The 72089-nt window shown below is 40.5% G+C and overlaps 1 protein-coding gene across 5 annotated transcripts; it reads left to right on the forward strand.

The window, feature by feature from the left end:
- The first annotated feature begins 38889 nt into the window (after positions 1-38889).
- On the forward strand, positions 38890-57035 carry LOC103697941 (high mobility group B protein 9-like). Of its 5 annotated transcripts, XM_088719819.1 has the most exons (8): positions 39053-39184; positions 39739-40002; positions 47801-47879; positions 55122-55284; positions 55365-55472; positions 55851-56227; positions 56316-56771; positions 56853-57035. In XM_088719819.1, the coding sequence occupies exons 1-7, from the start codon at positions 39138-39140 to the stop codon at positions 56763-56765; spliced, it is 1488 nt and encodes a 495-aa protein (XP_088575945.1). In that variant the 5' UTR covers positions 39053-39137; the 3' UTR covers positions 56766-56771; positions 56853-57035. The 5 variants fall into 5 exon arrangements, with proteins under 5 accessions (XP_008778105.2, XP_026657232.3, XP_088575945.1 ...); XM_008779883.5 differs by having other exon boundaries at positions 38890-39060; positions 56316-57035; XM_026801431.3 differs by having other exon boundaries at positions 38956-39184; positions 56316-57035.
- The last annotated feature ends 15054 nt before the right edge of the window (positions 57036-72089 follow it).

The raw sequence follows: 72089 nt of genomic DNA on the forward strand, positions 1-72089 counted from the left end.
CCCCACTTCATGACTCCTTTCCAGATGAACAATTGTTTGAAGTGCAACAAGAAAAAACATCATGGTTTGCCAACATAGTAAACTATCTTGCCATAGGACAAATTTACGATCATTGGTCCAAGTAGGACAAGGATCGATTCTTTTCGCAAGTTAAGTTCTACTTTTGGGATGACCCCGATCTGTTCAAGTACTGTCCTGATCAAGTAATCCGTCGATGTGTGCCTGAATGTGAATTTCATAGTATTCTTGATTTTTGTCATACCCCTGCGGAGGACATTTTGGGGGTAGAAAAACTGCAGCTAAAGTCTTACAAAGTGGATTCTATTGGCCCTCCTTGTTCAAAGATGCTCACAATTTTTGTCAGACTTGTGAGCGATGCCAGCGAATGGGTACAATCACCCGTAGAGATATGATGCCACTCAACCCCATTTTAATTATAGAAATTTTTGATGTCTGGGGTATTGACTTCATGGGTCCCTTCCTGCGTTCTTTTGGTTTTGAGTACATTCTTGTCGGGGTAGATTATGTCTCGAAGTGGGTAGAAGTTGTTGCCACTAGGACTAATGATCATAAGGTTGTGGTTAAGTTCTTACAAACAAACATATTAGTCGCTTTGGCACACCCCGAGCTATCATTAGTGATGGGGGATCACATTTCTGTAACCGATCTTTTGAGGCTTTGGTTCGCAAGTATTCAATCACCCACAAAGTTGCCACCCCGTACCATCCCCAAACAAGCGGGCAAGTTGAAGTTTCCAATTGGGACATAAAACATATCTTAGAGAAAACAATACGCCCTGATAGAAAAGATCGGTCTCAAAGGTTAAACGATTCTCTCTAGGCTTATCGTACTGCCTATAAGACTCCTATTGGCATGTCTCCCTATCAACTGATTTTTGGTAAAGCTTGCCACTTACCCGTAGAACTTGAGTATAGAGCTTTTTGGGCCATTAAAAAGTTTAACTTTGATATGGCAGCAGCTGGTTCTAACCGAAAATTTCAACTGAACGAGCTTGAAGAGTTACGCAATGAGGCGTATGAAAATGCCAAAATATACAAGGCAAGGACTAAGGCTTTTCATGACAAATCCATTAACCGTAAGTCTTTCGAGCCTAATCAAAAGGTTTGGCTATTCAATGCTAAATTGCATCTCTTCCCTGGTAAACTTCGCTCTAGGCGGGATGGTCCCTTTTTAGTTAGAAAGGTTTTTCCTCATGGTGCGGTAGAAATTCAAGACATCAATGATGGTCGTATCCTGAACGTCAATGGTCAAAGATTGAAACCTTACATAGAGTGTGTTGCAGATGGACAGTTGATTAAATCCCTTGATTTGATAGATCCTATTTATCAGGATAATTAAGGATATACTGCGTCTGGCTGAAGTCATTAAACTTAGCGCTTGTTGGGAGGCAACCCAACTCTCATAGGTTATTTTTGCACATTTTCTTATCGCATTTTTTTAGGAGTCCTCATATTACTGATGCAACTAAGGTAAAATGCTTCTATCCTCCATATGCATCATATTTTCGTCCAAAATAAAATAGAATAAAATAATAATCTTTTTATATTTAAAAAAAAATAACACATTGAGGACAATGTCTGATTTAGGTTGGGGGGTATAGGATTCGAATTTTTTGAAAAATTTTTCACATTTTCGTATTTTTAAATAAGTTTATCTCAAAAAAAAACTAATTTCTATGCTTTAGTACTGAAATGATAAACATACAAAGTATATAAAATCTAAAAAAGCCCAATAACTAGTCAGGAGTAAGTTAATTTGAGTTCTTTTTATTAAAAGTTCTTTTAGCGAGTTGTAAGATAATTTTTACTTTGGAATTTCACAACACACATGGCCTACACTTCTAAGGGTTAGATTCAATATTATGTTGTTAAGTCTGGTAGTAACCTTGAGTCCTGATGAATCATACTTATCTAATTCACTTTTATCTCAAAAAAAAAAGTGAATTTAGTCAGGTACATCGAAAAGGGCTACCTATTGTCAAAGGTCAGCGGGCTTGTGATGATGAACCCGAGCATAGGTCCGTAGGGGAGTCTTGATGCCCAACACCTTATGCCATCTGGTGTGGGAGTGTTGACTGAATGCTCGTTACATGGAGGAATCATTACAAGAGTAAAAGTGCATAATTTATACAAAATAATAAAAAAAATAGAAAAAAAATAGAAAAAGAGAAAATAATTTTGACCTTGAAAAAGATGATAGTGTGAAAGCCATCGTTGTAAAAATTTGAGTAAACTGGAATATTACAGATAAAGCCCATGAGGTATTAAAGTAAACATCCACAACTCTCGAAATCCTGCAAAATAGGATGATTTTGAATCAGTAAATAGATCTTATCTGACCAATTCTTGGAAACTATAGCTTTAGCAGTATTTTGGGGAATCTAAAACCTTAGCTTATGTATGGTCCAGATTTCACCAAGCACCCAAGTATAAAAAAGTCTTACAACTCCCTAATGGAAACTTAAGGACTTCAACTTAAGTTGCATACTGACCTAGAATTTGGGCTGACTTAGTAATTAAAACTTTGTGTGCTTTTAAAATTTTTGGCATTAATGCATTTGAAATTAGATTTTATAAAACAATAAAATAAATTCTTTAGACAGCAGTTTGTGGGTATCTGAGCTGGAAACCCTCACGAGACAAAACTCGTCCACTAGGGCCACCTAGGGGTTTAAAGCCTTATTGCATATGGTAAATGCAATCGCGATTCCTACGAAAGTGAGTTAGTTTTTATTTTGCTTGAGGACTAGCAAAATGTAGGTTGGGGGGTGTGATAAGTGCTAAATAATGCATAAATTAATATCTTATTCATAGCACTTATCATTATTTTAATTCACATATTTTGTAAATTCAACTAAAAAAATGTGTTACCTTCATCATTGCATTTTAATAAATTGTTAAAGGTAATTCGAGTTTTACTTATTTATTTACTGATTGAGCTTAATGTATGTAGGTCGAGTCAAGCTTAATTAGGAAAAGCCTAAACTGACACTGCATCATTTCACAATTTTACATCCTCCAGAGTCAACTCCAAGAACTCTTCTCCAAAACCCAGTGCTTCCCATTAATTCCTGACTCTTCACAAGTTCACCTAAATTTCTTCCCACTCGTTCCAACTCTTTTTTCACATGATCCAATTCCTCAAATCCCTTCAGTTATTTGTCTCTCAGATCTCAAAGCATACCATCTATCGTCGCACGGATCCCAAAGCTCACCCCATCTCCTCCAATTCACACATCATCCCTCACGCCCGTTGTTCTCCCACGAACCGATTCCATCCCAGCTTATCCCAACTAGATTCCCAACTCTCATCCTCTTCCGGATAAACTTCTTCTCCCACGGATAAGCTCGAAACCCCTCCCGTGATTCAACCCAGCGATAGCATTCAACCATCTCCGCGTGCATCCCATCATCCCTTCATCTCGGGTCAAGCCAACAAATGCATCCTTATCCCATGGCCAGCCGTTCCCAAGCTTCCAAGCAAGCTTCATCTAAACTGTCAACCAAATCCAAGTTTTTCCCCTGTTTCAGAATGGAGCCACATGATCCTCCGCGTGATCATCTCCCTCTGCGTCCGAATATCTCATGGCCAGCTCAGATTAACTTCATCTCCAGCCATGATTTCCTCCTTCCTAGATTTCCTCCAAGCAACCGAGAACACCATCCCATAAACATATCTTCCCTAGCCGAATCTCCCAACATCATCTTATCTTCATCTTCCGAATCTGCTCATTCCCTCTTCCGTGATCTCAGCAGTGAGCATTAGCTCTTCTTCCAACTCAAATTTCTCTCTTCCATCATTTCCTCTCATCCGCATCCCAGCCGGATAGCATCCCAGCCAACCGCAAATCAAAGCCTCCCTTAGCCCCTGCTTTGGAACAGAATTCCCAAACGCTCGCAGCTGTTCAATGCATTCACAACTTCATCCAGATCACTTCACAACCACGGATCCAGCAAATCGAACCTCTTCCCTATCCTCCACGGATCCGACCTACCCTCCCACATCATCCGTATCATCCCAGATTTCCTCCAAGCTTCCGAGCCATCCGAGCCTCCTCCGCATCCTTCCAATATCCCACAGATCACCTCCTCTGTTCCTAGCCGTGTCCAAGCACATCCACTGCGCGTTCACAACGCGTTCCATCCGTTCCCAACCTCAAATCCCAGCATATCCATGGATAAACTCCGAACTAATTTATCTCCCAGATTTTCTCTTCGGAATCATCCAAGCTCCCATGCGTCCGTGACCAACATCCTAGCTTGTTCCATCTGGCAACGTCCCACGCATTCGAGATTCTCCCTAGCTTCCGAGATCTCCCCTCAGCGAAACAAATCTTAGGAGCTCGTCTTCATCACCTACCGAACTCAGGATCATTCTCCCACATCCATGAACAAACTTTCCTGCATCCTTATCCCAACTCCATTATCTCGGATTACTTCCCCTACTTCAGGATTAATTCCATCCGAATCCATTCAAGCACCTTCCGATCTCAGCGATCTCACTTCCAGCGGAATCCTCTGCATCCACAACGGCCCAACGCGTCCGAAGATTAAGCAGAAATCTCTCAACCTCATCCCGCTTCAGTCCATCCTTATCACAACGTGAAACGGGGAAGAAGAGAGAGAGAGGTTGCAGCCTATAAAAACCCAAACGTGCAACAGGGGAAGGCACTTCGGGGGTTCGGTTCCACATCTCTTCACAAGCTGAAATCCCACGGGAAACAGAGGAGGGAGAAGAGTTTCTTGAGTACTTTGGGAATGACTTTCCAAAGGAAGAGGTGATGATGTGCTAAGAGGGAGCCGACGGGAGGAAGGAGGAAGGAGGAAGGAGTCAATCATCATGTAGTTCTCCTGTAGTGCAGATGTTCAACTCTTCATGGAAGGTTGATCTCCTCTCTAGGGCCGGATGCAGCCCTAACAAAGGGACATGGGTTTTATATTTTTGATTTCTATTCTTGGAGTTGTATAAACTTTATTCTGTTCTTAATGAATATTTTATTTCATCCCATATTTAATTTCTGTGATTTTAAGTATGATGTTTATACAACTGTTTTTCATGATCACTAAGTTAATGTAAGATCATCCATGCTTAGGAAAGATGCAGTGTCCTGCCGCATTAGTTTAGGGTAGATATTTCATGCTAACTGAAGATGGATGTTCCTAAATTACTTTTGTGAAATTTTATTTGAATGCTTATAGGGCTTGTAGCCAATTTGCATGTTAATCCAAGAACGAATTAAAATATAAATAACCCTTGTTCCGATGTTAGTGGTGAATTCCTTGCCCTAGGTCCCCCCAAACTGATATCATTTTAATTACATTTCTTATTAAATTGCTTAGTTTAGTAGTCTTCGCAAACTGTCTTTTTAAATATATATATTTTTTTAAAAAAATAACTAGACCCCAATCCCTGTGGATCGATACCCGTAATCACTATCCTACCAGATACGTGCTATTGCGTGGTCTTTAAAGTTGACTATCAATCTTGTAAGCATGCATGAATTAAATTGTTTGATTCGATTTTTTTGCTGCATTTTTGAGACTTAAAAAGAACTACGTATGGCTTGATCCCCCTTATGAAGGGGTACGTAGGCAACCCGATCAGGTTCAGCCATGGTTTTCAAAAAAAAAAAAATCAGCATGCCTAACGCCGAAGAACCTAGGATTCATTTTTAGAACTATCACCTCAGAGCTTATACTAGGCATGTCAGAGTCTGACTAGGTAAAAATGTCGGTGTTGGCTCTAAGAAAGTCCACGAGCTGAGCCTTGATTGCTCTATCAACAAGCAAGTTCATTTTACAAAAAGTCTCACAAAATAACACAGCCCTCAAGCATCCATTATCCACTAAAATTTATTTTACATTAAAATTTACAATGGTAAAAAAAACTACAATGGCATCATCATGAGGAGTCTACACACCTTTGATATCTATGTTTGAGAAGAAGATTACCTCGTCCATTCTCTACCTTTTTGGTGTTGAGCCCCTGTTTGAGCTGCCCGAGCATAGTTACTTCATGCAAATGAGCTTATCCTACTAGCTGCTGGTCTATCTAAGATGGTGTTGATGACTCCTACAGTCAACCGGCTAAGAAACACTGCTCCTAATCGGTGTTGTTATGATCTCGTGGGCATCTATATGACGGAGGCACCCCCGCTGAATGGGGGCCTCGATCTCATTTTTGAGTTGTAGTAACTCCCAAATGTCATGCCCATAATCTTGATGGAACTTGCAAAACTTGTTTTTGTCCTTCAAAGCTACTGGCTTCATCTTCCGAGGCTATTCCATATAGCTCCAAGTTTCTATCTCTATCAAGATCTGTGAGCGAGAGGTATTGAGAGGCATGTACCTATCAAATCTCTGAGGTTGACAGCTCAGTTGGTGAAAACTTTTCTCATCTCTCATGAGCTTCTTTCTAGGCTCTTCTTTCTCTTCTTGAGCCTGCTTTTTTTTTCTTTTTGCCAGGCTGGTCTGTGGCTAACTCTCATCGAGCCACCATACTCTCTTCTGCATTGATATGCTTCTCGCTTAGATGAGAAGCTCACAAAATCCTTTGGAAATTTTTCTCCAAGGAAAAGAAGAACTAAGATGACTTCAATTTGCTTCTCAAAGCAGCCATTGTAGTCCTTGAGGGACTCACCCTCCCACTGCTTGACGGTGAAAAGACTTTTCGATCCTCTTTTTTGCCTCCAGCTACTCATAAAGTCGACCACAAACATCCTGTCAAACTGCTTGAAAGAGTGGATGGAGTTTGGCTAAAGCCCAATGTGATATAACCAAGCTGCTTCCAAATGATGGATGGGAAGGCTCGGCATAGCACCAAGTTGGTGGCCCACTAGAGCATGATGAGAGCTTTGAATTTCTCAAAGTGATCCAGGGGGCCCGAAGTTCATCTTTTTTCTCAAGCTATGGTATCTTGAACCGAGGTGGAATAGGCTCACCCATAATCTTCATTGATAATGAGGGCTCGATGGTGAAGTCGACATCATCCCCATAGATTTGTGGTGCCTCAAAACTTCAAGGCAGGCTCTATCTCCTCTTTCTTGAGATTGGGATCAGCCTCTCTCCTAAAGACCCTCTCTATTCAGCAGGGGCATGAATGGTCCAACATCAACCCTTTTTGAGACTATAAGCTAGGTGATTGATGCCTCCTATCTTGTCTTGGGCTTCGTGGATGAGAGTGACGGCTGCATTAGGGTTGTTCTGGGCTCTAAGGATGGAAGTGGTGGCTCGGCTGTATCGAGTCCTCATGGTCACTCGATGTGTGAGTTTGAAGCTGTTGCTGTTGCTGCTAGTTGACAACTGTCTACTGCAAATTTTGAAAATTACTCAAGGATGACTGCCAATGTTGTTGTGGCTCCTACAAAGGCAGAGAAGTGGGATCTGTTGAGAGCCGTCGGACTCCAAGGGTGCGTCTTGCTGGGCAGTTATGGGTCCTACTTGTTCTCTTCTTGATTTCATGGTTGTAAGTCATTCGCTGATTGATCAAACCTCTAGAAGTGGGATCACGATTCTTCCTCTAGTGTCATTGAGACTTGGCCCGACTCAAGCATTGAGCTGATGAGGCTGTTGGAGAGGTTGGCCTACCTACTGTCCTGATTGGAGGAGTAGGCTTGAAGGTTACCGCTCATCTCCAAGATGAAAGGGATGGAGAAGACTGTGCTCATATGGTGGCTCTAATACTACGTCCGATCTAAAACAACACAAATAAAGAAAGTATGCTTGCTGAAAAGTGTATGACGGGGGATCCTTCGATGCCTAGAGGACTTAGAGAATTCTAGAGAACTTACTTGGCAGATCTCCAAGTGTTGTTTATATAGGTGAGGGCTGGTGCCTGTCGTTGAGCCAATCAGGCACTTGCGTCGGCTTTTTTTGATAACAGATTGTGCGTCTTGCTCGAAGATCATGCTCATGCATCTTACCCATGCAGATTGCTCGCACGTCGCATGGTTAAGAAAACTATTTGCGATTAGGGCCGAGCTATTGCCAGCTTGGCGGAAGAATTTGAAATTAGAAGGACTTTCTGCATGCCTTTAGGGTCGGCCACACGGCAACCTTTTATTGATCAGCTTGTGCATACATGGTGAGCTCCTTTTGATTGGTTGACCATGTCGGCTATAGTCAATTTCAAAGCATGTCACTAACCATATAATTATTACATTGTATAGGATAGATCTATTTTTATTTGAATGTTTTACTAGTACATTTATTGCACAAAAAAATACTAGATAAGGAAATGTAGATAAACTTGTAAGTGTGATCCAAAATTGCTATAAATTAAAGAAGCACTTTTGACAACAACTCTCAAATTGATGGAAAAATACCTTCTTTCCCTTCGTACATAGTCTCTTGTTACCATATACTTTGGTTAGTGAGATGGCTTGAGTTATGATTAATAGATCCCATAATCGATTCTTACACATTCCAAAAGAGGGCTATTATGCAACCAAGAAAGGTTTGGATTCAACACTAGTTTTTTTAAAAAGAAAAACAAGAAAACCAAAAGGGCAAACAATAGATAACACTGATCAAATGGGACTTGGGTCTTACATAAGGCTTGAGCATACTATTAAAATAGGCTTGATGAACTAGCACCCCCTCTAGCAAAGGTATCTTATCCTTTAGTTTAAGGAACCACTTGCAAGCTGTGTAACAGAATTCATTCTTGAATCTTTGATAGTGATTTTCAAGGTAGATTTCTAGTTTTAATCATTTAATATGATACCACACTTAGGTATTAGCATGATCACCACCTCAATGGAGGAGAAATTCCATATAGTCACCACATACCTTAGCAGCCTTATAAGTATGATGCCAAATCTCATCCATAGTTGTGAATATTGTGGAGTGATTGATTATACCCCTATTTGATTTTGATGAGCTCAAAGCATTTGAGTATATTTCATGTTGTACTAATGAATTCAATCTAGTGTCTCAGGCAAATATATGTGAATTTATATTTAAGAGCATCGAGCTTTTGTTCAAGGTCATTTGGCTAAGTCTTGAACTCAATTAAGCCAAAGTCTGAAGCTCGAGTCGACTCCGGAAGATTACGAGTCGACTCCAAGTGTTTCAAAGGTTCTGGCACAAGCCCGAGTCGACTCCGATACACTACGAGTCGACTCCAACTGAGAACAGACAGAAGGACAGAAAGATGAATTTTAGACCTTGTCAACGAGTCGACTCCGACGATTTCGAGTCGATTCCGATGCTTGCCGAGTCGACTCCCGACGGTTCCGAGTCGACTCCAAGGAGTAACAGACAGAAAGACAGAGAAGTATTTTCAAGACCCTTTTACCGAGTCGACTCCAGAAGAATGCGAGTGGACTCCAACGTTTAGCGAGTCGACTCCTAAATATGCAAAAGTCGACTCCGAGAATATGCGAGTCGACCCCAACAAAGTGCGAGTCGACTCCGAGGCAGTTCAACTCAAAAGACAGAGGATCAGTTTTCGGGCTCTGAGAGCCGAGTCGACTCGAAGATGATCCGAGTCGACTCGAGAGAAAAATGCAGAAACATAGATCTCTGGAATCCTGAGAACGAGCCGTCTCCAAAAGTGCCGAGTCATCTCCGGATATTGGCGAGTCGACTCTAGATTTGGCCCGAGTCGACTCCAGGACGGGACAACACTTTAATTCAAATCCTGAACAGTAGACGAGTCGTCTCCAGTTAAGCATGAGTCGACTCCAGCAACAGCCGAGTCAACTCCAGATCGAGCGAGTCGACTCCGACCCCAACGGATACATTGTCAGGAAGTGCAGACTGTGCAGAACGGCCACAAATCAGTGTTTAACGGCTATTTTTCAAAGAGGACTGCTTAAATAGCCAGGGTGAACAGTAGTAGAAATAAAGAGAGTTACTCCATCTGAGCATTAAGTGTTTTCCAACTTCCAAGAGTCAATTGAAAGAAAAGTCAAGCAAAAGAAGGAAGAACCGCATTCAATACATTTCTAGAAGTCTTCCCTTCACATTCAAGGCTCTCCCTCTGACATCAGATCTTCAGTGCACTCAAAGAGGAGACTCAGAGTTCGAGAAGCCCCTTCTTCCTCTTCCAAAATCTGTTTGAGGGCTTCTAACTCTACACTATTCATATTGATTAATATTTGCTTATTAAGAAGCTTTCCTTGTAACTTTTTTCAAACTGTTTTCTTACTTGATTCAATCAAGGAATTGAATCAAGGGTTTTAAGGTATTTTGGTGAGCCGAAGTTAAAACCAACGGTGTAAGGATTCGATTGTGATCCCCGAAAAACAATCGGAAGGTTCTAGTCGGTGAGCCTGTGAAAATCGACCGAGTTCATTGTGATCTCGCAAAAACAACAAGTTGGGTTGTGAACTTGTAAAACAACCGACTGTAATCCAAGGGATTATAGTGAACTCCCAAGTGAAGCTTGGGGAATGGACGTAGGAGCAAGGGTTAGCTCCGAACCACTATAAATTGGTTTGTGTTTGTATTGGCTGCTGACCTCTCTCTCTCTCGTCATTCACTTCATCTAGTAACTTAACCAATTTGCTTGCAATAGATTTAGTTAATTACTAATCAGAGTTTTTAATTGGTTGAGAATTAATCCAAACCCAATTCATCCCCCCTCTTGGGTTGTCTTCTTGGGCAACAAGTGGTATCAGAGCCGGAGCTCTTATATTAAAAGTGTAAAAGATCAAAATGATAATCCCTTTTGGATCTTCTCTTAGTGAGGGGCAATCCACCAATAGGCCTCCATTCTTCAATGGAACTAACTAGACCTATTGGAAGGCTAGAATGAGGATATTTATCCAAGCCCAAGACTATGATGTTTGGAGTATCATAGTTAATGGACCATATATTCCTTATATTTGTGTAGATAACATTTCTATACCCAAGCTTGAAAAAGATTGGAATGATAGTGATAGAAGGAAGGTACAACTAAATGCCAAAGCAATGAATGTACTATTTTGTGCCTTAGATCCTAATGAATTCAATAGAATCTCTACTTGCAATTCTGCAAAAGAGATATGGGATAGACTTGAAGTGACTCACGAGGGCACGAATCAAGTCAAGGAATCCAAAATAAACATGCTAGTTCATAAGTATAAACTATTTAAAATGGAATCTAGTAAAACTATCACTTGCATGTTTACTAGATTTACTGATATTATCAATGGCCTAAAAAGCCTTGGCAAAAGTTATACTAACAGTGACCTTGTCAGGAAAGTTCTTCGATCTTTACCAAGGTCATGGAAAGCCAAAGTAACGGCGATCCAAGAAGCCAAAGACTTGAACAAGCTGGCACACGAAGAGCTCCTTGGATCTTTGATGACACATGAGCTCACAATGAAGCAACACAGTGAAGAAGAGTCCTCCCACAAGAAAAAGGTAATTGCCCTTAAGTCTACTTCTTCTAACAAGAATCCCTCTTGCAGTAGCAGCAGTGAAGAAGGAGACAATGAGGGAGATGAAGATGAGGCTCTTCTTGTGCGAAAGTTCAGATCAACCGAAAGAAGTCCTTTCATCAGAAGAGAGGTTCCTCAATTTTCTACAACAAGGATAAAGATAAGGAAAGGAAAAGTGAGGGAATCGGTTGCTATGAATGCAAGAAGCCGGAACATTTTAGAATCGACTGTCCCTTGCTGAAGAAGGGCAGCAAATACAAGAAGAAGAAAGCTCTTGTCTCCATCTTGACAGACTCCGATCAATCTTCATCATCATCGGATGAGGAACAAGAGAAAAAAGCAAATTTTTGCTTCATGGCAAATGATAATGAGGTAATATCTGAAACACATTTAGATTTTACCTTTGATGAATTATATGATGCTTTTAATAAACTAATAGATGAATATAAGACAATAAACCTTAAAAACAAAGAATTGAAAGTAACTAATCAATCTTACACTCATAAGTACGATAAATTAATTAAGAACAAGGACTCTATCATCAAAGAAAACTTAGAACTTAAAATAAGCAACCAATTGCTAACTCAAAAAACTAATATCTTAATTAAAGATAACGAAAGACTAACTAAGAAAGTAACAGAACTTAAAAACAGTAACCAAACTATAAAAGATAATCTTACAAAAGACTTAAACTTACTAAAAACAGAAAAACTAAAGTTAACAAAAGAACTTGAAAAATACAAACCTATTGTAGAAAAGTTTACATATAGTTCTGAAAAATTGGAGATGATTCTTAATAGTCAACGAGCTGTGTTTAATAGAGCTGGTTTAGGGTATAAGCCTAAGAATAAGCAAAAATTTCTTAAAAACTTTTTTGTAAAAGCTGGGGAAAGTAAAACTAAAAATATAACATGTTTTTGCTGTGGAAAAGTAGGACATAAAGCTAATGTGTGTGACCATAGGAAAATAGAAACTAAAAGAAAAAATTAAAAAGATTTGGGTTCCAAAAGGAACCAACATAGCTAACCTTGAAGGACCCAAGAAAACTTGGGTACCTAAAATTGTATGATTTCCTTGTGTAGGAGTGTCTTGCAGTCAAGGTCGACAAAAACTGTTAGTACTTGGATAGTGGCTGCTCAAGACACATGACGGGTGACAAGGAGCAATTCTTCACCCTAGAGCCTAAAAAGGAAGGTGCTGTGACTTTTGGAGATGATAACCAAGATCACATCGTTGGCATAGGTAAAGTACAAATCACCTCTTCAACCTTCGTTGATAATGTACGATTTGTAGATGGTCTTAAGCATAACTTACTTAGCGTTAGTCAATTATGTGATAGAGATTTTGATGTTCTGTTTAAGCCATCTCTATGCATCATAACTAACTCAATTGACAATAGCTTAGTATTCAAAGGAATAAGACGGGACAATGTTTATGTAGTAGATCTTGAAGATCTCGCAAATAATAGCCGTTGCCTTGTAGCTAGTGATTCTAAAGTCAATGATGCAAGTTGGTTATGGCACCGTAAATTAGGTCATGTAAGTATGGATACAATATCAAAATTAGTTAAAAGAGATTCTGTGATTAGTTTGCCAAAGCTAAAATTTGAGAAAAATAAAATTTATGAAGCATGTCAATATGGCAAACAATCTAAAAGTTCCTTTAAATCCATAAATTGTGTCTCTACTGCTAGACCCCTTGAACTACTTCACATGGATCTTTTTGGACCAACTAGAACCACAAGCCTTGGTGGAAACAAGTATGGTCTTGTCATTGTAGATGATTTTTCTAGATACACATGGGTCATATTTTTAGCTCATAAAGATGAAGCATTTTTAGTATTTAAGAAATTTCATAAGCAAGTAACTAACTCAAGAAATGCTTCAGTTATAGCTATTAGGAGTGATCATGGAACGGAATTTGAAAATCATCTATTTGATGAATTCTGTAGTAAAAAGGGAATAACTCATAATTTCTCTGCACCTAGGACACCACAACAAAATGGAGTTGTGGAAAGAAAGAATAGAACCCTAGAGGAAATAGCTAGAACCATGTTGTGTGAAGTAACCTCCCTAAGTATTTTTGGGGAGAAGCCATTAACACATCATGTCATATAGTAAATAGAGTTTTATTGAGACCAATTATAAAGAAAAGATAGAAAGCCCAAAGTAAACTATTTTCATATTTTTGGGTGTAGGTGTTTCATTCATAATAATGGCAAAGATAACTTAGGCAAATTTGATTCTAAATCTGATGAAGGTATCTTTTTGGAATATTCTACATCAAGTAAAGCTTATAGAGTCTTCAACAAATGAACCCTTGTTATTGAAGAGTCTATACATGTTGTTTTTGATGATAATAATGATGTCTCTTCTAGCAAGAGAGTAGCTCTTGATGATGATGCAGGGATACTTGAGGAAAAGATGAATGACATGACATTATAAGAAAATGAACCGAAACAGATTGGAGATATATCAACAAACCAAGAGGTAATTGTTGATCATGGGCTTACTAAGGCTTGGAGGTATGCTCATGGTCACCCTAAAGAATTAATCTTAGATGATCCATCTCAACCTGTTAGAACTAGAGCCTCTCTTAGGAACTTAAATAATCATCTTGCATTTGTTTCACATTTAGAACCTAAAAACATAGAAGAAGCTGAAAGTGATGTAAATTGGATGAATGCTATGCAAGAGGAACTTAACCAATTTACAAGAAATAAAGTATGGAACTTAGTTGAAAGACCCACTGAATACTCAATAATAGGAACTAAATGGATATACAAAAATAAACTTGATGAAAATGGAATTGTGATTAGGAATAAGGCTAGACTAGTAGCAAAGGGCTATAATCAAGAAGAAGGTATAGATTTGATGAGACTTTTGCTCCTATAGCTAGACTTGAGGCAATTAGATTGTTATTAGCATTTGCATGCAATAAAGATTTCAAATTATTCCAAATGGATGTAAAAAGTGTCTTCTTGAATGAGTATATTAATGAGGAAGTTTATGTAGAACAACCTCCTGATTTTGAGAATCATCAATACCCCAATCATGTTTATAAACTAAACAAAGCACTTTATGGTCTAAAACAAACCCCTGGAGCATGGTATGAAAGACTTAGCAAATTTCTATTAGACCATGAATTTTCTAGAGGAAATGTTGATACAACTCTATTTTTGAAAAAGAAAAACAAAAATATGTTGGTAGTATAGATTTATGTAGATGATATTATCTTCGGTGCTACTAACAATCGTCTTTGCGAAGAGTTTGCTGAGTTAATGCTAGGGGTGGCAATCGAGTCAGGTCAGATCATAAACGGGTTGGGTCACGTGCAGGTCGGGTCAGAAAATCATAAACCTGAACCCGACCTGTTTATTAAACAGGTCAGAAATTACAACCTGAACCTGACCTGTTTATTAAACAGGTAATCCGACCCGACCCGTTTAACCTGTTTAATAAACAGATAACCTGTTTACCCAACCAGACCCGACCTATTTAACCTGTTTGCCTAATCTGACCCGTTTAACCTGTTTAGACCTGTTTAACCTGCCTAACCCAACCTGTTTAACTTGCCCAACCCGACCTGTTTAGACCTGTTTAACCTGTTTAGACCTGTTAGACCCGTTTAACCCGTTTAGACCTGTTTAACCTATTTAACCCGTTTAAATTGTTTAGACCTGTTTAACCTGCCCAACAGTTAAACGGGTTAAACGGTTTAAACGGGTCAGACATCTAAAACCCGTATCCGACCCAATTAATAAACAGGTTAAACGGGTCGACCTATTTACGACCCAAGTCTATTTAGGCCAAACCCAAACCTGTTTATGGCAAGTCGAACACGGGTCGGGTTGGCGGGTCGGGTCATATTTTGCCACTCCTAGTTTGTTGCCCAGTAGATACAACCCAAGAGGGGGGGGTGAATTGGGTCTTTTAAAACTTTTAACCTACTTCTAAAAGTTTTTGATTAATTATGCTAAGTTGTATAGATGCACAGTGAAAGTTAAACTTAGCAACAGTTTGATGTATAGAATGTGACTAGATTGAATATGCTTGCAACTAAAGGATGCGCGGATAAGAGTTAAGCAAGCAGTTTATCTAAGTAAGTAAGTGTGTTAGTTAGACAATGACAAGAGGCATTACAAACACAACAAACATATAGTGGTTCGGTGCACCCCAGCACCTACATCCACTCCCCAAGACCTCTTGGGAATTTCACTATAATCCTACAGATTACAGCCGGTTGTTTTACAAGCTCACAACCCAACTTGTTGTTTTACGAGCGCACAACGAACTCGGTCGGTTTTTCCAGGCTCACCGACTAGAACCACCCCGATTGTTTTCCCGGGATCACAATCGAACCCTTACACGTTGGTTTTATCCTAGGCTCACCAACAAACCTAACACCGTTGGTTTTCCCTTTGGCTCACCAACAAACCTAAACCCCTTGATTCAATCCCTTGATTGAATCAAGTTACAAGATATTAAAGCAAAGGTTTAAATCAAAACAAAGCTTCTTAAACAAGCAAATATAACAATATAATCAAATAGAGTAAAGAGAAGTCCTCAAACGAGTTTTGAAGATGAAGGAGCTCGGCTTCTTCTTTACTTGACCCTCTTCTGATTTGGCACGAAGCAGAGGATCTCTGAGGCAGCACACGGATGGAGAGGAAGCTTTGGGATTCACTTGGATGCTCTTCTTCTCTCTATTTTACTTTGAATGGCCCTTTTGTGCTTATGGGAGATTTTCCTTGTAATCTTTTTCAAATCTCTTTTCTAAATGTTTTCTCCCACTTCCATGAGTTCTCCCCTAGCTCTCTTCTTGTTTTTATAGCTTTAGATGGCGTGAAAACAAGAATATAGCCGTTAGAGACAAAAATAGAGCCGTTGGACACAGTCTGCACTTCCTGACAATATTACCGTTGGGATCGGAGTCGACTCGCGCGATCAGGAGTCGACTCGCCTGTTGCAGAAGTCGGCTCGTGCTTTACTGGAGACGACTCGGCCACTGTTCCAAATTTGAATTAAAGTGCATGCCTTGACTGGGAGTCGACTCGACTTAACCCGGAGTCGACTCGCCAACTTCTGGAGCTGACTTGGCATTTTCGGAGTCGGCTCATCCACTGAAGTCCGTGGATCCAATTTTGAATTTTGTCCACTCGAGTCGACTCGACTGTCCTGGGAGTCGACTCGAATCTCAGAGCCCGAACTCCCGATCCTCTGTCTTTTTGGCTCGTCCAGTCTTGGAGTCGACTCGAATTTCCTCGGAGTCGACTCGGCTCTCAGTTTCCGAAAGTTGGTCTTCTGCCTTTTGACGTGAAGCTGTCTTGGAGTCGACTCGAGCTGTCTGGGAGTCGACTCGAATCTCAGAGGCAGTAACTTGGTTTTCTGTCTGTCTTGGGGTCGCGGTGTCTTGGAGTCGACTCGCGTATTGCGGGAGTCGACTCGAATCTCAGAGTCCATAAAGTGCTCTCTGACTTTTTCTTTGTGTACCGCTGAGAGTCGACTCTTGCTTTCTTTGGAGTCGACCTGCCAACCATCGGAGTCGACTCGCGTTCCACAGGAGTCGACTCAAATCTCAGGGTCAAAAATCGCTCTCTGACTTTTCTGCCTGTTACACCCTGGAGTCGACTCGACAAGCATTGGAGTCGACTCGAATTCCTCAGGAGTCGACTCGAAGACTATTCTTTTGAATTTTTCCTTTGATTTTACTTCTCCAATTTGAATCCTTTGAACTTTAAACTTGGGACAATAAATTGTAGCTTTCATCCAGCTTTTCTTGAGAGCTTTGGAGGCCTTCTTGTGTTCTTCCAACTTGCTATGTTCCTTGCAAAATAAATATCTTTCTCCTTGCAACACAAACATTAGTATTCATACTTCAAGGTTTTGTGATCATCAAAATCAATCTTTAAATCAATCTTTGGGTCATCAGTCTCCCCCTTTTTGATGATGACAAAACTTGGAGTATATGCAATATAAAATATATTGTGTTCTAGAAGTAATACATAGCTAAGTTGCATGAAGTAGAAAACATATATATATTTGAACATACTTCATGATAATGCTTTAGATTTAATCAGCTTAACACAATCAACATATTTCAATTTAAGCTGATTTGTATTCAATTCAAAACAGAAAGCATTTATGAGCATATACTAGGATATTTCTCCCCCTTTTTGACAACATCAAAAAGATAGTGAAACATTAAGCACAAAGATAAGAATACTCAAATATTTCTTTCCCTTATTGTACTCTGATTTGAATGTCAAATTATTGCAAGAATATGAATCATATAACTCAAGGCAATAATATTAGAATTAGATTAATGAGCATAGATCAGAGCCAATTAAGATAATTTCAGAGCAGAACACATCGAATGTGATTTCAAGAAGTCTTCTAATTTGATACCACAGATAGTTTTCTAATCAAGTGTAGGTGGAATCTTTCTTTAGTTAATTCAAGAAGTACCACTAATGATATTCAAGGAAAACACGAATGGAAATCAAACCTCTCTTCAATAATAAGTATGAAAGCTTGTTCATTTAAGACCTTTTGCCCAATCTATTAAGTATTTTATCAACATGAGAGCAATTTAGTTGAAACCAAGGCACAAATACCAAAATATGAATTGGCACAAAATTGAAGTTCTAAAGAGTAAGCCAATTGGGACTCATTAGTGAAATTCAAAATAGATTTTCTATGAGATACTCAAGAAAATTCAACACATTATTCTCCCCCTTTTTTATTAAGTTAGAGGCTCTTAAGATCAGCTATTTGGATTGTAATTTGGTTCATGATTGATGCATAGGATATACTAACCAAAATAACAAGCCTCAAGGTGTATCGTAAAAATTTTCTTTCTCCCCCTCAATTGATCATTCCATTTAGGAGTTTAGACTTTGAAGATAATGTTCAATAAAATTGGCAATCTCAAAAATATATTTTCTATAAGTTTCAGCTTATTTTCATAAGACTCAAGGTTTGAGATAAGACAACCTTCATAGAACTCATCTCAAGGTATAACCTTATAATATAATTAAAGCAAGTCTTGCTATATAAGGAGGTTCATCAAAATCAATCCATAAAAATCAAGGTATGCATCAAATTAAAGTAACTTTTAGGATAAGATATCTAAATCTCCCCCTCAAAAGATGCATTCCTCTTTAATCATTCTTTTCTTTTGTTGAATTTCAGATTTTAATGACAAGCGTGAATAAAACTGAAATTCTATGATATCGAGAATGTAGAGTGATCTAGAATTTTTAAAATTTATAGCAATCACCCTTTCTAATCTTTTAAGAACAAGTTATGCTTTTTCTTAATCTTAGAGAAAATATATAGAAATATTAATCATAAAATGATTCATTTGAAGATCAGTTTCTTTCAAAAGCATTTTTTTTTGAATCATTTGAGTGAGCTAAAATATTTCTATCTTTAAAATCATTCACTCTATTGATGGAAGTCTTTAATAATATAGGAGAGAAAAACATATAGATGATCATTGAAATATGTATATTTATAGAACTCAATTTCTTAATCATAGTTTTTCAGCAATGTATACATGAAGCACAATAAATATTTTTAATGTCAAAATAAAATCATATATTTAAAAATATTTGCTTGCAATCAAGATCATTGAAAGACACATTATTTAGACCAATATTAGTATACTTTGAAGATAAGAAATGATATGTTTCGGATGCGTATCGGAGCAATCAACCAAGGCATCAAAATTAATTCTGTTTTTCTTAAATTAAGATTTTATTTAGAAATCATATGGAGTTTAAGCTTTTATACAAAATCAGATTCTGAATTACATAGGATTTTCAATAGAGGCTTTCAAAATCATATTTTGAGATATGTATCTTCCACATTATAGCTTATCTTAAATCATTACGATTGAAGACACATATTTCAAACATATAAGAGCATATTCAGAATCTTTGTATTTAATGTTGAGTTTTGGTACAAATTAGAACATTATATACCAAATTTAGGCAAGTTGAAGGATAGAACAAAATCAATTTATTCAACTTTCAGATTTTAGAGATGGTTGTGAATGACAAATCTGAAACTTCTTTTTAATAACACCCAAAAAAAAATATGTAGTATTCCAAACATTCAATCAGATTATCCAATCATGGAACATTACAAAATATTGAGAATCATAATTCAGAACATCATGCCATATGCAAAATATATCATGTGTTAAGTCATGCATTAAAATACTAAGAACAAGCATGTTAAGGATCAAAATCAATTCTTTTCAAATAAACTCCTCCTATTTAAATATAATCTTGCAATGATTTCATCCTTAAGGTGTGTTTTTAAGTGATTAAAAAATTTGACTTGATTCTTCTTATATAATGTCATTAACTTTGTCTTTCATTTTTACTTTCTTATGCTCTATACTCTATTTGCTCCCTATCCGGTGGAGTTGGGAAGGGGCACGAGGTACTACCACTAGCCTCCCTCTTGTGCCGTCCCTAATATGCCCTACACCGAATAGTTGGGTCAAATAGTACCGGGTACTACCACTAGCCTCCCCATTGGCACCATCCCTATGATGAGCAATATAGAAAGGTTAAAATGTTCACTTCTAACTCTCCCTATTTGAGTGTAATTAATTACAGATTTTATCCCTTCCAAACGTCTCACAAATGTCCCGAATATATTATGCTTGTTTTGCTTTTCCTTAAGATTGGAGTATTTGCCTTTACTCAGATTTTACTTTTCTTGAATAATATCCATTATCTTTTCTTATTCTCAAGTAATTCACTTGAAAGAGCAGAATAAAGAAATAATCAAATGTATCATATATAGGTATATCATGCAAACAACATTTTCATTATGCTCAAGAATTCATAGCTTCTCACAAGTCATTTTAAATCAAAATTTTAAGTGTAAACTTGTGTATTTCATGGTTATGACATAGGCAAAGATATATTATAGTTTGGGCAAACCATGAAACAATTTCTAAAAATATAAGTCAGTCAATACATATATAGACATGATATCAAAAAAAATAATAATTAAAGAGTTTAATCATGCCATAATAAGATTTACGTTATTGACTTTGCTCAATTAATTTATGAGAGAAGTATCTAGAATTACCAATTCATTCTGCATTCTTCAGTCAAATACCTACTAGATTTCTTATGTATGAACTTTTGGCTGAAGAAGGTCCTCTCTCTTGTTTGCATGTGAATGTTTATTGTATCTTACATGGAGATATCCTTCAAGTTGAGATCTCTCATTTTCTTGCTGAAGGATCCTGCATTATTAACAAACTCCTTTTCTTTCTTGAAAGAAAGTTATTAGTTTCTTCAAGATACAAAACATTCATCCAACATATTTTTTAACTAGATGACTCAATATAAGATATGACAATAGTTGAATATTGAGTCACTTTACTCAAGAGATTGCCTAAATATAAGCAAGCACATATCACTTGAACTAAAGAGATAGTTTCATTAACCAAGATGGTTCAAGGACAAGCATGTGAGGCAATAGGAAGATTTATTAAGGTCAAATCAATTTCTCAAAAACGATTTAGTTTAGATTTTATTTGCTTAAGATAATTATTAATAAGACACACTAGCTAAGTTTTAATCAACTTATCTTAAACAGTTGTTTCTATCAAAATTCAGATTATGATTTATTTGTTATCAATAAAATATGATTCATTAAAGTTAGATTGAAGGCTTGCACAAGTGCACATAATGAGCATACAATCTGGTCTACTAGCTGTATGATAAAATAATTATTCTATCATGCTTCAATATAGCTTTAAAACAATAGATCTACTTCACTCATCCTTTTCAAATTCTACAAGATGGGGTCATAGACATACCTTCTTCATGCCAATCTTCTATAAGAGTTTTCTTGTGGACTAACTTTGGTCAATGAAGATTTCCTTTCTTGTTTGTCTTAATTTGGAGTTTGAGAGAAAATGTTAATTCATTCATCATACATATTTCAAACTCACCTTGCATGAGCTTAGTAAAATCTTCATATAAATCTCCATTAGTAGAACCAAAAATGATATCATCAATGTATACTTTGAGCAAGTAAGATATCACAAATTCTTCTTTTGATGCATCACTATTACTTTCTATCAAAAGGGTTGCTTAAGCTTTTATATCATACTTTTGATGCTTGTTTCAAATCACATATTGCTTTATCATATATGTAATGAGTGTTTTCAAATATGGTGGTTATTTAACATTTATCTTCTTTAATAGAGGAAGCACATAGGAGTCCATTCTACACACTCATTTGATAGAATATAAAGCTCATAAAGCAAGCAAATGATGATGGTGATCTTTACTTCTAATCATGCAAGAATTTCATCAAGATCTATTTCATCTTTTCTTGATTTAGTCTTTTAGTAGTCATCAGTTTTTCTTCATTAGGTGCATTTCTGGAAAACTCAATTTGGTTTTAATTATTAACATATTTTCAGATTGTTATATGTAAAAGATTAACCATATACATATATAATTTGATCTTAGTATCTTGATAATAAATCATTAGTCTCATAAAAAATAAAATGTCTTGATATTTCTGCAACTAAAATCTTTTCATTGAATATTCTATATGCATTGCTTGATGAATGATATCCAAGGATAGACATATCTCTATCAGATTTGGCATTATTTTCATAAGAACATATCAAGCATAACATGTATGACTGAAAAATATGAAAGATATGCAATAGTTTATTTTCTATTTTTCAGAAGATCAAAAGGAGTTTTCATCAAAAATAGATATAATAGAAATCATATTATGACAAGCAGTGATGATAGCTTTTAACAAAAAATCATTTAAGTAGACTATCATACACCATTGTCTTTTTCATTTCTTCAAGAGTTTCATTAACACTATTTTACTTATGGTGTCCTTGGTGCTGAAATCATTGGATTTAATATTATTTTCTATATAACCTTTATCAGGATTTTGGTTTTCAACACTGTGCCTTGAATTCTTTATCTTCACAGTTTGGAAACCTTTTTCATTTGAAACACTTTTACAAGATTTAGCAAATACAGAAGATACTTCAATTTTATTTGCCAAGAGCAAATCCAATGTAAGCTTTTGAAAACTTAGTGATGGAAACAACATCTTTAGATTTAGAAATGATTTTTGTTTGTTTCCTTAGTTAGCATGCATAGCAAAAACTTTGACCCTTCAGAAGATGATCTAAGTAAGCCAATGGCAAGGTCTTTTGAGATTAAGTACATACTAGCATGAGTTGATTTTATGTGCCAATGATGGTTTCCTCAATCTCGGTATTCATAGTGCCTCTTAATCAAAAGCACACCAAGTACACATTATTATATCTATGATTAATAAATAATAATGCCAAGGATAAAAACTCTCAATCAAGCATATAGAGAATTCATAGAGTTATTCTTAATAAATTGATTAATCATTTAGCAACTTATCCAATAGTGAGTAAAGTATACTATTAAAAATGAAGTGATTTGATTATATTTCCAAAAGTATTTTCTGTATCACAAAATTGATCAGTACATGCACTTCATATTTTAATCAAATACTAAAACAAAAATAATGATGAGATGCAAAGATTACTGATTTCATTATTATTATTATTTTATTTAAAATAAGTATATTTTAAGTTTCATTATGTTCCATGGGTACCTTGGCACACCTATGTGTACATCCTCATTTTGGGTACCCAAGCTTGCTTGGGTCCTTGAGAGTTAGGACATATGGTTCCTTTTGGAACCCATATCTGTTTAATAGTAATAACTTTACCATTTGATTTAATTGTGTTAGAACGATAGGTAAGGTTGTTATGCCCATTCTTTTCATGTTTGAAATAAGTTATCTTATTTAATGGTTTGCTTGGTGAATTGATAACCTTTTTCTCTAGAGATTTATTGTTAAGTAAAGGAGTCAAGCCAAGTTTTGATTTATCATAAGCAACATATTGGCTTTCAAATATCATTTTTAATCGTTCTGAACTTACGGTGAATTTGTTAATAAAAGATTTTAATTGATTAATTTCTTTACTTAAGTTTTGATTTTCTTTAATTAAGCTATGATTTTTCTGAATCAATTCTTCTGAAAATGACCTTAAACTTTTATTTTCAGAATTTAGTTTGTCTTGTATTTCAGTAATAGAATTTCTTTCTTTTGAAATTTCCAAATTTAGCTTTTTAAGATTTTTATTTTTCCTAGCTAATTTTCTACATTCACCATACAAATCATGAAAAGCATTTAAAAGTTCATCATAAGAATACTCTTCATGAAAGTCATTTGGTGTAAGATTAGATTCAGATTCTACTTTATCTTCTTGTACCATAAGACATAAGTTAGTTACCTCTTGTAGTTCATTGTTGCTCCTAACTTTCAATTCCTTGTCTGATTTTCTCTTGGTCAAGGCTTTCTTGCGCTTTATCTCTTTCTTCCTTTCTTCTTGCTTCCTCTTCTTCTTTGTCTTTAGGAAGCTGATTTGCCTCGGAGTCGACTCGGACCTTATTGGAGTCGACTCGGTTAACTTGAGGGTCGACTCTGGAATACTTGGAGTCGACTCGACTGAGGTGGGAGATTCAATACCTTTTTCTGCAGTCTCATTGTTAGTAGGTAATTGAAGCACATGTGAGCTAATCTGAGATTTATCATAAATATTTTCTAAAGTATCCCAGATCTCCTTAGCATATAAGCATGCAGAAATTTCATTAAACTTCGTTTCTTGAATAGCACAATATAACATGTTCATAGCATTAGCATTTAATTGTGCTAAGTCCTTTTCATTAATAGTTTGAGAGAGTGTATGAAGGTCATTTATTATGATTTTCCATAAATAATAGTTTTGTGATTGAATAAAAATGCGCATGCGTATTTTCCAATGTGTATAGTTTATGCCATTAAATAGTGGAGGTGTATCAATTGATTGTCCTTCTCCTAGAAAACTATCTATTTGAGTTGTCATGATCTTTGGCTCTTGATCGTAAGATCAATGATTAAACTTAGAGCACCTGCTCTGATACCACTTGTTGCCCAGTAGATACAACCCAAGAGGGGGGGGTGAATTGGGTCTTTTAAAACTTTTAACCTACTTCTAAAAGTTTTTGATTAATTATGCTAAGTTGTATAGATGCACAGTGAAAGTTAAACTTAGCAACAGTTTGATGTATAGAATGTGACTAGATTGAATATGCTTGCAACTAAAGGATGCGCGGATAAGAGTTAAGCAAGCAGTTTATCTAAGTAAGTAAGTGTGTTAGTTAGACAATGACAAGAGGCATTACAAACACAACAAACATATAGTGGTTCGGTGCACCTGATGCAGCACCAGTGCGGGGAAAGAGGAGAAGAAGGAAGAACAAGAGAAAGAGAAGGAAGAAGAGGTTGTAGAGACGCAGGAAGAATAGAGGAGGAGAGGAGAAAAAGAGAAGAAAGAACGTAGGGGGAAAGAAATTCCAAATCACTTCATTAAACCCTAATCATGAAAATAGTTCCCTATATATAGGGCCCAAATACACAACTTGCATAAACCCCCCTTACACAGAAATAAATCCTAATGAACCCACAAATAACACAAATAAACCACAAATAAGCCCTAAAATGCAAATAAGCCCGAAAATAAAATAATAAAATAAATATGCAAATAAACGAGTCTGGCTCAATCCGGGGGCTCAGGATCATCTGGATGAAGGGCTCTGATGTCCCCATCAACTCCTCCCGGGTGAGAAAAACTCGACCCCGTCGAGTACAGGTCTGGCCGGCTGTCGTACTGCTCCAGAAGATCGGGGTCAATGCGCTGCAACTGTGCTTTGGAAATCCACGTCACATCAGACTTTGGTCGACCTTTCCACCGAACAAGGTAATGTTGGTAACCACCGTTCCTGCTTGAAATAACCTGCTCATCCAATATATGTTCTATTTGTTCTCTGCGTGCATGAAATTTGGGAGGTGGTGGCTCAACAGCAGGTAATAGGGCAGGGTATCCAACATAGGCAGGTATATCAATAAAGGGGTCAGAAGGCAGGAATATTATCTTGTTGTATGGGACTAAATCTTCAGTATTAAATGTTGCACTAATCCCATAGTCATCAGGAAGATCCACAACATATGCATTCGAACTGATTTTCTTTAAGATTTTGAACGGTTCTGCACTACAAGTTTGCAATTTCTTAAACGTATCTGAAGAAAATCGTTCAAGCCTAATTCTTATCATGACGTAATCTTTTTCACTTAACTCTTTATAACGTCCGTGTAAATCAGCAAGGAATTTATATTTTAAATTATTAAAGTGACTACAGTTGCTGATTTCTCGATGCAATGAATGTGGATGTGATACAATTGATTGTGCAGACTCAAAGACTCTATACTGATGAGACATGAAAAATAGGTCTATGGGTTGCCTAAGTTTGTAATCATGCACTACTTCGAATGGACTCATACCTATGGACTTGTTAACCGAACTATTACATGCAAACTCAACTGTCGGTAACATTAAATTCCAGGTCCTAGCATATGCATTCGGTCTGAGCCTATGATGTAGAAGGTTGGGCAGAGATGCTCCGGAAACTAGATCGATTGCGCGTTGGATATCATGCATTGGAGAAAGTGCATCCGGAAGATCATCAGGGAGTGCATCAGGAAACTCCTCTAGAAGGGAAACTACTACCGGGGAATGTTCAAGGTTGGACTCCGCATGGGTAACTTTAGCTACAAGTGCCAATTCAGATGATTGGCTCTCAATATCTGTCACTACCTCTTCCACAGTCGTGATGTGAAGTGGCTTGGTTGTACTTAGATCACTAGTCTCCCTTTGGGAATCATTTTGGACAAAGTCTAATTCTGTAGGTTCGTCTTCAAAGTCTTCTTCATAGTCTTCTATATTTGGTTCATAGACTTCTTCGACATATTTGGCCTCTTGGTTCCTAACTTCTGGTTCAGTAATCGGGTAGGTCTTAGTGGAACATTGGGGCGCTATATAGCCGAATTGTTGACACCTAGAGTATTGGGTTTGGTGCCTAGGAGAGTGGGGAAGGATTACAGGTGGTGCGACCAAACCGATTTTAGGTTGGGCTGTAACAGGGGTTGGCGATTTAGGGGTCCTAGAATGTTGCACGAGCTCACGGATCTCTTGTCTGAATTCTTTGTATCCAGCCCGTATGGCAACGATCTGTTCTAAGACAGACCTCAAAATGTCGGAATCCATGGTAGCTACAGGGGTTTTAGGTTGATTGAAATAGTACTCCATATCACTACAGGTTGGCATGCAATGATGACACTGGGTGAAGATGTGAAATGCAGTGTCACTAATGAAACCCTAATAAATATGATGCAAGTTCAAATTTTGATGCAGGACAACCTACTAATGCAATCTATTATGATTTCAGAAATCAGCAAGTCTTCACAATAATAACTTAAAATTTAAATGTTGCTGATTTTTACTTTGGTTATTCAGAATTAAGGATTAAGATTATTCAATTTAAGAAATTAGATTGCAATCAAGTAGTACAGTTGTTCTGATCCTAAATCAATCTGATCGAAGAATGTTGAGAAGCATCCAGTTGTTAGGGTGTGCTAATTTAATATTTAGATTTTAAAAGGGCAAATAGGATGGGTTTGAAAGTAGGGGTTCTATGTTCTGAAATTTGACAGCAAAAGTAAGTTTTCAAAATGTGGCTATCATGCAAGAGAACTAGAACATAATTAAATGAACAAATCCAAGAAAAGCGGAAACCTATCACCTGTCGTGAAGTAGTCGACCAAAATTGTGTGCTCGTGGGCTGGGATGACGATTGGTGCGCGGCTGCAACTGATGGACCCTTCAATTGGCTTCAATTTAGTTCTGATCACAGCACCTTGGGGAGTCTGCTGGGCTTGTAAAATGGCGGGGAGTGGACCTGTTGGAATTTTGTGAGATCGGATCAGGCCACTGTAATGAGGGCTTGCTGGCTTGGGCCCGTGAGGTGGGGTGGCCCGAAACTTGGGCCCAAAAGGGGCCTGTCTGGGGTCGATGGAGGGTTGCTCGGTTGAGCTGCAGTGGCCGAAGACGAAAATGAATAAGGGGAAAAAAAAAGGGGGGGTGGGGGGGGGGGGGGCGGCGGAAGGTGACAGGGGTTCGGAATGGGGACGGCCGGCGGCGGCGTAGACGAAGCGACAGGCGGGTGGCGGCAGAGCTGCGGTGACGACGGTGGCGCGTTGAGGTGGGGCGGCGTTGTGTGCGAGCGGAGGCGGAAACGGCGAGGCGGCGAGGGCGGTGCAGTATGGGAGGTGGGTTGGCGACGGATCTCGACGGCGGCGGGGTGGCGAGGCCGGAGGGGCGACGGCTGCGGCGGCTAGGGTGGAGCGACGCTTCACGGTCAGCGGCGATGCTGCGATCGGCCGCGGGGAAAGAGGCGCACGGCTTGGCGGCGCTGCGGCGACGGTGGGGCCGTGCTAAGCGGGCGGTGGCGACGGCAAAGTGGCGGCGGCGTAGGCGGTGGCGGAGAAGCGACGGCGGACGCAGTGATGCGGCTTGGCAACGGCGGAAGAAGAAGCGGCGGCCGATCGAGACGACGGACAGAGGTAAGGATTTTTCCTTTTTTTTTTTTTTTTGTCGCGTGCAAGGCACGTGCTACTCTTTTTTTTTCTTTTTTTTTCTTTTTTTTTTTTTTTTTGAATTACAGGTTCGGGTTATCGGGTCCGGATTTTCTGGTGCAACCCGCTCCGATACCCGTTCATCCGCATGTGCAACTCACGTGCGCTATTTTTTTTTTTTTTTTTTTTTTCAGGCTACCGGATTCGAGCTAGTGTGGCGGGCTAACGGGTCTGAGACTTACCCGTTTAGCTGGCCGTCTTCAACCTCCGACGGATTCGTTGGGGATGCGCCGGATTTTGTGGCGGTGGCTGCGAGGCGGGATGGAGATCGCAGTGGCGACTCTGGGGTTCGCAGCGACGGGCGACGGGCGGCGGCCGGCTACGGATACCCACGAGGCAGTGACCTCCTCCGAGGGTCGGACACGGCTAGCCGGTGACCAACACAAAGAGCTCGGGCACAGCGGCGCTTTCGTGGGATTGCGACGATCTCCAGCGATGAACTAAAGTCACGGCGGCGATGTTGGCGGTAGGGTGTGGCGGAGAGGAAGCAGCCGGCGAGGGTGGGCGTGGGTGTGGTGACGGGTGGTGGGGAGACCACCGAAGGGTTTCTTCTTTTCCTTCTTCTGTTTTGAAATCGAGGGGTTGTTCTCTTTTTTTTTTTTTTTTTTCTCCGGTGAAAACCGACAGAGGGGAAGGGGGGCTGGTGAAAACCGAGAGAGAAAGGAAAAGAGGAAACACGGGACCGTGGCTTTGGCAGCAGGGGCAAAGCCTCTTGCTCTGATACCAAGTTGATGCAGCACCAGTGCGGGGAAAGAGGAGAAGAAGGAAGAACAAGAGAAAGAGAAGGAAGAAGAGGTTGTAGAGACGCAGGAAGAATAGAGGAGGAGAGGAGAAAAAGAGAAGAAAGAACGTAGGGAGAAAGAAATTCCAAATCACTTCATTAAACCCTAATCATGAAAATAGTTCCCTATATATAGGGCCCAAATACACAACTTGCATAAACCCCCCTTACACAGAAATAAATCCTAATGAACCCACAAATAACACAAATAAACCACAAATAAGCCCTAAAATGCAAATAAGCCCGGAAATAAAATAATAAAATAAATATGCAAATAAACGAGTCTGGCTCAATCCGGGGGCTCAGGATCATCTGGATGAAGGGCTCTGATGTCCCCATCAGCACCCCAGCACCTACATCCACTCCCCAAGACCTCTTGGGAATTTCACTATAATCCTACAGATTACAGCCGGTTGTTTTACAAGCTCACAACCCAACTTGTTGTTTTACGAGCGCACAACGAACTCGGTCGGTTTTCCCAGGCTCACCGACTAGAACCACCCCGATTGTTTTCCCGGGATCACAATCGAACCCTTACACGTTGGTTTTATCCTAGGCTCACCAACAAACCTAACACCGTTGGTTTTCCCTTTGGCTCACCAACAAACCTAAACCCCTTGATTCAATCCCTTGATTGAATCAAGTTACAAGATATTAAAGCAAAGGTTTAAATCAAAACAAAGCTTCTTAAACAAGCAAATATAACAATATAATCAAATAGAGTAAAGAGAAGCCCTCAAACGAGTTTTGAAGATGAAGGAGCTCGGCTTCTTCTTTACTTGACCCTCTTCTGATTTGGCACGAAGCAGAGGATCTCCGAGGCAGCACACGGATGGAGAGGAAGCTTTGGGATTCTCTTGGATGCTCTTCTTCTCTCTATTTTACTTTGAATGGCCCTTTTGTGCTTATGGGAGATTTCCCTTGTAATCTTTTTCAAATCTCTTTCCTAAATGTTTTCTCCCACTTCCATGAGTTCTCCCCTAGCTCTCTTCTTGTTTTTATAGCTTTAGATGGCGTGAAAACAAGAATATAGCCGTTAGAGACAAAAATAGAGCCGTTGGACACAGTCTGCACTTCCTGACAATATTACCGTTGGGATCGGAGTCGACTCGCGCGATCAGGAGTCGACTCGCCTGTTGCAGGAGTCGGCTCGTGCTTTACTGGAGACGACTCGGCCACTGTTCCAAATTTGAATTAAAGTGCATGCCTTGACTGGGAGTCGACTCGACTTAACCCGGAGTCGACTCGCCAACTTCTGGAGCTGACTTGGCATTTTCGGAGTCGGCTCATCCACTGAAGTCCGTGGATCCAATTTTGAATTTTGTCCACTCGAGTCGACTCGACTGTCCTGGGAGTCGACTCGAATTTCAGAGCCCGAACTCCCGATCCTCTGTCTTTTTAGCTCGTCCAGTCTTGGAATCGACTCGAATTTCCTCGGAGTCGACTCGGCTCTCAGTTTTCGAAAGTTGGTCTTCTGCCTTTTGACGTGAAGCTGTCTTGGAGTCGACTCGAGCTGTCTGGGAGTCGACTCGAATCTCAGAGGCAGTAACTTGGTTTTCTGTCTGTCTTGGGGTCACGGTGTCTTGGAGTCGACTCGCGTATTGCGGGAGTCGACTCGAATCTCAGAGTCCATAAAGTGCTCTCTGACTTTTTCTTTGTGTACCGCTGAGAGTCGACTCTTGCTTTCTTTGGAGTCGACCTGCCAACCATCGGAGTCGACTCGCGTTCCACAGGAGTCGACTCGAATCTCAGGGTCGAAAATCGCTCTCTGACTTTTCTGCCTGTTACACCCTGGAGTCGACTCGACAAGCATTGGAGTCGACTCGAATTCCTCAGGAGTCGACTCGAAGACTATTCTTTTGAATTTTTCCTTTGATTTTACTTCTCCAATTTGAATCCTTTGAACTTTAAACTTGGGACAATAAATTGTAGCTTTCATCCAGCTTTTCTTGAGAGCTTTGGAGGCCTTCTTGTGTTCTTCCAACTTGCTATGTTCCTTGCAAAATAAATATCTTTCTCCTTGCAACACAAACATTAGTATTCATACTTCAAGGTTTTGTGATCATCAAAATCAATCTTTAAATCAATCTTTGGGTCATCATAGTTAATGCAGAGTGAATTTGAGATGAGCATGATGGAAGAATTGAACTACTTCCTCGGACTTCAAATCAAACAATCCAAGGAAGGGATTTTCATCAATCAAGCTAAATACATCAAGGAAATGCTAAAGAAGTTTGACATGGATGGAAATAAGTCAATTGGCACCCCAATGAGCTCATCATGCAAACTAGACAAAGATGAATCAGGTAAATCAGTAGATCAAAAGCTGTATAGAGGTATGATAAGATCTTTACTATATCTTACAGCAAGTAGACCTGATATCATGTTTAGTGTATGCATGTGTGCTAGATATCAATCTAATCCTAAGGAATCATACCTAATTGCAGTTAAGAAAATTTTTAAATATCTCATAGGAACAAAAAACATAGGTCTATGGTACTCTAAAGAATCAAGCATAAACTTAATAGGGTACACTGATTCAGACTTCGCTGGCTGTAAACTTGATAGAAAAAGCACCAGCGGGTCTTGTCAATTTCTAGGAGAAAATTTAATTTCATGATTTAGCAAGAAACAAAACTCGGTTGCACTATCTACGGCTAAAGCCGAATATGTTGCTGCCGGGAGTTGTTGTGCTCAAATTTTATGGATCAAGCAACAACTTGAAGATTATGGCATTAAACAAGATAAGATTTCCATAAATTGTGATAATACAAGTGCCATAAATCTAACTAAAAATCCAATTCAACACTCAAGAACTAAACATATTGAGATAAGACATCACTTCATAAGAGATCATGTGTTAAATGGTGATGTAATGCTTGAATTTGTTTGCACTGATGATCAACTTGCTGATATCTTCACAAAACCCTTGAGTGAAGATCGATTTTGTATTTTTAGAAGAGGGTTAGGAGTGATTGATCCATTCTTGTGATACTCCCCTCTAATTGATTGATTTTGATGATTAGCTTATACTAGACATAGGATTTCTTATCTATGGTCATCAAATCAGTTCTTAAATTTTAGATATTTCCATAACTCTCTCCTTTGGCGTGGTAATAACAAGTTTTTTGGTTATGTGCCAGAGTTCGAGTCGACTCAAATAGATTTTAGAGTCGGCTCGTGGGCGAGTCGATTCGCGCATATTTAGGAGTCGACTCGAGGTCGAGTCGACTCGCGACTTACCGGAGTCGACTCGAGGTCGGGAATCTGATTTTTAACCCTAATCGAAACGTTTATTCCTCACTTCTATTCTCGGCCGCCACTGTTCCAAAACCCTAGAGTCATCTCCGACCTCGTCTCCAACCCGTTCTAGATTCTCTCCCTCGAGTTTTCTTCCATTTCTCTTGTCCATCCCTCGGTTTTAAGGTCAAAATGCCTAGGAAAGCCGTTGTCCCGAGCCGGAAGAGACCTCTCTCCGCGAGCGGTGCCGAGCGACGGTCCAAGGCACGGAACGAACCCGTGAGGCCACCACCTCCGGTTCCTTCCCCGCCTAGGCCGGTTCCCTCGCGTCCGTGCGCCGGAAGGGCAGTCTCTACCGGGAGGAAAGTCAACTTTGACTTCCTCTCCCGGGAAGGGTTCACCCTAGGGCATCATCTTAGAGCTCAAGGGTTAGAGTTATTCTGTTCTTTAGACCTCCCTACCTACCCAGGGTTAGTTAGGAAATTTTATGGGACTGTAGCCCGAGGTAGTGGTGGTATCCAGGGAACCGTAGCAGGTGTCCCTGTTTTTATCTCGGAGGACTTCATTGCTCGAATCCTCCATCTCTCCCGAGAGGGAATTTTCTCCACTCATCCCCATGATAGGACTGAGGCCCTTACGGCCATCTTAGGGAGCCCACCTCAATCCCCTATCGAGGAGGTGTTTGCAAATCAGCTTTCAGCTGAATGCGGCTCCTCCTAAGTATCATTTCTAGGACTCTTTTTCTCAAAACTGGTAGGTTTGACTTCATCTCTGAGAGAGACCTAGCATTGATGTTCCACATTCTCCAAGACACTCCCATCAACTTTTCCAAACTCATCTACAAATATATCTGTGAACCCCTAGATAAACCTAGGTTGAGTCTCCCTTATGGCATGCTATTCCCACTCTTCTTTAGGGAGTTAGAGGTTCCTATCCCTGAGGGGGAACCCTCTCGTTCACTTCGAAATACTGATCACATGGGTGAGGGGACTCTCCACAGAATGGGGTTCCATAAAGTCGAAAATGTCTGGGTTAGGAAAACTTCTTCATCCACGCCATCCGACCCTACCACTCATCACTCACCTAGTCCTGATCATGACCAGGACCACTACATAGCTCCTCCCATTTTTTCTTCCACATCTGGTCCACCATTTCCATCTACTTCTGCTGGACCATCTACAGCTCCACCACCTCAGCAACCTTTCGAAGTCCGGATCAGCACTGAGCAGCTCTGGGAGATGAGACAGGAGATTGTGAGAGAGCTGAGAGATGATTTGTTGAGAGAGCTCCAAGGTCCACTCAGTGCTCCTTCCTCTGATGTTGTTCCCTCCTTAGCAGCCGTGTCCAAGATGGTTGCAGACCTGAAGGAGGAAATTTACAACATCAGGAGCCTAGTCCAAGCTCAATATTGGAATATTAGCGACGTAAAGGATGACACGAGAAAGATGCGAGATAGCATCAGAAACGAGCTTGGTAGCCAAAGTCAGGGTGCAGAAAGGCTAGCAAATGCCTTGATCTCCAAACTTGACACCCTCCAAGAAAGTGTGACCCAGCTCACCTCGATACAGTCTAGGGCCACCTCGGAGATCATCGAGTAGCTAGGGAACGTCTCTGAGGGGATAAGCTTGGTCATGCAAGTTAATAGACTGAGAACGGGAGCCACATCCTCCACTACAAAAAACCCTAGTGTATTTTTTTTTATGTACAGTCCCTTGAGGACTTTTTCTGTTATGTAATCACACTTGTACTCAAATTTGACTTTAATACAATGAGAAGAAATTTCCTTTCAAAACTGTGCAATTTGAGTTCTTATACTTTTCTGTGTTTTGTGCCTTTTTGCTATGATGATAAAAAGGGGAAGAAAATATGATGAATTGAAATGTAAAGGGAATCACTAAAAAGAAAATTCTTAAAGCAAAAAGTAATTTGTTCTTAGTGGATTCGATACCTCGAGGCTCATTATCTCTCTGTTGGGGCTCCTCAAGGAGTAATCTCCAGAATCTATTCAAGGGATATTCGGAGATTAGTTGAATCATACTCAAGAACAAATTATCAGATTTTTTCTCTGAAAGTAAGATTTTAAGCTCAAAAGCTTCAAGACATTAAAAGAAAATTCAGAGAACCTAAACAAAATTGAATGCATATGTTGAGGGGGAGAATCTGAAATCTTAAGAAAGCAAATTCATTAAACACATATAAGCCAAACAATTGATTGCATGATATGAAGGCTTATATAATTCCAAATGAAAGGGGGAGCTCTAATTTCAGGATTTACTGATTCATACCTTTCAATTTTGGATAAATTAAATGACTAGACATTTGAATTCATTTCAAAACTTTACTATAAATCATCTTTTGGTTGAGCAATTCACTTTACAAATACTCAATATTTTGTCATCATCAAAAAGGGGGAGATTGTGGAGTGATTGATTATACCCCTATTTGATTTTGATGAGCTCAAAGCATTTGAGTATATTTCATGTTGTACTAATAAATTCAATCTAGTGTCTCAGGCAAATATATGTGAATTTATATTTAAGAGCATCGAGCTTTTGTTCAAGGTCATTTGGCTAAGTGTTGAACTCAATTAAGCCAAAGTCTGAAGCTTGAGTCGACTCCGGAAGATTACGAGTCGACTTCAAGTGTTTCAAAGGTTCTGGCACAAGCCCGAGTCGACTCCGGTACACTACGGGTCGACTCCGACTGAGAACAGACAGAAGGACAGAAAGATGAATTTCAAACCCTGTCACCGAGTCGACTCCGACGATTTCGAGTCGACTCCGATGCTTGCCGAGTCGACTCCGACGGTTCCGAGTCGACTCCAAGGAGTAACAGACAGAAAGACAAAGAAGTATTTTCAAGACCCTGTTACCGAATCGACTCCAGAAGAATGCGAGTCGACTCCAACATTTGGCGAGTCGACTCCTCAATATGCAAAAGTCGACTCTCAGAGAAAAGCGGACTGAAAGGCAGAAAACCAAACAAAGTGACTCTGTAAACGAGTCGACTCCGAGAATACGCGAGTCGATCCCAAGTCAGCCGAGTCGACCCCAACAAAGTGCGAGTTGACTCCGAGGCAGTTCAACTCAAAAGACAGAGGATCAGTTTTCGGGCTCTGAGAGCCAAGTCGACTCGAAGATGATCCGAGTCGACTCGAGAGAGAAATGCAGAAACATAGATCTCTGGAATCCTGAGAACGAGCCATCTCCAAAAGTGCCGAGTTATCTCCGGATATTGGCGAGTCGACTCCAGGTTTGACTCGAGTCGACTCCAGGACGGGACAGCACTTTAATTCAAATCCTGAACAGTAGGCGAGTTGTCTCCAGTTAAGCATGAGTCGACTCCAGCAACAGCCGAGTCGACTCCAGATCGAGCGAGTCGACTCCGACCCCAACGGATACATTGTCAGAAAGTGCAGACTATGCAGAACTGCTACAAATCTGTGTCTAACGACTATTTTTCAAAGGGGACTGCTTAAATAGCCAGGGTGAACAGTAGTAGAAATAAAGAGAGTTACTCCATCTGAGCATTAAGTGTTTTCCAACTTCCAAGAGTCAATTGAAAGAAAAGTCAAGCAAAAGAAGGAAGAACCGCATTCAATACATTCCTAGAAGTCTTTCCTTCACATTCAAGGCTCTTCCTCTGACATCAGATCTTCAGTGCACTCAAAGAGGAGACTCAGAGTTCGAGAAGCCCCTTCTTCCTCTTCCAAAATCTGTTTGAGGGCTTTTAACTCTACTTTATTCATATTGATTAATATTTGCTTATTAAGAAGCTTTCCTTGTAACTTTTTCCAAACTATTTTCTTACTTGATTCAATCAGGAGATTGAATCAAGGGTTTTAAGGTTTGTTGGTGAGCCGAAGTTAAAACCAACGGTGTAAGGGTTCGATTGTGATCCCGAAAAAACAATCGGGAGGTTCTAGTCGGTGAGCCTGTGAAAATCGACCGAGTTCGTTGTGATCTCGCGAAAACAATAATTTGGGTTGGGAACTTGTAAAACAACCGGCTGTAATCCAAGGGATTATAGTGAACTCCCAAGTGAAGCTTGGGGAGTGGACGTAGGAGCAAGGGTTAGCTCCGAACCACTATAAATTGGTTTGTGTTTGTATTGGCCGCTGACCTCTCTCTCTCGTCATTCACTTCATCTAGTAACTTAACCAATTTGCTTGCAATAGATTTAGTTAATTACTAATCAGAGTTTTTAATTGGTCGAGAATTAATCCAAACCCAATTCACCCCCCCCCCCCCCCCCCCCCTCTTGGTTTGTCTTCTTGGGCAACAAATATAATTCACCAACTTAGGAATATCTAATCGTCTCTACGATATATACTTGACCGCTTGGATAACTCCTCTGAAGCATTTGTGGACCCTTTTTTGGCTTTATAGCCTATATGGAGCACATAATCTATAATGTTAAGTGATCATGAAGAGAAAAATTCATGTATCAATCCAAATAGTACTTACAACTATATGCATATAGCTTTTAGGGCAACCCTACTTTAATAAGAACTCCGTCAACTAGCTGTGTTATAGTTTCCTATAATTCACCACGGTCGTGATATAGAAATAGAACATTAGAGTGCACTTGAAAAAAGAGAAGCTTTATTGTTTTTTTGATGATCAATTTTGAGTACAAGTGAGAAGGTATTTGTAGGCTTTTGAGTCTCTTATGAAACTAGGGATACTAGGGTACCCTTGTAGTTCGGAAAGAACAACAAAAAGCATCTCTTAAGCTAACTAAACTAAGCTATCTTGCCACTCTCGCCCTTCTAGAAGACTTTCTATTCCAATGGTTTGGAATACTTGTTATGGCACCATCAGATGATCTGATGGTGTGAAGGTTTGTTGTCAATTGCTCTAGATTTGGAGTTCACCTTGGAATAAGGTCTGAAGCCTTGAGGAGCTAAGCGATTACCACCAGATTTCTTATGGTGGCGGTTAATGCATCATCCAATTAGTTCTAATAGTGCATAGTTTGTTTCCAGTAAGCTGATGGGCCCTAATGGACAACCAAATGTTAAATGCTTTTAATGTTTACTAAAACACAAAAATAATAAATTATCAAATCAATTGTGAATCTCCAAATCATATTTTTGGGTGCTCTCTAGATTAAACACTAATTATAAGTGTAAAAATGGATGGTTTTGACAGTTTGATATATGTTTCATGGATGATTTTAGTACTTTGATTGCATGTTTGCTAATATCTATTCAGCAAAAACTATGGAATTTAAACATACCAATGTTTTTTTTAGCACTGTAGTTATATTAGGCCTAGACAAAACTATTCTTGTCATATAAATCTAATCAATGATATTGATTTTCAATTTATAATTCCTAGCATGTATCTTTGTATAGCAGTGCAATTCATTTCGCTGATTTTATACCTACATGACATGAAGGTTACAGGTCTCCAAAACATATGATTTTTGAATTTTAGGTATTTCTAGAGGTGTATATATATTATGTTCGCCATTATAGATTGTTAATTTAGATAGCTTGTCAATGATTTTAAAATCATTAGGTACTATGTTATATGATTTACATACTGGTCATAGGACATTACAAATTAATTTTTCAATAATATTTATGCAAGCTCTACCAAAAAATATGTATGTAAAGAAAGTTAATATCATTTCTTTCTTAAAAAAAGAAAAAAACATTTTATTTTTAAAATAAATTTGTAGACCAAAAGAAACTCAATCTATTTTTTATATTATAAACTAGTTCACTAGGCATGTGTAAATGCATATTTAGTTATTAGAAGATGTAACGGTTATCAAAAGTCCTAACACACACACACATATACATATTATTATTACAACCCAAATTGGATTAACCATATAGCATTGTGAAAGTGATAATGTTGGGTAAAAGATAAGTACAGAAATGTAACCCCTAAAAGGATAAGTATGAGAGATATCTAAGTAAGTGGCTATGATTTTTCTAATATTTGGAATATTATAGAATATTGATTTTAAATAATATTGTATTTAAAGTCAATAAATATTATAATTAAAAAAAAAAGAGATGCATAAGGCAGAATTGCTCTTTTTAATACAATATAGATTAGCTTTCTCTTAAAAAAGGTAAAATACAGATTAGCCATCGTTTCAAACATCTCTCTCACTACATATCTGATACATTATCTTAAATTTTTTTCAGTCTTCCAAGCTGACCGAGATAAACTGATCTATCAACTCACATTAGCATCTAATTTAGAATTTTAAGATTGTTGGAGTATCCATCACATAAAGATATTTTTGTGCCAATCTATAATGTTGTTCCAAAAAAAAAATAGCATACGCTACATAAACGGCAGAGGAACATGATGCAAGAGTCATGTATTTTTTAGAGAGTTTCCATGAATAACATTGGTAGATAAGCTTAGCCTCAAATATTTTGGAAGTCAACACAGAGTTTCCATGAATAACGTTAGTAGATAAGCTTGTCCTCAAATATTTTCTAAATCAATAAAAATCGCAGAAACCATCATTTTGTCACAGCGCGTGCCAGGGGTCGCGGCAGACCCGGTCCAACAATCTAAATGCGTCATTTATTTTTAAACTTTTCTAAGCTTTCCCGCAACCGCACACCACGTCCTCCCCAAGCCCCACCGGCATCTATCCCAACCGGACGAACGCATAAAAAAGTATTATGCGGACAAATATCTGCAATCCCGTCTTGCCCTAGGAACGGATCCCGTCCGCTCGCTCAGCGAAGAACGCGGTGGCATGGAAAATGTTATGCGGACGGATCGAAAATGACACCCGTGGTTATCCTCGTGACGAGGGGTGTTGCCGTTGGGGCTAAGGCCTGAATGCGACACGTTGTTTCTAATCTCTGGCAACCTCACAATATCTGACCTCCTTCCATCCCGTAATAAATGTATTTCCCAAAAGAGAGGGCACAATACATGGGAGCATTCTCCTCCTCTCTTTCCTTAAGTGACCATTCCCTTCTATCCTCATTTCCCAAAATCTTGGGTCGGGCTCTCATTGTAGAAATGCATGTTTAGTTAAGGGTTGGTATTCAAATCTTATTTTATTCTTTTTTTTCCCCTCGTTAGTTTCGGGTGCATGTTTCCTTTGGCTTTGGGTAATGTTGGAGAAGATAAATGGGTGCTCATGTTTATTATATTTTATAATGTGAGTGCTTTACTTTTTCTCTCCCTGCCTCCATTGACAAAGCCACTAGTTTCCTTGCTCTGTTACAGTAAACAAATAATAATTTGGAAATTGACTGCTATGTGATAATATTTTATTTTAATGATCCCCTTGGTGTCAAAACAAACTTTTTTTTTTTTATTGATCTCAAGTTAGATTTGTGGTGAGGTATATTAGGTTTAGATTGGATTAATGGGATTCAGGAATTTGAACATGTCCTCCCGCCGAAAGAAGGCAGAACAGGCGTCCTTGTTACCCATCAAGGAAAGAAGGGCCTGAAGAAGGATTTAGAGTTCTTGTAGAGATCAGTGTCTTGATACCATGGGGTTTCGATTTGTCTCGGAGCTTCTTGAAGGTTTCTATGGCTTTCCGGGTTCACCTGCACAATTTTTCACCGTGACCGGCCAGCCGCAACCAGTTTCTATATTGCGTTCTGGATCTCGTGCTCGACTTGGTTCTCCTATCACCGGAGCATGATTTCCTTGCGATGTTTGTCTGGGTCAAGTTTCTTATTTAATCGTGTTGCTTATGTGTAGATATCAAAGTTGGAACGAGATGAGCGAGACGAGGGTTGGGGTCGCAGAAAAGTTGTCTGAGAAGGGAAAAGATACGGCGGATCCTGACAAGGGAAAGCAGTTGGTGTCAAGATCTGAATCGGACCAGGTGATGGAAGGAAGAGATCCTGCAAATTATATACCCTATCCAAAGCCGCTGGCGAAGTATGAAGAGGTCATTGCCAATCCAGAGTTGTTTCGGGAAACGCTTGAGAAGCTGCATGCTACGTTAGGAACTAAATTCATGTAAGACAGATATATTCTTGGCTGTTATGCCTCTTATTTTGCTCGATTTTAGACTAATTGGTTCTAGTTTTTTTGGTCATGTTTCTAGCCTATCTGAAATTCTTTATGCATTTATTCATGTCCTTTCCCCATGTAAACAGGCATATGTCCTAAGCGAGAAGTAAAAGGTCTGTGTTACATTAACAAGTCTTTCATAAATTTCCCAGTTGTTTGTGTCTGCACTGCACCATCCTTTTGGACGATAGCTTCTGCTTTTCACAATTTTGTTAGGTCAAACATAGAAAAATCTATTTGATAATGGTTGATGATACAAAGACAAAGTTCTTCTTAGATGTTAATTGAGGGAATATGGATTATTGTTGCTTTATGATTTTTAAATTTTTATGCGTAATAACTCTTTGCTGTTTTTATCTTTACCAGTTGAATCATAATTTGTTGCATTAAGAGCCCTAACTGCTACACTAGTCCAGTGTGTAACCGACAAATATTGTTCTGTTCATGAATTGCCTTTTAAATCATTTTTTGCTATTTTATGTACACCCATTACCTCTTCAAGTATTGAACAGAATCATCTTTAAAAATGAGTTAATTGTTAAACAGCGACATTCATGGATCCATGTGTCATTACTCCAAGCCTCTGTGTTATGTATATCATGCCACAACTGAAAACAAAACAATGCTGCTCCTGCCATTAAGCTGCAGTTCGGAATCTAGACACGGAGGTCACAACTATGACCTCCACTCAATAGAGGGCACAAATTCCTTTGTCAAGACTTTTCTGGTAATCCACATGGATTTTGGAGTTCATTTTCGTTGCTCTTCTTATTTGCTTGATCACCATCACCCATAACTTCATAGTATTGCTCAAATTTACTTAGTTGTTCATTGTTGTTTATTAGTTTGTCTCCCAAGAGATATATATAATGGTGGAATATGTATATGGCAGGGGAATGACTTTAACAAGTTAATAAGAGCAGGACCTAATAAAGTTATTTCCCCAAGACCTTTCATCTTAAAATGGCATCCTAGGAGATCATTTAGATATCAAAGTATTCTTAAATGGTTGTATTAGATGGATGAAATAGAATCAGTAGTGATCTTGATATCAGCAAAGTTCTCCACTTTAACATACCTTTAACCTGCATGTCTTTCGGAAAGATTCAAAAGGTTGTTTTTAATAGGTTAATGAAGGCTGGAGAAGTCCTTAAAGAAGGATGGGTCCTGAAGAGGAAATTTTATATAATGTGTCATGCAAGGTCCTGACTCCCAAATGCTATAACTAAACTAGTGTTAAAATATCTCATTGTTCTGATCACAGCATTGAAACATCATTCATCTTCATGGATAACTGTTGCAAAGAAAAAGAATATCTCATCATTTTTAGGCAGAGATTAGTTCTTTCACCTGCAGGATACCTTGATGCATCAGAATTCAGAAACTCTACCAATAGAAGAGAAGATTTGAATAATAATATGCAACAGAATAAAAAAGAGAGAATATTTTAATGTTAAAACTTAGTTTAGTAAAAGATAATCATGGATTAACAGCTTGGTTTCTTAATTTAGTCAGTTAAAAGCTGCACATCAATAATGCAGATTTGAAAATTATTTCCCAGGCGAGATATCAACTAAAACTGCTGTATGAGAAAGGAAGTCAAGTGAACTTCCACTTGTTTTTCGAGTAGTCAATATTTGTATGTGCTCATAACTAATGAAAGAGTCGATTACTGTCCGTAAGGGATTAATTTAGACCACATTATCACCAATATAATACTAGATATGAAGAAAGTATGCTCAGATGCCTAATACTAAATTTAAGAACTGATGTGGTTTTAACACACTCAAATACAATGTAAAAATGTTAATTTTGATCTTAATATTGATAGAAGACTAGTGATTGGATGATACGATAAATCATTCCATAAAGCATATAAAATTCTTAACAAAGTTAATCAGACTGATTGGCTGAATTTTATTTCATTTGGATAATATTGAGAATCCAAGAACTTGTAGCTAATGTGCATTCTTCTCAGAATGCCTTAGTTGCATTCTACAACTGTTGGTTTATCCAACAAATTCTGATTGGTTTTATCTATTACTATGGTTCAAATCTTCTACTTATTCTATATTTAAATTTATATTGCAATTTTAATCTAAATTTAAGAATTCAAAGTTCGGTTTCAGTTATCGGAATTTGCTTGTAAGAAAAATACTCTGTGAAGAAAAACCTTCAGTTTTCTAGCAGGGAAGATCTAAATGTTATGGCTAAGGCCTTTCTGGAAATCTAGTCAAGCGCTGGTTGTCGTGGTATTATTTAATAATTTAGGTGGTTTATTATATGAACATTATATTCAATTAATTCTGATTGGTTCCCCTTTTTGCTCCTACTGCATATGGGTTCTGTCTAGTTGAACAGTCAGCTAATGCCACATAGATAGTACCTCGTAGATATTTTGATATTTACTTGTGAGACATTTTAGATGAATGATATAACAAGCTTCACCTAATTAAATAAAATGTGAACTGTCCTTTCTTATCTGATTTTAGACATTTTGGATGTTGAAGTTGGTTCTAGTTTAAAAGGAAACTGGACTGCTTTGCCAAACGGGGCCTTAATAATTTATGATATTTTACACTCCCTATAGAAACCATTTTCCCCATCTTTAAGGACTGATGTTTGCTTTGTGGATAGTTTGTGTCATGATTCCTCATATGACGAAGTTCTACATAGGATAGACAAATTTATAAAGCACTTGGAGATTCTGCTCTGATACCAAAAAGAATTTTGGTTTGATGTGCTGAAGTAATTTGGATCTATGATGCCTCAAAAAGGTAAATAAGGAAGACAAGAACATGGTTTTTTGGAAGTATCTATATATTGTTATACATACAATTTTCCTTTTTTGGAATGAAATCATCAATAGATTTGCTTAGAGAGGAAGTGATGGGGTGGCAAGGGTTCCTTCCCTTACTCTTGAAGATACTCCCCTGCCACTGCACCCCCCTCCTGCCCACCCCCCTGCAAAAATAAATAACAAAAGAGAAAAATGTTCTTTAGCGAAAAAAAAGAGAAAAATGTTTCTTTAATTATTCAAACACCTGAGTGTTGGTCATGATGCAACAATGCTTGAAGATTGTTTCAGGCACACAAATAGAAACCATAATGGGTGAAAGAATCAGGTTAGGGGGTGTTTTGATCAAGTGTTTACATGATGGAGGGCTTCAATTGCTTGTTGAAGCTGAAGGGAGGAAATCTTGGGCCGACAACATGTTTTGTCGCAGAATAGAATAAGATCATAAGTTCATAACCAATGATTCACTAGATGGCCACGATTTAGTGTTTATTTGAGCCTCATGTGTCTTGTGGCAATATTAGTTACCAAATGTAGGTCTTTTTGTTGACCCATTCTACCATGCCTTTTGTTTTCTATCATATTAAACTAAAATAGAAAACAACTTTTAATATTCACAGAGCATATTTACTCAAAAAGAATAAAATATTTACATAGTTGTAGCATGTACAATCATGGTATGCCATACCGTACCAAACCGAGTGATACGGAGCGTACCGTACCATACCGGTTTGGTAACGGTATACGGTATGGGAGGCATACCGACACTTGGTATGCCGAACCGACCTCCATATCGGGCGTGCCAACGTAGCGATAGGGTGGCACTGGTACAGAGCCCGGTACCGAGATGGTGTACCTTGTACAATGTTTGCTGCAGTGTCAAGATTACTTGGGATTTTTAATTGGTTCTTAACAAATGTCTGGTCATGGCAATTTTGGAGGGGAGTGTAGATACCACAAAGAAGTCCTAGGTAGACTTAGATTAGAAGGATAAGAATATGATTGGTCTTATAGAGCATTTTGGGTGTTCAAGTTTGATGTAATTTTAAGAAGAAATAAAGAAAACTTTGGCCACGATTCAGCCTTCCCTTCTCCTCTATCCCTTGTTCCTTCAATCTTTATCAATCTCTCATTTTTTCCTCTAATTCTACTCGTTTATTCTTTGTTCTATTTGCAATTTGCTACTGATTTTTTTCTATTCAGTTTATTTTTATGTTCATTGTTTACTGAATCTGGTTGCAAAACTATAATGGGTTTTTAGTTAAGCTCTAAATCTCTTAGGTTCTTTATGCAGTCATCTTCCCTCTACAAAAATCTGAGCACAGAAATTTTGGTACATCATTTACATATTATTGATTCTGTTATTTACTTTCTTGTTCTTTGGATTTAGATAGCAAGCGGCGAAATTATTTTAAACCCTAAGTTGTTCCTACTCTAGGGGGTCCTTTTATGCGTTGCAGGCTAACCTTTAGTGGTCCTGCATCAGTTGGTATTGGGCCACCCTTGCTGCTTCTTTCGCCTTCTTTCGCTTTCTTTCTTGGGTCTCTTTTCTCAGTTTCCCACCATGGTCTCCAAAACCACATTAAACAATAGGTTTGAGGCCTTTGTCCAATACTATGAGGTCTTGAAACAAGTTGCCCATCTTTGAGAGGATATTAGTAAAATCTTCCTCAGATGACATAAAAAAAACTCTTCTATCAATGATCCTTTAAATTGAAAATCCTAGAGCTCAAAGACATCAAAATTGGGCAGTGATCTAGATTTCCATGTAGCAAGACTTCAGATGATTGATTTTCATGACGGATAGTGATCTCTAGGTCTTCCTAGATTAGATTTTATGGTCTTAAAGCTACTTCGAGTGGTATCGACATGCAGAGGAGTGTTGATTTTTATTTGCTGAAATGAGGTTGACAGCATATATATGGTGTATATATGGTGGACCAAACATCTGTAGCTGCATTACGCTACCACCTATAGGATCAAATTAAAAGCGGCCATGACCCATTAATTCATGACTCCTAACAATCAGCTCTATACCCTAGCAACTAGATTCAAGTTTCCATGGGTTGAGGATGTTCTGTTCTGAATGTATTGCTGGGTTTGAACCTGAAATCTCCTCCAAACTAACTATTAATAAGTTTTACACATTTATGGCTTCTATGAAAATTGTAAATCAAGAAGCAAAGAGATCAGTCCTAACATTTACTTTTTCTTTAAAATTTCTTGAGATTTGAATGTCTAACACTAGGATTAAGCTAACTGAAGATGCAAATAGCCTCCATAGTTGATATCAAGAAGGCACATGAAGTCATGAACAGTGAGAAGGGTGCAAGTTCAAAATCTAGGGTGAAAATTTAATGCATCACTCGCAAAGGATACAATCACTTCTCTGTATAATGCCTGAATTGGCACATAAAGCTTGCAGATAAGGCCTACTTATTTCCATCACTAGCCTCGAAGAGAAGGCCAAAGTGGTTGCCTAAGCAGAAGAAAGTGATGAAGAAAAGAGTGTCAGCAGTGAGGATGATGAAATACTTCATTGCATTATTCTCCAACCTCTTTTGACTCCACATCATGAAGATGATTATGAAGATTGGAGGTGAAGCAATATTTTCTAGATGAGAATACGATGTAAGGGACAGCTACAAATTAGTGATTAGTTGTGGTAACTGCTTAAATGTAATCCCTGGAGATGCTTTTTATATGTTGAAGCTGAAGATTGAGTCACAACCTAATCCCTATAAGGTTAGGTTGCGCAATGACTAATCCAAAAGTCCATGAGCGGTGTATGGTCACTTATTTCATTGGAGGGTCCATGGATTGTGTAGTGTGATGTGATGACAGTTAAAATATGTCACATATTCCTAGGATGACCATGGCTTTTCGACTAAAAGTTGCAGCATGATAGCTTTTCAGAGACATACTCCTTCCAGCATGGAGGCCTTAGCATGATAGAAGTACCCACCAAGGATCTTCGACCAATGAAGTTAAAGTATATCGTCAGGATATTCCTTCTAGAATGTGGCAGCTTGGGTGGAGGTGGCTTGTTGGGTCCCTTCCCTAACTCAAGGGGTTTGAGTTTCTAAAGGAAGGGGAGATTAATGCAACAATTTTTGAAAATTACTTTTGTGCATCAAGGCAGGATGTAATGGGTGAGAGGATTAGTTTACTAGGTGCTTGTATAAAGTTTTTACATAATGATTGAGTCTATCTGCTGTAATTGCATCCTACAGAGACTCAAATTGGAAAGGGATAGTGGTTGATTGGTCTAATAAATTCCCTTCTCCCCTCTTGCTTGTTCCTTCTATGTCTATCAAACTCTTTCTTCTTCATCTTCTAATCATGCTCCATTATTTTTTTCTGCTGATATTGTTTAGTTTGCTATCAGATTTCAATCAATGAATACTAAATCTCTACTTTATGGTTTGTTAGATTTGATATGTGCATATATTTCATTATTTCTCTTAAGTTGCACTCCTGTTTCTGCTGTTGGTGATTTCTAAAATTAAATTTGCTGCATTCTGTTCATTTTTGTGTTCATTACTTACTAAATTATGGCAGCAAATCTACTACAGATTTCTCAGCTTAGACCTAAAAATCCTAGGGTGAATTTTTTAATCAAGCATTTTCCCATAAATTTGGTTTTGTTATTTGTTGTTCAGCTCTCAGGACTTGAGAACAGCAAAAAAAATTAATTGCTTTCAAACCTAAATTACACTATTCCAGTTGTCCACTTATGCATCATGGGCAACCTGGCGTGGTGTTGTATCTCCGCACCCACTTTAACCACCTTTATTTCCTAATTTATCTTATGCAGAAATGTCTTTCCCTTCTAATTCCTTGAAAGATGGTCCTTGAATTAATGAAAAAAAGCCGTGTGCCGCTTTTCGTTTTATTTAGTCATTGACTAGTCAGCTCTTATGAGAACTGAATTATTTCTGTGCCTGTAACCACCTCCCTTCCCCCAAAACACACACACACACAAACAAGAAGAAAAAGGAAAAGATAGAAGAGGAAAAGCCTAACTACTAATCAACCATGTAGTATCGTATTAAATTAAACAAAGGTATTTCCCAAGACTACTTTAGAAGAAAACCATGTCGTTCTCCTAACATCTAATAGTAACACCCAAAGTTAAGGAAAATAACTCCTAATTCTACAGGGTGATTATAATTGAGTGCTTGTTTGGGTAATTGATTACAAACTATAGGTGCTGCAACACCACATATTAATGAAACAGATATATATATTAAATAGATTTGTGTTTTCTTAAGTCTTCTTTCAAATTCTTGTTTGTGATTTTGTTGATACTGTTGGCTGCGGTATTAAAGAGCAAAGTTCTGGAGATAGTTGACACAAGGCATAAAATAGTAGAACACAAGGAAAATGATTTACAAGTACTGAGGGATGTAGAGAAGTTGGTGAATTAGGACCATGATGAAATTTTTACATTCTAAGGTATCATGTTTGTTTTGTTTATACATTTTAAGGATAACTTTTTATAATTTGTTACAAAGAATGAAAAACATCTTGCTCTATAGTAAGGAAATCTCCTAGTCTACAAATTACAAAACCATGGGAACAGTTTCTTTTCTCTGCCCCCAATCCTTCTAGGGGCTGAAATCTTACCCTGTATATTCATGATATTTTATTTTATAAAGCAACAGGAATTAATGCAACTACCATCTTTGCACACATTATCCAGCACAGACCAAGAACCTGTACTCTGATAGTCCTCTCTTACATGATTAACATGTGCACCATACTGCTCAAACCTTGGTGCATGTATTATTTTTTAGTTGATTTTATATGTCAATAAAGGGGATGACCAAAAGATTCTTGCTTGTTTGACCAATAAGGACTGTTATATTTTTTTTTCTCTTGCTAATATGGGTTCATATATCATCTCTGACCTTAAAAATGGTGTTTTTGATGTTTGTTTTCTAGGGTGCCAACCATAGGCGGAAGGGAACTAGATCTTCATCGACTCTTTATGGAGGTTACATCGCGAGGAGGTATTGAAAAGGTATGAATTCAATAAAAACTAGATCTTCATCAACTCCTTATTATTGGTACTGATTTATTAGTTAGTTTATATTTTAAATTGGCATGGCTTAATATCTGTGGAATGATACCATTGTTTCTGAAGTTTGTGTCTCAGTAACTGTAAGGTGCAGAATATCAATTCAACAATGAATTGGAGAAATCACATTGACATTGGCTGCGTGCTTGCTAAATAATGATCTTATTATCTTAGTCTATCATAATGGAAAATCTGAAACACTCATAAATGATATATATGTCTGGAAGATTTGAAGTATTAGAAATTCTTTCCTTTATTGAATTTGTCCTTATATTACCATGTGCATGGCATGTACCAATAATGTAATTTATTCCCTATTTTTTCATCCGGGCAGTCCCTTACCAAGTGTAGTTTCTCTTGTGTTGTATGCAATGTTCACTGTCATTATCTTTTACTAGGTTTTATACCTGCTGTCAATCTCACCATATTCAAGTTCTATATGTTTCTCTAAATGACAGATTAGCTTTTCATGTTACAATTAATGTCTTTAACATACTGATATTGGTAACTTATTTATAGTCATGACTGGTGTAATATTTAAAAATTAGAATTTTCTCACAACACATTAATCTAGGAAAATGGGCAGATAGTTGCATTTCTTAAATGAACGTGCGAATGCCAATAAGGCAGTGCATAAGATTTCTGCTTCACCAACATCAGTGAGGGGCAGTCAATCGGTGAATATGTTTAATATTAATAAGATCTTGTGGTATAGAGTGGAGACTGGAAATTTGCTTATGGATGGCCCTCCCCCTCGCTGCGCAATCTATTAATTCTTATTAGAACTACTATATGTTCACTGCTGCTGTTATCTATCATCCAAGGGACGCTGGCTTGAATAATGGTTGGTCTAAAACTTTCTAGCTTCAGCCCACTAAGGAGTTTGGTGATAAATATTTGACTTTTTTCCTGTCTGTTTATAATATTTTATTTTTTGAAGTGGTAGGAAAGCTTGCATCACATGATGTGAACTTTAAGCTCAAATCATTTGGAATGGCAAAGATGGAAGATTCATCATTCGTATAGCTTAAGCTTGGAAGAGACTGAGTGAAATCTTTTTCAAGTATGATCTTCCCTATCTTACATTAACCATATCTTAAGTTATTCATTGTACGAATAGCTTAAGTTCAACACCAAAAATCCAATCAAAAGTTTTTTATGATCAGATGGTTCAAAATGATTACTTATACGGTACCTCATAGCCCTAATTCACTTTTCCATTTTAATGCTAGTGGTTTTTGATTACTATGATACTCTCCTGCCAACAGTTTATTATAGCTTGCATAAGGATCAGTACTGATCATCATTGAATGGTTCTTCTTCAGCATTTGCATGTCTGTATGCCTATTGGCTTGGAAATTAGGGACTAAAGGTAAATTCTTTGTGGGCACATGTTGAACATCTTTTCCTCTTCATTTCTTTTTGGATGGTGGTAAGAGTATGCACTTGGTGAGCTCCACTAATAATTTTGATATAATGTACTGTTACTTTGTTTTTACAATTATTTTATTAATTTGGATAACTATATCAGGTTTTGAAATTATAGACCAACAGCTGATTCTTTTCTATCACAAGGCACTGCAGCCAATATATTTTAACTGGATCCAGAATCATAGAATGTTAAGGTCATAGCTCCAGGATTTTTTTTGTAATACAGTTTTTTTTTTTTTGATTTTTTGCATATTATTTAGACTACATTTGCTCTCTATTTGTTGTATGCATGATTAGTGGCATGCTGTCTATATCATGCCAAAAAGACTACTGAACAGCAATCTATTCTAACAACAAAAAAAAAACAACAGAGTGCCAAATCTCTCATCATAATGGTCCAAGTAAGAGACAGTGGACAACATACTACCAAGTGACAAGGTGCAAGCTCAAAAACAAAGAAAATATGTTTCAAGAGAAGTTTCATGTCAAGGAGATCAAAAGTAACAAAATGCACCCCTTCTAACCCAATAAGTTTGCAAATTGCCAAACAATTACAAAATGGTAGGCTCTTCTATGGGTTCAAGAAAGATTTGCAGATACCACTGGTAACTTATAGAGATTTGGCTCTTTTGAGAGAATGAATAGTAAACGAACAACCGTAAACATTATTAGACGATTCATTATGTACTGATGGATCGAAATGTCCTGGATTTTGGTATATGCAATGAAAAAGAAGTGTCAAGGGAGATGACGAGGCTCACACAGTCCTCTCCATATTATTCTCTTGCCTGTATAGTGTCCTGCAGATTCATTGATGAGAATTTGCAGGAAATTCTCTTCATAGGAGTTATTCATTGCATGAGGATGTGCTGGTGCAGCCCCTTTCTTCAGGCAATGAATAAGCAATCAAGGGCTACTATCAAGGATTAAGTCCCGGTATCTACTGGATTTTATTGTATCACACTGATAGGATACTGATGTCGGTTTACCCCTCCGAACTGGTACATAATGACACATGGCATATCATCACATTAATGCCATGCCACCAGCAAAAGGCATAAGGCATATTGGTATAGTATTGTATCTTAGTGATCTTTACCGCAGTGGTAAGACACTGGTGCTTCAATTTTGGACAGAATCTTCTTGCCAAGTAGTGGCAAAGCCAAGTGGAGGCTGGAGGGCATCTTTTGTAATAACCGCCTGCTCCACTCCTTTCCAGCTCTCATGGCCCACCTTTCTCTAAAACAGTCTTAGTTTAGTGCAGATCCCACACATAAACGCATACTAGTCCCCCCCCTAAATATACTTCACCATCAGCTCCCAAATGTCAAAATATATGCATCACATTGGAGCCCAAAATCCCTTCCAACTGAACTAAGAAAGTGAATTTTATCAGTTCTTGTGGGGCAGAGTGCGATTTTGTTGATATACAAACACTGCATGGGGTTTAGTTATTAGTTATCTGATGGAATAATTTACAATCTGTTTTCTTATGGGTAACATTTCTATATCTAAATCAAAGTGGTTTACCCATGCTCTGAGTTTCTCCTATCTTTTTATAAAAGATTTAATCCCTACAACAGGGAGTTCTGGACAAACAAGGTAGTCCAAGTGTTAAAGTAGTGACAACTACTACTACTATGCCCATCTTCATCAATCTTCATCAAGAGACACAACTACTACTGCTACTACTAAATCTTCATAAAGAAACATACTACTACTACTACTACTATTTCCATATTCCTCAATCTTCATCAAGACACATTACTGCTACTATTATGTCCGTCTTCATTATTCTTCATCAAGAGACACTACTACTACAATGTCCATCTTCATCAATCATCATCAAGAGACGCTACTACTACTGTATCCATCTTCATCAATCATCAAGAGACACTGCTACTACTGTGTCCATCTTCATCAATCTTCATCAAGAGACACTGCTACTACTATATCTTCTATACATCTTTGTCAAGAGGCAGAAACTAGAGGGTGTACCATTTTAGATCCAAAATTCTTTCTATGATGCACCAATTTGTTGTCATTTTTCCCTCTCTTTTATTATGTTTGCCCATTTTTATCATATCTACCATGTGATTTCAAAGTATTACAATGGTCACAGTGTAGACCCTGTGATTATTTGAGATTCTTTTTTTTTCTGTTATTCAGCAGTTGAAAAAGATAATAACAACTTCAAATAGTTTTTCTTTAACCACATTGATCATCGAGTCAATGTAGTCAAGTAGATACTAATTATGAGTTATAATAATGATAAATTTGGCTCCCCACTCCCAAAGGAAAATCATAGTCTCAACCTTGTTTCTTAGTGCAAATAAACCTCTATAACTTGGCCTGCTTAGATAATACAAAATGTGGGTCATGTAGGTGATGAGGACAGTCCCTTGCTTTGTTACCATGTCCTTGAGGAGATGTTGGAACAATGCACTACAATATTGCAATGATCTCAAAATAGATGTATTATCCATAGATGCATAGAGACTTAAGTGTAGGATTTAGCCTTTCCCAAGAAATCCTGACATATTCTATGACCAAAGTGTACAGTGTTAAAAAAAGAAGAATACGTACAAGGCTACTCCCAGTTAAAAATGATATATTTATAATTTTATATGCTTTCTTACTTGCTAGTATCCATGACAAAATCCTTTTCCCTTGTTGCAGTCCATCCTTTTTCCTAAACATCTTATGCTCAGTTAAGAGGATCTTTTGTCATCTTGGATGCTAACAGCTATTGCAATGCATTTCTTTTACTACATCTTTCCTTTATCATATTTTAGGTATTTCTATTTGTGTATTATATTTTATTCAAATTAAGGACTTAAAATTTAATGTTAATTGCAATATCAAATTTAAGCCAAAAATCCCTTATGATACAAAATACTGAAGCTTAATTGCTTGTAAATGTGAGCATGAGCAAAGACGGTTTTTTGGGTTCATGAGCAAGAAGAGATTTGTTGGAGGGAATGACATTCTTCTTTTAGCTCAAAGTGGCAAAGGAAATGGGACTATGATAGGAAGAGGGAGGATCACATAGTTTGTTTGTCCCTTCTAAGGATATATTTGGGGGAGAAACTTTGTTTGTCCCTTCTAAGGATATATTTGGGGGAGAAACTATGGATCTTATAAAACTAGGGAGAAGGTATCCTTGATGTAGCAGAATTTATCAATTCAGTATTATGTTTTTCACCTTATGAAATGGATTTTGATTTTTCTTGTGGCTACAAAGAATTGATTTCTAGCTTCTGTTATTTCAAGTGGTTGCATTAGCGAAACAGAATTCTTTTTTGACAATTGCAGTTCATGATATGATATCTTTTCCAAAAAAAGAAGTGATATAATATCCAGTCTCCCAGACCTTTAACATGCTCAGTGCAGACAAATGTAAATTACTTATTTTCAAATGAATAAAGGCAGTTTTAAAGCAATGCAACTGTCAAATAGTTGCATACCTATGTCAAGAATAGAAAGAGTTTATTTCCATCTGAGTTGGTTGTGTATGTTACCTTGGTGTTTGTGGGTGTTGATGTATTCAAGCACAGGTGTGCTTGTTAGTCAGTGCGCCTTTTATTATCCTATTCCTTTCTTGTACTATATGTAGATTATGACTATTATTTCTAATTTCGAAGCTCTTCAGATTTTCAATTTCACTTTTCCTTGCAGATGAGAATTTTACTGATGGTAGTTTGTTTCATATGATGTTTTGTGCTTTGTGCTCTGCTGAATGGACAACCTCAAAAAGTTTTTGCTAATAAATTTCTCTCTCTCTCTCTTTCTTTCTCTAGCTATCTATCTCTCATCATCTATAGTTTTGTTCAAGAATGTCTGTTTCTTTATGTTCAAGCTCCTTGGTGTTGGAAGAAAACACTTTGATGATCTGATCAATTTTTTCCTTCAATTTTTTTAATCTATAGGATTTTCTGCTACCAAATGATCTAATTTTATCAGTAATTTTATAAATTGCATCTTGATTTTCTCAATTTGCATAACGATTAAATATCTACATAACCAAATATCTTAACGCATTGTTAAACATAATGAAAAGATTGGACTCTCCAAGAATATGTGAGGGCAGAAAATCAAATATCCTAGATTTTTCTAAGTAAATTGCAACAAGAAAGGCCAAAAATTTGAGTATCCTTGCTTTAGGTTGTCATATCAAGGAAAAGCTATTATTTCCTTTTATTTTTTGATATTAATAAACAAGTCAATGCTTAAGGAACGGTAGTTGAGGGACATATCCCTCCATGTCTCACCATCCTTAGAAATATGAGAGATTAGAGAGTGGCAAAAGGTGGTAAAATGTTTTAAGGTGTTTGCAAAAGTTTCTTTTAGTATTAGTGGCTATCTTGAAGCATAGAAAGCATGCCTATCCGATGGCATAGAGAATGTCTCACTGCAGTGTTTCATATTGTGATATCTTGTTCTTAAGCACTGATTATTTGCCTACAATTCAGTTGCATTGAGTTCAAGTACAGTTGCAATTGGAGTTGCAGCTGCAAAAACTGATTTTGTTTTATTTTTTGTAATTGGAAACTGCAACTACAATGGCAACTATTTGGTTGTATAATGCTGAAAGAGATAATAACCTTGCAAATGATCTGGTAAGTTTACCCCAAGAAATAGTTATCATCTTATTTTTATAATCATAATAAAACTAAAGATATTATTAAATTACTATTGGATTATTATGATAACTATTATATTAATTATATCACTATAAAATATTTTGATAATATATTATTAAAAACATAATATATATTTATAATATGTGTTATTATAATTATTAATAATTACTATATCATATTATTATAAACTAATTATGATTATTAATATAATACTGTTATAAATTATAATGAGATTCATTAGGATATAATGATATAATAATAATAATAACAAAATAAAAAATAAGTATGTTATGTTCATAATAATAGTTATATTGCTAACATTATAACAATAATTATTATAGTACTATAATATTATAAAGTTTATTTTACATTATAGTAATTATATATATTGTTAGTAAATTTATATTTACTATTTTTTAAAGTAATTTATATTTATTTAATATGTGACAGTGATATTAAATTTCAATGGTCAGAGTGTGGTGAGGGGACTTCCTTGAGGGTTGCTTCTAATTGCAACATATCTTATAATAGGTTCTGCAGTCAATTTTGCGTGTAATCCCAATAAAAGATTTGGACTCGTTCTTGTAGTTCAAATGCAGCGTGCAGTTGCAATTGCAGGCATCCAAACGGTTGTTTTGGATGCACGCGTTTGGATGCCTGCAATTGGACCTGCCTAATTGCAGGCAAGCAAAGAGCCCTTTAAATCATTTTGATCTATTCTCATAATATATTTGCACTTTGCTATGAGGACTGTCACAAGGGAGTTGCACAAAGCAGCAAATAGGAATAACAGATTAATTACACCATTTTGCACTGGATGTATGCATTATTTCCGAATAGGCCCATTATGTGGCTTACCTAGATTTTATCTCCCTGTACTGCCATTATGTGGTTTATAGCATGCACAATGTGGTCCCAAGATATTTTTCCAGGGATAAGTTGAGATGCTTTTTCTCGATCCCTATGTATATACTAAAACATCTGACATAATGCCCCAACATCCTTTTAAATCTCAAAAACAAATAGATTACCTGTCCTATGTTCTTGTTTTCTAAATCACAAAAGTTTATTACAAGTTTACAACCAGTGCTTAATGCGTGCTTACTTGCAGGTGATTGCAGATAGGAGATGGAGAGAAGTAACTGCTACTTTTAGTTTCCCCTCTACAGCCACAAATGCATCTTTTGTACTGCGCAAATATTACATATCTCTATTACATCACTATGAGCAAATTTATTTCTTTGGATCTCAAGGATGGAGCTGTCTTCCAACTGGTCTGTACATGGGACATATGTTAGTTGTTTCTTCTGTTCTTTTCTCCAAGCTTTCTCATCTGTCATAATTTACTTTGCAGCTCCTTCGCACACACCTGCAACATCAGTTCCATCTGAGAAGTTGATTGACCCTATGATGTCATATCCTGAAACTCAGGCGGTTGCTCGGAAGCGTAGGAGAAGCAATGGTGAGTTGTAACTAATATATATCAGAACCTGAATTGCTTACAATAATCAACTTGCTTCCATGAGGAGTCCTACTCTTTTGCTGCCTTCTATAATAGGTAAAACATGTTCTTATCATCCATTCTAAACAGAGGAAGACACCAACTAGTGAGCTCAATGAGCTTGAGATTGGGAACATCCAACCAATGAGGATCATTTTTCATTGGGATCGGAGGGGAGACAACTAGCATTCTTTCGTGGTTCCTGGATATATGTTGCAACAATATCTCTATGAGCATAGTTTATATTTAAATGAATTAATTGTTTTATGATTCTTCTATGTATGATAGATATGAAGGTTTGTGTGATTACTTATTGGTTGCTTCCCTTGACTGCCTTAGGTCTGTCCTCACCAACAAGTCCAACTGTTGTCGGAGTAATCGATGGCAAATTTGAGTATGGCTATTTTGTCACTGTCACTGTGGGCTCTGCAAAGCTAAAAGGTGTCCTCTATCATACTCCTGAACAGACCACTGCCCAAGCACCACAATATTGTGGAGTTGCCGAGAACAGCAATGCAAGGGGTGTTCGCCGTCACCGGCGTAGGAAGAAATTGAGCAAGAGAGACCCTACACATCCAAAGCCAAATAGGAGTGGATATAATTTCTTTTTTGCAGAGCAGCATGCGAGGCTTAAGCCACTCCATCCAGGGAAGGATAGAGAAATCAGTAAAATGATTGGAGATCTATGGAACAAATTAACTGAGGCTGAAAAAGCTGTAAGAACTAAGAAAACAAAAACTAGGATGTTTCTGATAATATTGAGAACTGGACATTCTAATTTGATCCATGAAATCTGAATTTCAGGTATACCAAGACCGAGGTCTGAAGGATAAGGAGAGATATAGAAGTGAAATGGAAGTATACAGGGAAAGATTGAAAACCGGCCAAGTAATTAGTGATGCAGTGCCCATCCAACAGCGTCCTGCTGAGCCAGAGGTGGCAGTTGGGGACGCAGAATTGAAAACGGAGGCAGATGAAGGTGGCTTAACTCTAGCTAATCAAAATGATAGCAGTACTGAGGGTAGTGAATCCGAGGATAAAAAATCAGATGAGGATGCGGAAATGGAGACATCACCTGAAGCTGGTGGAATCGCTACAGAGTCGACTAGTTTGGCAGATCCTTCAAATGAGGGAGATGAATTTGAATTACGGAGGAGGAACGAAGTAAAATTGGAAAATGAAAATGACCTTCCAAGTTCCAGGGAGGATGCAGAATCCAAAAAGTTTACCGAGTCATCAACTGATAAGCAGTGACTATAGGTGAAATTGAACTTCAAATCACAGACTGATTTTCTAATTGACTTATAGCACTTTTCTTCCTTTTAATCGTACATCTAACAGAGTTTGTAGGTTTGAAATTATTCTTTTCTATTGGCAAGTTATGGATGGAAAACTTTTAAAGGTATTTTGGTAGAGGTGGCAGAAGCAACCAGTCAGATACCGATTGCTCTTTTGAGTATCACCTGCCTGAATTGCTAGGTTGGCAAGTCAGCAATAAAGAATGGAAATGATGATTTCTTTTCATACTAGAGGCCCTAAGAAACTATCTCATTATGCGTACTTGTTTTGGCTGGAATTTGACAGGAGTTATGGGAAAGGAGGAAAGAGGAAGAGATCTCTCTATTTTTAAAAAAATTTAAAAGCCCATCATTTTCTCAGGGATTGTTGACAAGACCACCCACTGGTGACCAACTCAGCTGGTGACTTGGTAAAGAAACTCTACTGCCCATCCTGGTTTCAGTGATCCAGAATTTTTCAAATTTCTTATACAACTTCATCTAAGTACTCCAGACACAGGAGACGGACCACTTTCTACACCTACATGACGCGCACAAACACACTAGAAAAAACATCTGTACCAATATATGCATGCAAAAGGAATTATAATCAGAAGACGGAACTGATCATGAGCTACTTATGAAGATTTATTAAACTTAGTTATAAATTTTTTTTCAAAAATTTATACTGCAAGTACTACCATTTAGAGTCAAATTTGAGACCATCATCAAAGATGAGAAGGATGCCCACTTGCTAAAACCAATGCAATTGACAATATCACATGATTGTTGTTGTATATAACAAGGGTATACCCATTTGAGTGTTTGATTCATATGTAGTAATTGAGCAAACTGACAATAATACTAGGAGATATTGAATCAATGCAAAGAAATAAACTATTTGCTCAAGCTAGGCATTGAGGACTCTAGATTAGTCTGTAATTTTTAGAGTTTGCTTGGAGTAAAACACCTCATATTTAACTAATAAAGTCTCTGGTGACTGGTTTTAGTGAAAGAAAAGATAAATAAATTATTTTTTTTCACATGTTTCTAGTTAAGGAACTAGATCTGCTCAAAAGTAACAAGAAGAATTTGATGAGCTTAGCCTTCGAATTTGCTTTAACGAGGTCCCAAACTAATAAGTTGGTGGGTTTCATTATGGACTTCGTTAGAAGATCCAATAGTAGATGGTTGTAGTGCAAATCAACCTAGATGAGGTCTTCCAGGTCCCCAAGAAAGTTATGAAGAGCTTGAAGAATAAAGGTCACAGATGGACCTGCTAAGTTAGGGGGTCGTACCTGCACCAAGTGCAGGTAACACCAAAGCCAGCTGTTTACACCGCACCTCAACTATTCAGCTAGCAGTTGAGAGCAAGCATATTACATAAATTAGGTATGACAAAATCAGAGCAAGTGAGACTCACTTGACCACCCTTGCTGAACCGAAGAGAGTTCGATTACGACAAATTTTACCAAGTGTAGAGTTATAGACCGAAGGAGGAGCGTTCGGCCAAGAGTAGACCGAAGGAGGAGCGTTCGGTCAAGAGTAGACCGAAGGAGGAGCGTTCGGTCAAGAGTAGATCGAAAGCCTAAAACTTGGCTTTGGTCAATCGTAATACGTAGAGAAGATCGAGGTAACTAAAACAGTCTTGAGGATGATTTCAAATATAAATCTGTATCTTAAATTGAAAAGTTATGATTATCAGTCTAACAATTGCAGAGCAACTCTAATGACGAGCGTGCATAGTGGAGGAAACTGGCACTAGTTACAAGAACTGCCAAGATATGTAGTTATTATCTATTAGTATCAATAAGTGAAATTATACTCTGTAAATGTGACCTTTCTACAATTAATCCATTCAAATTATCTTTATCTTTGCCTTAATCTTTTATCTTAGAAGTGTTAGAAGTATACCCTAGAAGCCAACGTGGCTGACGCATATTTGTAATCTGGGGCATAAATTTGTAATTTGACACTTATTAATAAATAAGATTGGACAATTTATTTTTCATTCATGTTTGTATGTGTCCATGAATCGTCCAAGAAATTAATAGATGATGATACATAATTTCAAGGAGTTGAGAATTTGAGGCATATGTCATTAGGGATTAATTTCTAAATGCTCCTGATCGATGGATCCATCACGAGGGACGGTGATCGATCCGCTGAGATTAGTGCACAGATCACTTAGTCAGATGGACGAGTCTCGAGTCCATGGTGTAGAGACACTGAAGTGATTATGCAAGTACTTGTTAGAGAATAAGGTACTGAGCGTGACCAAAGATAGTAGTCACATGGATATCTATCCACTAGTCAGTGACTACTTATGCTGCAGTTGTATGACTGGTCCTTTGACCTGCGATGCCTCAGCTATTCACTGTGAGGTTGCTGTAGTTTGACGAGCATGTGAACTTGGGCCCTAGTCATTCGGATCCTTGTAGTGCGAATTGGCTGCAGTAGGTTCATTTTAGAATAGGGTTGCATCTAGATGGGATCTATCGACCTTGATAGATTAGGAGTGATCCTATGTGATTTATGAGACTGAGTTCGATAAATTCCTGGCCAGGTATTTTGGAAAAAGAGTTTTCCATATATCAAACTGGAAGTTGTATAAATTTGACATATGACAGATGATAGGGTTTGACGAGATATCCATAACCTCCATCACGTCGGGATTCATGATAGAGGGACTGTGTCATACGCTAACTGCACATAGAGGTTCAGACATTCCATTCTGCTGGGTTGTCACCATATACTGCTAGGTGTCACTAGTGGATTGTGAGACTCAAAGGTATTCACTTGGTGATTAGTGAACCCTGAGAGTAGAACTGAAATCGTTTCAGTCCACTGAGAGGAGTTTCAGTAATATGTCTCACTACCAGTCAGAATAGAACCTACAGGGTTACACACATAGAGGATTTAATTAGTCAGACTATCATAATTGTGATTTGGAATCATAATAGAAATCAATCATCAATATGATTAGTGATTGAATTAACCTACTAAGTGTTAGTGAGTTAATGGAAGAAGAATTAAGTGGATTGCAATTGGATTGCAATTGGGCTGATTTAATGAGCCAAATCAAATTGGGTTCGACCCAAATTGATTTGGGTTCATGATTGGGTCAATTTGATTAAATCAAGATTTGTGCGGATTTTAAAGACCACATGTTGTCGTAGGATGAATATGACTTAAGTCATGTTCACACTATGCAGACTTTAAAGTCTACATGGCGTCGTAGGATGCATGCTCCCAAATCAATTAATTCTCCTAATGAGATTAGGAATCCTAATGTGATTAGGAAATTAATCAATTGATTAAATAGACACATGTCATGCATCTATGAGCACAAGGATTGGACACTTGGCATTAATCCAAGGGTGGGTTATAGTTCCATACTCCTAATAAGATTAGGAGGAGCCCTAAACCCAATATATAAAAGGGTAGCAAGGGAGAGAAGTTATGAATTAATTCTCTCCTCTTCCTCTCCACGCCTCCTCTTCTTTCTTCCTCCTTCTCCACGGCAGCAAGGGGTCTTCATCCTCCTCTTCTTCCACGGTAGCAAGGCAAGGAAGATCCATGTGCAAGGTTCCTCCTTCCTTTTCCTCCATCGCGAGCAAGGTTGAAGAAGAAAGGGTTCTTTTTTAAGGAGGTATGTTGCAGATTTTTATCTTCTAATCTATATGATAGTCATGAGAGGTCTTTGCAAAGAGCTAGCACTCCGGTAAGTCCCTATCTCAGATGATTAGATCCTCGTGTGGATACCTGTAGAGGCCGGACAATTGTGTGGCTCAAACAAGAACCTAGATAGATCATCAGGCTGCGGTGTTCTTCACCTGCAGAATTTTTGAAGATGAGATCTTCAAATTAATTTCTTCTGATTTTAGTTTCAGTTTTATGAATCTTAATCAACCTTCCTCAGATCCTAATCTCCCCTCCCTAATGAATTCAAAGATCTTCTGGATTTGGATCCAGAAAAATTTTTGAATTCTACGATCCGAGGCGCGTTCATGCGATGAACGACGTTCCTTTCGAATTTCGCTGCGAACGTCGCATCGAACAGGGTGTAACTCAGCAGTGGTATCAGAGCCATGGTTTTAGGGAGCATGATTAGGACCTAAGGATGGATTACCACATTTTTAATCTGATTTTTAAAAGAAATTATGCTTGCTGGATTTTCTGCGTGCTAAAATTTCAGGTTGCTGAAATTTTCAGCATGTAGATTTTTATTTGCTATGATCTTGCAAATTATTTTAGAATTGCAATTAGATTACAATGTTTTAAATCAAGTAATGCATGATCTGAAATCCAGAGAATAGCATAATAGGTTTAACATTTCATATCTGTAAATATACATGAGATGCATATGGTAATCATAATGTTCATACTTGTTTAAGGTTATGTTTAATGTATGCATGAGATATATGTATTGGTTAAACAAAAATTTATTTGCATGAGATGTAAATAAAATCCTTAAATAATAGGACATTTATATAAGATGTAAACTGAAACAATTATGTCATTTACATAAAATGTAATCACATAATATATGAAAGGGTGTCATAATTACATAAGATGTAAACCTGAATTAATGTGACATTTACATAAGATGTAAATCGAATGACATATGGTATGGGGTAGATGGTTACATTAAATATAAATCCCAAGAGACCTAAAACTTTCCTAAATCAATCGAGAGTGAACAATACATTGAACTAGCCATATTTGATTAATTGATTTAATTGGTGTCTAGGCAAGCTCAAAGGTGGTTACTTAATTAGGACCTTACTCTCTGAGTAAGGGGAGCCTCCCACCTGCTTACCTGACCAATTGATCAACTACCTCCTATGAAAAGCTCAAAGTTGGAATCACTAAGATCTGATTACCCAATATTAAGTCGATTGGTCTTCCACCGTAGTAGAGTTGCTAAGATCTTTCCGGCGTTGATTAGTCTCAGCTGGATACAGTGGGCTAGTTGCATCGGAGGATTGGACCTTTCTATTAACATGAGATGTTGTGGGGTAAAGGTGGGGTTGGGCTCCAATAACTGTTAGGTGAGGACCCAATCATAGCTTTATTTTCGTGGGATATACGGTGGGTCTGACTTAACCAAGGAACGAGTCTAATAACTGTTAGGTGAGGTCCTTATGACTTGGAGACCAGGTTAGCTCAATATGCTTACGAAGCATTGTACAAGAGTTGTACACTCATCGTCTATGTATCTCCAATAACTGTTAGGTGAGGTGATATGTAGATTGGTGGGACCGCAGCACCCCACTCGAAATTCTAAGTCGCAGGTTTCCGTATCTTTACCAGGGGAGTGTGAGAGATCCGAGAAATAGTGGAAGGATTTGATCCAATTTTGTTTTAAAAGTTCCTAAAATAAATTAATGTCAAATACAAATTTCTAATTAGAATCTTTACTCTCTGCAGATGTCAATGGCTTCCAACCCGATAGTTCGAATTCTAGATAACAATAGGTTGACCGGACCAAACTATAAAGATTGGCTCTGCAACTTGAAGATTGTCTTGAGTTGCGAAAAGATAGCTTATGTTCTTGACTATGAACTCCCGATATTACCAACCCGTGCAACCAATGAGCAGCGTGAGACGCATGCAAAATGGTTGGATGACGACAATAAGGTTAGGTGCTACATTTTGGCATCCATGTCCAACGAATTGCAATGCCAGCATGAGAGCATGAAGACTGCTAAGGACATACTTGATCACCTATAAGAGTTGTACAGTGAACAGAGTCGCGCAGCGAGGTTTGAAGTGTCCAAGCGGCTCTTCAAAGCCAAGATGCGCGATGGGCAGTCCGTCCATGAACATAGTTTGACCATGATCAAGGATCTTGAAGAGCTTGAGAAGCTTGGCATGACCATGCACAAGGATTTGCAAACGGATTTGATCCTATAATCGTTGCCATCTTCATATGGGCAGTTTATTGTAAACTACCATATGAATAAAATTGAATCCACCAAACTTGACTTGTTGAATATGTTGGTGACAACTGAGGGAGCCTTAAAAGGTTCAAGGGGCACAGTTCTCGTTGCTGAGCTAGCTTCTACTTCCAAGAGAAAGTCTACTGGGAAGAAGAAGAAGCCTGCGAAGAAGCAGAAGACCGAGAAAAAGCTGAAGAAGGAAGTTCCTAAGAAGAAGGCCGAACCCAAAGGAAAATGTTTCCATTGCAATAAAGACGGCCATTGGAAGAGGAACTGTCCTATCTACATAGGAAACATAAAGCGCAAGAAGGGTGACACGCCTTCTGAAGGTATGTCTAATATGCTCATTATTGAAACTAATCTAACGGTTTCTTCTATTTCCAGTTGGGTTATACACTCTGGTTCTAGTGTTCACTTGTGCACTACTATGCAGGATTTAAAGAAAAGTAGAAGGCTTACGGAAGGTGCGGTAACCCTAAGGGTTGGCAATGGAGCAAGAGTTGCTGCTGTTGCTGTGGGCACATTTTCTTTGCATTTACCGTCAGGATTTAGTTTGATACTTAGAGATTATTATTTTATACCTAGTGCTAGTAGAAATCTGATTTCTGTATCTTGTCTAGCATAGGAACATTATGAATTCAATTTCAATAAAGACTACGTTTCTATTTATTTACGAAATAAACTGTTTGGACATGGTTTTTATAATTGACGGTCTCTATCACTTACATATGGATGTATCTGTGAACGTATCTGAGCATACAGTGAGTACCATATGATCAAAAAGATCTAGAGATGAGATAAATCAAAAGTATTTATGGCACCTCAGACTTGGTCATATAGGAGAAGACAGAATTAACAAATTGGAGAAACATGAGCTTTTGAGTTCATTGACTTCTGAATCATATCTGATTTGTGAATCCCGCCTTCAAGGAAAAATGGCCAAATTACCCTTTGTAGGACATGGAAAGAGGTCCACTGAAATACTTGCCCTAGTACACACTGATGTGTGTGGCCCATTCGATGTGCAGGTTAGGGGTCAATTTTTCTACTTTATTACTTTTACCGATGATTTCTCATGGTATGGTTATGTCTATCTTATAAGACATAAATCTGAAGTATTTGAAAGGTTCAAAGAATTCAGATTTGAAGTAGAAAAACAGACAGAAAAACTTATTAAGGTTCTTCGATCAGATCGAGGAGGAGAATACCTTTGTGGAGAGTTTCGCGATTATCTCAAACAAAATGGTATAGTTTCACAATGGACACCTCCTGCAACACCTCAACTCAACGGAGTGTCAGAAAGGAGGAATTGGACCCTATTGGATATGGTCAGGTCCATGATGAGCTTCACTGACTTATCCTTATTCTTGTGGAGAGATGCCCTACTTACAGCTATCTATATATTGAATAGAGTTTCATCTAAATCCGTTCCTACCACAATGTATGTGTTACGGGGGAACTTAGCCACCATGCCCCACGTGACCGGCACGCGCGCCCAGGAAGACTACGGCAGCCCCATGACCCAGCAATCCGACCTCGGGTCGGATATCTACGGCTCCGCAGCCCGACCCCGAGTCGGCTGCCCCTTGATCCAGCAATCCGACCTCGGGTCGGATATCTTCGGCTCCGCAGCCCGACCCCGAGTCGGCTGCCTCTTGATCCAGCAATCCGACCCCGAGTCGGCAATCTCTCGACAACAACAGACTGTTCCTCTGAGGCACGCCGCGGCCCCCTGCTCCACTACTTCCTGCAACGGCCGTATCCGGCGCTGCCCCACGATCCCCTGTAACAGCCGTACAAAGCGGAGCTCCACTACGCCCTGCCATGGCCGTACCCAGCACTGCCCCACGACGCCCTGTAACGACCATGTCAGTGGCAACCCCATCGTGCCACACGATGGCCAACCCCCCAGAAAAACCCCCCAGCCGGATATATATGCGGCTGGGGGGGGGAAAAGGGGAGGGTAAGCAATATTTTCCAGAGTATCATCTCACCTGCTACCTCTCCTTCTCCTTCGATTCCCTCTAACTTGACCGTCGGAGGGCCCCCACTACCCCGGTGGTGGTGCGAGGCTTACTTGCAGGTTTCCCGGCGGAGGGCGGAGCGCAACCAAAGCAACTTAAAGGGAACCCCGTTCACACCGCTGTGCCAATCGTTCTCGGTTTGGACCACCAGCAACAGTTGGCGCTAGAAGGAGGGCCGAATCTTAGAGCGATCGTAATGGCACGGCGAGGTGGTCGTGGAGCTTCCAATGCTTCCGGTCGCGGGGCCTCTCGCGCCTCTGGCCGGGAGGCCGCTGCATCTCCAACACATTCTCAGCAACACTCCACCGCCCCACCGTCCATTCAGACGGTCGAAGTCGCCCAGTTCGACCAGCTAGCCCAGCAGGTTCGCACCCTCGCGGAGGCGGTGCAGAATTTGCAGGGTGCGATGTCCCGAGCGCCGCAGCGGGCTCAGGAGCCGCTGCTGCCTGAGCGTTCGCCTGTCCTCCTCAACCCGCGCTCCTTCCTCTCCCATGGGGAGGAGCGCCGGCGCGAGGAGGATTCTCGAGCACGGTCCATTCTGCCGGGACCTTCCCATTGGAGTTGCGCGGGGTATGAGAGGCGGGCCCGGGCGCGTTCCCAGACCCCCCAGTCCTCGAGGAACCCGCGCTCCAGTCGGTCCCCCTCTCGCCGCTCCTTGTCTCCCACACACCGGTCGCGCTCCCTGGACCGGCGGGTGGACGATCTCCACCGACAACTCCAGGTCCTGAAGGGCCATTCCAAAGATCCCTTCGCCGACTTAGAGATCTCCTCCCAGCCGGCGCTTGCCTCGAGGATCCTGCGGACCCCGAATCCGCCGGGGTTCAAAATGCCGGCGATCGAGCCCTATGACGGGGCGGCGGACCCGCGGGATCACGTCGAAAGTTTCAGGACCCTTATGCTCCTCCACGGAGCATCAGATCCCCTTCTCTGCAAGGCTTTCCCGGCGACCCTCCGTGGCCCGGCGAGGGCATGGTTCGCCGGACTGGAGGCTGACTCAATCCGGTCCTTCGACCAGTTCACTCGCCTCTTCATCACTCACTTCGCCGTCAGTAGTCGGCGGCGACTGGTCTCCGACTCCCTCTTTGATGTCCGGCAAAACGAGGGAGAAAGCCTGCGGGATTATCTTACCCGCTTCAACAGGGCTACGCTGGAGGTCCGGAACCTGAGTCAGGAGGTAGCTCTTTCAGCCCTGAAGCGTGGCTTCCGGAAGGGGAGACTCACCTTCTCCCTGGACAAACGCCTGCCGCGGAGCTTCCCAGAGCTGTTGTCCCGGGCGAACCAGTATGCGGACGCCGAGGAGGCGGCCGCCCACCGGAGCAAGGAGGCCGCCGAGATCCCTCCAAAGCTTGGGAAGAAAAGGCGGAAAGAGGCACACCAGAGGAGGAGCCCGACGCCTCAGCGTCGGCGCAGAAGCCCGACGCCGGTGAAGAACCACGGCGCCCCACGCCCTCGTTCTCCGCCCCGACGTTTCAACCGGTACACCCCTCTCCTGACTCCCCGGGCCCAGATCCTTATGGAGATCAAGGGGCGGGAGGACCTCCCGGCCCCGAGACAGATGCGGAGGATCCCTGGAAAGAGGCCCTCCCGGGCGTACTGTGAGTACCACCGAGACCACGGCCACGACACGGAGGACTGCTTCCAGCTTCGGGACGAGATCGAGGCTCTCATCCGTCGGGGGCGTCTCGGTCGATATGTGAGCGACCGACGTCCCCCCGCAGACCCGCGTCCGGCCGACCCGGCTCCTCCGGAGCCTCGGGAGCAGAATCGACCCGTTGCGGGCGTGATCCACACTATCACTGGGGGCTGCTCTCGGCCCGTGAGGAACGCAGGGGGCTCGACGGAAGCGTCAGGGACGGCCGTCGCAAAGAGGCAGAGGGTCGGCAATGTAATCACCTTTTGTGACGAGGATGTAAAGGGGGTTCAGACCCCCCACGATGACGCCATGGTGATCTCCCTCACTATGGCAAACTATGATGTAAGGCGTGTTCTTGTGGATAGTGGAAGCTCAGCTGATATTTTGTTTTACGAGGCCTTCCAAAAGATGAGCTTGTCCAGACAATTGTTGCGCAAAACATCCACCCCCCTCATAGGATTCACTGGTGACGCTGTCCCGGCCGAAGGTGTCGTCGAGCTGCCTGTGACTGCGGGCGTTGCACCCGCAGAAGCCACGGTGCGACTCGGGTTCTTGGTCGTCCGTGTTCCCTCAGCCTACAACGCTATCCTCGGGCGACCCGGGCTGAACGCCCTTCGCGCGGTGGTCTCCACGTACCACTTGCTCATGCGGTTCCCCACGGCGGTCGGGATCGGAGAGGTCCGAGGTGACCAACCGACCGCACGGCAATGTTTTCTAGCAACCCTCAAAGGGAAGAAGCCCGTGGAAGCCCTAAGCGTCGAGTCCCTTGATGCCAGAGACGAGGTGGCCTTGCGGCAGGGGGAGCCGGCCGAGGGTGTGGTCGAAGTCCCCCTCGAGGAAGGCCGCCCCGACCGGGCGGTCCGGGTCGGCGCCAATCTCGACCCGGGAGCTCGGGCCCGGTTGGTGGAATTCCTCCGAGCCAATGCCGATGTATTTGCCTGGTCGGCGGCCGATGTACCTGGGATCGACCCGGAGGTCATTTCTCACGCCCTCAACGTCGACCCGACCCACCGACCAATAAAGCAGAAGAAAAGACACTGTGCCCCGGATCGGATCCGGGTGGTCGACCAGGAGGTAGACAAGCTCTTGGAGGCAGGATTCATAAGGGAGGTGAGCTACCCCGAGTGGCTGGCAAATGTCGTACTTGTCCGGAAGGCGAGCGGGAAGTGGAGGATGTGCGTCGACTATACCGACCTAAACAAGGCGTGCCCTAAGGATAGCTTTCTGCTTCCGCGGATAGACCAACTGGTCGACGCGACTTCCGTATATCAGTTGCTGTCTTTCATGGACGCCTTCTCCGGTTACAACCAGATAATGATGGCCCCACAGGACGAGGAGAAAACTGCCTTTATAACAGACCGGGGGCTGTACTGCTACAAGGTAATGCCCTTCGGTCTGAAGAATGCTGGCGCCACTTACCAGCGCCTCGTCAACAAAATCTTCAAAGAGCAAATCGGCCGGAACATGGAGGTGTACGTGGACGATATGCTGGTGAAGAGCCGCCATGCAGACCAGCACATCGCGGATCTGGAGGAGACTTTCGCCACCTTGTGGAAGTTTCGCATGAAGCTGAACCCAGCGAAGTGCGCCTTCGGCGCTTTGGCCGGGAGGTTCCTCGGTTTCATTGTCAACCAGCGGGGTATCGAAGCCAACCCGGACAAAATCAAGGCTATCCAAGGTATGTCCCCTCCGACCAAAGTGAAGGAGGTTCAGGAGCTCGCTGGAAGGGTCGCCGCGCTCGGACGATTTGTGGCAAAATCGGCCGAACGCTGCCAACCATTCTTCAAGGTGTTGAAACGCCCGAAAGACTTCCTCTAGACGGCCGAATGTCAAGCAGCGTTCGACCAGCTCAAGGAATACCTGGCGTCTCCTCCCCTGCTGTCCAAGCCGCAAGAAGGGGAGATGCTCTACCTCTATCTGGCGGTCTCCCCAACCGCGGTCAGTGCGGTGCTGGTTCGGGAAGAGGCAAAGCTCCAGAAGCCCGTGTACTACATCAGCCGGGTCCTACGAGATGCCGAGACACGGTATACGAAGGCTGAAAAGATCGCCTTCGCGCTGCTGACCGCGACCAGGAGGCTTCGCCCCTATTTCCAGGCCCATTCTGTCACCCTCTTAACTGATCAACCACTACGACAGATCCTCAGCAACCCCGAGAATGCGGGACGACTGGTGAAGTGGGCAGTAGAACTCGGTGAGTTCGACATCCGCTACCAGCCTCGACCCGCCATCAAGGCCCAGGTGCTCGCGGACTTCCTCGCTGAGTGCACGGTGCAGGAGGCGGAACCTAGACCGCCGGAAACGCCCAGCCTCGACCTCCCGATCTGGACGCTTCACATCGATGGGTCGTCGAACCCCGAGGGTGGAGGGGCCGGGCTGGTCCTTACCAGTCCTGATGGAGTGATAGCCGAGTATGCCTTGAGGTTTGGATTTCCAGTGACCAACAACGAGGCGGAGTACGAGGCCCTAGTCACGGGACTCAAACTCACCAGGGAGCTCGGCATCCGGCGTTTGAAGGTCTTCACCGACTCCCAGCTGGTGGTCGGACAGGTTCGTGGGGAGTTCGAGGCCCGGAGCCCGACCATGCAGAACTACGTCCGGAAGGTGCAAGCACTCATCCCCGACCTCGGCAGTGTCGACATCCAGCAGGTCCCTAGAAGCGAAAATGCCAGGGCCGACAGGTTGTCCCGCTTAGTGGGCACAGAGGCGCACAACTTGTCGAGGGCAATCTACCTGGAGACCCTGGATGCCCCGAGCATCGGCGAGGCTGGAGCGGTGATGGCGATTGATCCGGAGCCGTCTTGGATGGACTCGCTCGTCGCCTACCTCGCCGAAGGGATCCTCCCTGAAGACGAAGATCAAGCTCGGCGACTTGTCAAGAAGTCCGCCCACTACGTACTCTATGAAGGGAGGCTGTATCGGACCTCGTTCACCGCCCCCCTCTTAAGGTGCCTCCGCCCCTCGGAGGCGGCCTACGTCCTCGGCGAAGTCCACGAGGGCGTCTGCGGATCGCACTTGGGGGCTAGGTCCTTAGCGCACAAGATCATGAGGCAAGGCTATTATTGGCCTACCTTGTTGGAGGACTCGAAGGATCACGTACGGAAATGCGACGCCTGCCAGCGCCACGCCAACGTCCAGAGAGTCCCTTCTGTCCTCTTGGCACCAATCACCGCGCCCTGGCCCTTCGCACAGTGGGGAATGGATATCCTCGGACCATTCCCCGTCGCTTCAGCCCAGCGGAAATTTTTGATTGTTGCAATCGACTACTTCACCAAGTGGGTGGAGGCAGAGCCGCTGGCCACTATCACGGAGGCGCAAGTCCGGAAGTTCGTGAAGAAAAACATCATTGTCCGATTTGGGGTACCTCGGGTCCTCATCTCGGATAATGGTCGACAGTTCGACAACAAGCATTTCCGTGACTTCTGCGAGGAGTTCGGGATCGAGCATCGGTTCACATCTGTGTCGCATCCCCAAACCAACGGTGAGGCCGAGGTCACAAATCGGACAATCCTCCAAGGAATTAAGGCGCGAATCGGTCGGACGGGGCAAGCTTGGGTCGAAGAACTCGAGAATGTCCTTTGGGCGTATCGGACCACGCATCGGACCCCTACCGGGGAGACGCCTTTCAGCCTAACCTATGCACGGAAGCGGTTGTTCCCGTAGAGCTCGGACTCCCCTCGCCCCGGGTGGCCGCGCACCGACCCGAGGCCAATTCGGAGCAACTCCGAGGGAACCTGGACCTCTTGGAAGAAGCAAGAGAAATGGCGCAGGTTCGGATGGCGATGTATCAGCGGAGGGTGGCCCGATATTATAACTCCAAGGTTCGACCGAAACTTTTCAGAATCGGAGATCTAGTGCTAAGGCGAGCCAAAGCATCTCAACCCGCGGAAGGTGGGAAGCTGGCACCAAATTGGGAAGGCCCGTATAGGGTTCGCTGGGTAAACCGACCTGGCTCCTACCAGTTGGAGGCCCTAGATGGTCGAGAAATTCCGAGGAGCTGGAATTCCGCTAACCTGCGGGTGTATTACCAGTAGAAAGACAAAGCCAGAAAGACAGTTCAAAAAATGTATGGTTCTTTTCATTTCAATAGCTCCTGGTTACAATGGCGTGTTCGTGTGATTACAAAGAATTCCCAGAGGGGAATTGGGGAGTAAAGAAAGCAAGGAAGAGGTGGAGACTCCGTGGAGCTGAAGATCTGGGATCCCGAACCCTCCATCCGAAGCAGCTGCAATCCCACCGGGCGTGGGTGCTTCCCCCCGGAGGCGCCATCGACGCCTCACGCAAAAGACGAAGAGCCGGCGCGGACGAAGAAGAAGTGGACGAAGAAGAAGTTCACACTGCTTCTAGAGGAACGCCACCTCCAAGGGATATTTCGGTCCTCCCCAGGAGAAGGGGAGAGAAGGAATACAAGGGAGAAGAGCGCGAGGAGGCGCGATCCCGGATGAAGCGTCTGGCGCAGAGCTCAATCGGGAGGTGGGACTGAAAGGCGGAGGGATGTGATCCCGGATGAAACGCCTAGAGCGGAGTTCCGCCGGGGAGAACCTCCTTGTTGATCCCAGATGAAACGGCTAGTTGGCGGAAGTCGCGAAGGGCGCGCCTCCCGTTCCTCCGGCAGGGGTTTCCCAGCCACACGCCGGAGAGGAGGTCCACGATCCATGGCAACCTGAATAGCTCTGGCTTGGCAGGCTCCACCGCACCTGCACTTATATTTATAGCCAAACTGTGGCCCCCCGGTCGTTCCGATGCGGGTGGCTCCAATAAAGGCGGGCGCACCGAATCCGGAGCCGTTCCGGCTCTCGAGGCGTATCCTCCCACGATCTCCTAAGCGTCGTTCTCCTTAATTGCATTCTTCATGCAGGACACTCCGGGCGGTGTGTATCCCACGGCCCACGTATCTCCGCTCGCGCCCAGGCCGCATCCGCCTCGAAGAACGCGCGTATCGCGGCCGCTTAACTGACACTCCTTGCAAGCAGCAACTGGCGATCCGATTTCCCAAGTAACGCCTCAATTAGCATTTAATGCCCTTCTGGTGTTCCCCAGGCGACGCTTGGAGAGGAGGAGAAAAACGATCGTAGCTGGCCACGGAGAAATCCCGTCGAGCGGCAAGCGACAGGCGCGTGGCCAACGAGCGGAATTTCCCGAGGCTCGGCCCTCGGATGCCAGGCTAGCCCGATGATCATCCCGGGAGCAGACTAGCCTGAAGCCCCGACCGGCCGCCTTGGCTTGCGCCAGCCTTGGCCGACCAACGAGCGGAATTTCCCGAGGCTCGGCCCTCGGATGCCAGGCTAGCCCGATGATCATCCCGGGAGCATACTAGCCTGAAGCCCCGACCGGTCGCCTTGGCTTGCGCCAGCCTTGGCCGACCAACGAGCGGAATTTTCCGAGGCTCGGCCCTCGGATGCCAGGCTAACCCGATGATCATCCCGGGAGCAGACTAGCCTGAAGCCCCGACCGGTCGCCTCGGCTTGCGCCAGCCTTGGCCGACCAATGAGCGGAATTTTCCGAGGCTCGGCCCTCGGATGCCAGGCTAACCCGATGATCATCCCGGGAGCAGACTAGCCTGAAGCCCCGACCGGTCGCCTCGGCTTGCGCCAGCCTTGGCCGACCAACGAGCGGAATTTCCCGAGGCTCGGCCCTCGGATGCCAGGCTAACCCGATGATCATCCCGGGAGCAGACTAGCCTGAAGCCCCGACCGGTCGCC

Source organism: Phoenix dactylifera, chromosome 4 (genome assembly GCF_051530095.1).
Source record: "Phoenix dactylifera cultivar Ajwa chromosome 4, Ajwa_hap1_PhDact_Kaust_v1.1, whole genome shotgun sequence".
Taxonomy (NCBI): domain Eukaryota; kingdom Viridiplantae; phylum Streptophyta; class Magnoliopsida; order Arecales; family Arecaceae; genus Phoenix; species Phoenix dactylifera.

Excerpts from the sequence above, each read along its gene's own strand:
- LOC103697941 (XM_026801431.3), top strand. The coding sequence starts at position 39,138 with ATGTTGGAGAAGATAAATGGGTGCTCATGTTTATTATATTTTATAAT. Across the intron at positions 55,285-55,364 it reads ATGGAGCTGTCTTCCAACTG|CTCCTTCGCACACACCTGCA; the intron begins GTCTGTACATGG and ends TTTACTTTGCAG. Across the intron at positions 56,228-56,315 it reads TAACTGAGGCTGAAAAAGCT|GTATACCAAGACCGAGGTCT; the intron begins GTAAGAACTAAG and ends TCTGAATTTCAG.